The sequence below is a fragment of the Crinia signifera genome, chromosome 5 (genome assembly GCF_055691185.1).
Source record: "Crinia signifera chromosome 5, ASM5569118v1, whole genome shotgun sequence".
NCBI classification, from domain to species: Eukaryota; Metazoa; Chordata; class Amphibia; order Anura; family Myobatrachidae; genus Crinia; species Crinia signifera.
In genome coordinates this window covers 126,268,042-126,335,364 of record NC_139221.1, presented here as the reverse complement: position 1 = coordinate 126,335,364, position 67,323 = coordinate 126,268,042, and the positions used below count along the sequence as shown (strand labels likewise).

Genomic DNA, 67,323 nt, shown 5'->3' with positions numbered 1-67,323 from the left:
GGATTAGTGGTCTAGAGGCAATTTAAATTATTTATGGTCATTGTAAAAGGCAAAAACATTGCTGTGGGCTACCAATAATAAAATATGTGGACAAATAGAAGCTAATCTTGTCCCTCACCCATAAATAAACCCATGTATGACATACAAATCAATTTACAGAATAAGAAACTTTTGGACTAGGGGTGCCTTGAAAACAATTCTGATATACCGCCTTAAGTATTGGTTGAATGGCCAGAAGGTTTACTCCTGGAAGAGGGAGGTCCTGTGGAGAAAGGACCTAATGCAGATGGCTAGCAGGATCATCATTGCACAAAATCTCCTAGTGTGTATGGGCGGGAAAGGGGAGGGGGGTGAGTGAAGGCTGAGCATGTTTAATTATTGTATGAAATAAGTGTGTATTAGTACCTGTCAAAATTACGGCTTCTGCAATGTACTTTCACTTTAATCTTTGACAGTTTTTAACCCACAAACTCTCCACACCACCCCTATTAGTCCTGGATCACCAACTCAGGCCACCCCTGCAAGTGACCCGAGGCACCCCAGGGTGCCAGGGCACACAGTTTGGGAACCACTGGGCTGGGAAATAAAATCATCTTGATTAAATTTACTTCATTCATATAGGTAAGAGACAATTTTTGCCATCTATGCAGGGCCGGAGCTACCACTAGGCAAAATGTGCTGGGGGAAGTGTCAGACTCCCCTACAACGCACGAAGACCAGTAAAATACTTAATTTACATGATCATGGTACTGGGGCGCCCTCTAGTGGCCAGCGCCCTAGGCGCTGGCCACTAGAGGGCGCCCCAGTACCATGATCATGTAAATTAAGTATTTTACTGGTCTTCGTGCGTTGTAGGGGAGTCTGACACTTCCCCCAGCACATTTTGCACATTGTAATGCTGTTACCCAGGCCTGGGAGCAGGTACTGCGTTCTGTGGGTGATTGCTGGGCTCAGCTTCCAGCAGCAGCAGCCGGCAGTTCTGAGGCTTGTGTCCCTGCTCTTCTGCTTCCTGCTGCTGCTCTTCACAGAGATCGTCTGGTAGCTCCGCCCCCTCCAGCACAAGAGCCGATCCTGCCAGCAGCCAGATCATCCAGACATACAGCACAGGTGACTGGCACATACTTTATGTATTTGAGGGAGGGGAGGTGCAGGGATGGTTTTACATGTGAGTTGGGGGAAGTGCAGGGCTGGGGACATGTGTGTTGCAGCTCTGGGGAACATGTGATTTGGGGGAGGTGCAGGGCTGGAAGACATGTGAGTTGGGGGAGGTGCAGGGCTGGGGAACATGTGTGTTGGTTGAAGTGCAGGGCTGGGGACATGTGTGTTGCAGCTCTGGGGAACATGTGATTTGGGGGAGGTGCAGGGCTGGGAGACGTGAGTTGGGGGAGGTGCAGGGCTGGGGAACATGTGTGTTGGTTGAAGTGCAGGGCTGGGGGACATGTGTTTTGGGGGAGGTGCAGGGCTGGAGAACATGTGTGTTGGGTAAAGTGCAGGTCTGGGTGACATGTGTGTTGCAGTGCTGGGGAACGTGTTTTGGGGGAGGTGCAGGGCTGGGGAACATGTGTTTTGGGTGAGGTGCAGGGCTGGGGAACATCTGTGTTGGGTAAAGTGCAGGTCTGGGTGACGTATGTTGCAGGGCTGGGGAACGTGTTTTGGGGGAGGTGCAGGGCTGGGGAACATGTGTGTTGGGTAAAGTGCAGGGCTGGGCGACATGTGTGTTGCAGGGCTGGGGAACGTGTTTTGGGGGAGGTGCAGGGCTGGGGAACATGTGTGTTGGGTAAAGTGCAGGGCTGGGGGACATGTGTGTTGGGTAAAGTGCAGGGCTGGGGGACATGTGTGTTGCAGGGCTGGGGATGGAACATGTGGTTTGGGGGAGGTGCAGGGCTGGGGAACATGTGTTAGGGATGAGGCTGGGTGCAGGGCCTGGTTACATGTGAGTAAGGGAAACAGCAGCGTGCAGGACAGGGGTACAGGTGTGTGAGGGATACTTTGAAGTACATTGCTGCGCACCGGGTGCCCGCACAGAAACATATATATATATATATATACTTTATTCCTAACGAAACTGGGTAGGGGGGGGGGGGGGGGGCGCATTATTAGAAGTTTTGCCTAGGGTGCCAAACTGCCTTGCACCGGCCCTGCATCTATGCAGTTCTGTTATACCCAACTTAATGGCCCTTTATTAACCCCTTGAGTGGTGGGTTTTCCTGGGGCATGACAAACCTACCAGGGCAGGTAGGTATACGATGGTGGCGGGTGGGGGGGGTTACAATGTGAGGGATGTGTGTGCGCCAGTGGTGCACAGCTGGAGGCCAACCAGTTAGGGACATGCCTGGAAATTTCTCGGGAGAGCCCGCACCTACGGGGCAGCTCAGCCTGAGAAATTTCTGGGCATAACAACGAAGATTGAAAGAAATGAGAAAGTAATGACAGCGCCTGGATTACTGCTGCCCAAGATCACTCTTGGAACCTTGAAAAAGGGCTCATTTTTAGCCCGAAACGCGTTGGTTGGAGGAGAGAGGGACACCTAGGAGGCTTGTGGACTGGTGCTGTGTGTCATCTTCAGCTATTGGGGGATCCTTCCATCCGGATAGGGAGGTAACCCAGACCACCACTTGCCCAAGGAGTCTCTTCTTGTTTTAGCACCTGTTTTTATGGAATTTTTGTCATTGTTGGAAAATAATTTGCATTTATACAAGCAATTGGAGTGAGCGAGTCACCTGTGTCCTGTGAGGAGAAGGAATGGAATTAAAGAAACCTTTCAGTGCACATAGGGCACTTGATCTTGGTGAGTGTCACCTGTTGATGTCATATGATTGGTTTCATTCTACATGCATGCAGAGATAGAGAAGATTAAAGGAACTGCTACATGCACATAGGGCACATATTCCAGGTCAGTTCAGAGTTGTTAATGGGAACGACCAGACGGAAGAGGTGCAAATATTGAGGAGTCCAGTACACAGCCCATTCGGGACTCATTACACCATCTGTCAGAAGGGGGATTGCAGCGCCCTAGGATCACCATTCGTTTTTGTATAACAACGTTGAGGTTAAAACTGTAAATCTTATCAATATCTTTTGGTGGTGAACCTCCTGACCATCTTGGTTTATTTTCTGTTTGTATTTATAATGCAATCAATTTATCAGTTACCTGCAGGGCTATTTTTCAGCAGGCTCCAGCAGGAACTGAGGCCCTTATTCTAGTTCACTCTTTCTGACAAAATATTTCTTAGATGGACAAAACCATGTGCACTGCAGGTGAGGCAGGTGTAAAACCCTACCCAAATCTAATTATCTCTGCCTCACCTGCAGTGCACATGGTTTTGACCATCTAAGAAATATTTTGTCAGAAAGAGTGAACTAGAATAAGGACCTCAGTTCCTGCTGGAGCCTGCTGAAAAATAGCCCTGGTTACCTGTACCTGAAAATCCTGACCAAATTGTATATATATATATATATATGTATATATATATATAATCACAGACAATAGTGTTATATAGCGCCTTTATACAATTTACTAGATGATTCCTGTCTTTCCTTAACTTTATAAGACCATAATCGACGTAAGTATTTTTCAAATAAAAAACATTACCGGGTCAATAATGACGTTTATGCAGTGTGAAAACAGCATTAATGTTACTGTAGATAACATATGTTTGATTTTTTTTTGGGGGGGGGGGGGGGGGGGTGATGATCTGTATGTACTATTGCTCCACATTGCTTGCTCCTTTCCAAACATCTTCTGTAACTTATTTGTACAGGATATCACTAAATTAGGGGTGATGGTAGTTACTTCCCTGTTTCCCATGAATAAATCCCCAGGCCCTGGTGGTTTACCAGGATACTACTACAAAATATAAAATTTAAACATATCTCCCTTTATTAAGACTCTTTAGCAGGGTATCCATAGGGAACCAATTTCCTTTCCAAGGGGTTAATATATGAAACGGTGAGTTTCGGTGAAAATTGTCAAGCAAACATTTTTATTCATCATAATGACCTGTAATGTTTACCATATATAGGTAATTTTACCTTTTTTTACACAATATTTTACATTTTCATTTATATAACAAATGTGAGCGATGCTGTCATTATAGGGAATATTATGCACATGGCATAAAACATGGCTAAATTACAGGTATTGGTACTTGTTTAGTTTCACGGCAGCAGCACGAGGCACTCTAGCTTGAATATTGGCAGCTTGACAAACTGCCTTAAGCGTAGCGACTGTTTGAATTCTGGCAGCTTGCCAGCTACTTACTTGTTTAGTTTCAGGGCGGCAGCGCGAGGACGGTCTAGCAATGAATTCTGGCAGCTTGCCAGCTGCTTAGTTGTTTAGTTTCAGGGCGGCAGCCTGTGCCGCCTTACTTCTGTAATGTACGTTATCAGCGTGCTACGCTGACTCCTCTAAGGCAGCCCAGCGCTGCTACTCCTAAGCTCCTGTGAAGCCTAGTGAGTGCCTCTCACACTGCGCTTGTGCCCGCATGATATCCTCTCTCCTGTGGAGAGGGGATCATGAGGGCACCGGCGGAGAGACGCTCCATCTTTGTGATACGTAGGAGCGTCTCAGACGCTCCAGCAGCAATGCAATGATACACACTCATCTGTGCGCTGACAGGTCATTGTGGCGCCACAATGACCTGTCAGCGTAGTGACTTGCGGCACTTCAGTGCTGACAGTGCGTCTGAATTTTGTGTCTACTGCTTAGACGCTTAAGCGTCCAAGTAGAACACGCAAAATCGGCTACTGCTTGGACGCTGTAACTTCCAAGTAGTAGACGCAAAATTCAGTCGGGTATAGGGGTACAAAGAGGTGCAGTGTGCAGAACACTATTAAACCTGTTCACAATGACAGTAGTCAACGTAACAGCTGTTGACCTTGTTTATTTCACCATCCACGCCATTCCGAATCGTGGCGAGGGGACGCGGTACGCGTCCTCCCGACCTTTTCATACCCCCACTATCCACATTGGCGTGGAGTTGACTCTATATAGTGTGGCGAGCGCAGCGAGCCCGAAGCATAGACCTGAGACAGTAATGACGACATGTGTTAACTGTTTTTTTTAGTTAAAGATGAACGAGGAAAAAATTGATTACATGAGAAAACAATTAATTAGAAGAACAATAAAAAGACAGAAAAAACAAGATAATCTAGGAAAAAGTCATTATTGAGGAACAACAGTGCCGTCATCAGCACTTGCAGAGGCAGAAGTTGCGGACGTAGATGCTGTCGACTCAGGCTGTGCGGTGTCGACTTTGTCGGCCTGGGGGAGCAGGGTCAGCGCCTGCAGAATGCGCTTAAAGGGGTCCTCCGCGCCAAGACTCTTCCTCCAGATAAATTCCTGGAGCTATGAGCCCAGGTGATGACGCGCGGTCCCCCTTTGGCGCTTATTCCGCCACTTACAGGACCTCCACAGCCTCTCTATGTTCTGCGTATGCACGCCGCTCTCTGGATCCACGAAGTGGAATCGATGATTCACCCTGGCATGAGGAAAGCCAGCCTGCTCTAGCTGGTCGGTCTGGTAGGCCCTCCAGCAGTCGCTGTATATCGTGGTCCCTGGGAGCACGTGCCGCTCAATGGCAGCCATGAGCATGCTGGCATCCCGCCTGTCAACTGCCATCAAGAAGCACTCTCCGGTCTGCCTGGAGATGCCCCGAAAGACCCACTGCTGGGGCATTAGGCGTCCGACATTGGCTTTTCGATGGGCAAAAAGGCTCTCATTGACCTCCACTATGATGCCTGGCCCGCCAATCTTCTGCTGAGGCTGCGAGAGGAGGTCGACAGCACAGGCCTCCCGGAGCAAACTGTTGTACTGGACAGTGGTGGCCTGGGACACGGAGAGGTGGCGTTTGCAGAACCGCACACTGGTCAGCTCCTCAGTCCAGCAAAATACAAAGGGTCACAAAGGTCAAGTGGTATCCTACAAACCACTGAGCAGCCCTCAAACTGACCTTTCTGCCACAGGCCCCGATATGGCAGTGCCACATCCGCTCCCTAATAGAGAGCCTCATCGGGTGTCCATTTGGGCAGGTCTGGGTCTCTGGCAGGAAATGCTTCTCCTGCAGAAAAGACACTGCCTCCTCCTCACTCTGAGGCAGAGTTAATAAAGTCAGCCTCTCTTCAGCCATCTCTATGATATAATAGTACGTCTGGCTCTCACACAATACAAGAGCTGACTGACTACGTACAGTGACTAGGCAACATCTGCGCGCTCATACAGTTACTAGGCAACATCTGGGTGGGCAAACATCTGCGCGCTCATACAGTTACTAGGCAACATCTGCGCGGTCAAGGTAGTCTGGCAAGCTGCCAAGATTCTTACCTAGAGTGGGCTCGTGCTGCCGCCGCTGGAGCGTCTGAGACGCTCCTACGTAACACAAAGATGAAACTCCTCACTTCACAGGAGGTTAGGGGTAGCAGTGCTGGCCTGCCACGGAGAAGTCAGCGTAAGGCGATGTCGCCCTGAAACTAAACAAGTAGCCTGATAACGTAAGGCGGCTAGGCAGCTGGCAGAATTAAGCGTAGCTTAAGGCAGTCTGGCAAGCTGCCAATATTCAAGCTAGAGCATCTCATGCTGCCGCCGTGAAACTAAACAAGTACCCAGGTATTATATCTGTGGCCAATCATGACGACTCTCTGGCTATCATGGACTACTAAATATCTTAAAAAATTTGGTGTTTATTTGATGAAAATCATCCACGTCTTGCATGATTTAAGGGATGTTGTGGGTTATTAATTATTTGGAAACAGTTAATGCTTTTCTATATTGGCCAAATACATTTCTATTAAAATGATCATGTTCCCTAAACACCTCTACCCAATGCAGAGGTTGCAGATTCTCTTGTCTGTGACAGATGACAAATGTTTATATGAGGCTTTCTGCAAATGTATCTAGCAGAATAAACTAAAAGATTGGTAAAACGTCATGATTCTCTTGCTAATGATGGTATCAACGTCCCTGATTTAAAGTTTATAGTCATGCTTTATACTTAAGTATATTTAGATTGGATAAACCAGTCATTTCTGCCTAACCAACATATACTCTCTTTTCTACATTCTCATAGACAGTAAAACACAGATGGGATCCTTCACAATCCCTCACTAACGACATGATGACTATACTCGGAAATTGTGGCACTTCAATGACCACCATTCTCCGATTGTTTCATTAATCTCTAACCCGTTTTTATAAATGGCATGTGGGTGTGTTTCCTCATATCTCATGTCCAGCAACTATCAATTTGCCTCCAATGAGCTTCCATTATCCGCAGAATGGAAGATTTCAGAATTAATCCTGCAAATATTAAACGCTTTAAAAAAAAAAAAAAGGTACTGATTATATAAATGGTGTTTAGATGTTTACCACACAAGTGCTTAGTAAATCATCCTCCCAACCGGTCTTTGTTTCAAAGTTAATTTATATTATGCGTTCTTATTGGATTGGCTACAATTATAACAAACCTTGTGATCTATGTACCTTTAAATAATTTGTACTATTTTCCATGTTTTTAAATACTTGCAAAGAGACTTTGAATCCTGCTGGAGAAAAGCTCTATATAAATAAAATTACTATCATTATCTATAGAATCCTAAATTGAGACACCTTCTACAAGTTCTGACTTTCTGACTTAAAGGCAACATTGAGGTCACTGTAGACTCTGCAACACTACAGGCCGGCTGACCCAGAGTCAATCTTTGATTGCATTCCTGGACAATAAAAAGTGTATTTAATTGTTCTGCAGTTTGACCAGGAAAATTATATAATCACTTATCTATTATGAAATATATATCAAGAAGTGCTCCAAAGGACCAGAATAAAATAAATTATGATTTCTGTAATGCTATGAGCTTCACCTTTTTTTTTAGGTGAGCAGAACTACACTGGGTTGTGTAAACTCTCAATGTATTATACCATATACATTGGGGAAATTCAATTAAGGGGTGAATCTGTTTGCATGGGTGAATCTGTGCCGCAATCACCATGCTTTATGTGGAAGCCGGATAGCTCACCCTTCACTGGCAATTGAATTGCAACCATTATATCTTTCTTTCATATTACTTTGCTGGATAAAAATCTAAGCAATCGATTAAAGACCCAGCAGAAACATGATTTATGTAAGGAATGGATTGTCATTTAAAACGGGGTGAGATTAGAACTGATTGTGAACTCATTTCACAATGGGCTGATTCAGATGCCATTTTGGGAGAGAGAAGAGGCCAAGAATCTCAGTCATTGCAAGAAGACTCTCTGGCCTCTGCAATGGGTGCCGCAAGCACATACTGTATACAAAGTGTAAGAGTGTGGATCCATAAAGTACAATAGAATACTGCTCCAGCACTATTACAAAATGCTACTAATTAATTCAGTACTTCTAACAATAATACATGTAGAATTAAATTACTCATAGAATTCATTAGTTCCTAAACTTTAATAAAAATAAAAGATAATCTTCAAAAAGTCTCACAGTAGAGATGAAAACATGTCAGCGCAGGACTGGTTGTGTATGGGATTAAGTATAAGCATCTGTTATATTTTCACTACAATTAAAGAATCAAAAAGAATAATTTAGTCACTAAGATTGTTAGTGTTTTGTGTATTTGACACAGCATTTTCATATCGCATGTTCACAAATATCAATGTCAGGGCTATTTTTTGGAATATAAGAAAAAAGTATTTAAATTGACCAAAAATTGAAGAGAGTGAAAATGATGAAAAAAAGACCAACAGATAGTGAGGGGCATACTGTATATTATTACAAAACTACAGTATATTATAATGTTACGGCAACTATTTTTGAATTAATATAAAACCCCCAAATGGTGGCATTGCTTTTATGAAAACTTCGTTACAAAATGAGTTTCTTGTGTATTAATAAGGTTATTATACAAATGAAATATTCCTGAACTTAAAGAGCATTAAGGTAAAAATCATAACTTTGCTTTCTTTTGGAAGAAGCTAATAATTGCGTTCATGCATTCCTCCGACAGCCAGCGTTCCTTCAGGCGCTCACACTCTTGAATATTCACAGCATGTAGCTTCTCCTTTTCAGTCTCACGAATCAGCTGCTTGGAAAAAGCTAAGGACTGTTGGAAAAAAAGCCAAAAAAATAAATTTTTGAATTTTTAGGACAATACATTTTCTTTTTCAATGTGCACAGGAAACAAAAAAGGGGAAAGTGCATTTGTAAAGCATATACAGTACATTAATCCTAAACATGTTTGTGTCATTATTTGAAGTTACAGAATGAAGTACATAAATAACTGGAGAAGACAGACATTTTGTGTCCCAGGGACTTGGAAGAAATTTAAATATAAAAAAGTCTTTCATATCTTAGTATTTATTTCTTCTGCATTTATTACTGTAAAAAAAATGTAACTGCTAAGATGGAGAACTGGTTTCAGCATGATTTTTGCCATGATTCACTGTTTTGATTCACCGTTTTGCATTCGACATATATATATATATATCTATCTATATATATATATATATATATCTATAGATATATATATATATATATATATATATATATATATATATATATATATATATATAGTAGAAGTTCAGTAAAGAGCACTCACCAGGCTTTCAGATAAGATGCAATTTAAAAGGTTTAATACATCACGTTTCAAGCCTCCCAGGGCTCTTTGTCAGGACCAGCACAAAGATGGTTTACAGCTCAGAAAGCAACTGCTTTCTGATTTGGCTGTAAACCCCATGTTTGGACTTCAGCCTGGGACTTGCACCCCAGCAGTTGGACGAGTAGTTTGTGAGTGCCGGCTCCTCCCCTCCTATATATAAATATAAAACGTCGACCACCTTTTAAAATGGACTATTAAAGTTTTGTGCTTTTAAACACGCTAACTCAAGACAATTATGTAGGTGAATAAATGATTATTTTTCCCTTCCTCTCTATGGTTGCCTATCTGAGGGCAGTATTCAATGAGAAAAATTCACCCTGTTTTAGGGCGAATTTGTGCTTTTTTCGCCTTGGACGGAGCATTTTGCTCTCCAAAAGTGAGCAACCCTATTTAATGTGAAATATTCGCCGTCTTTCTAAGTGATTTTCGCCGTCTCTCTCCGTGTAGCAATTCTCCATCTTTTCATGGAGAGCTGGAATGTGAACTTTTAAACCAAAAGTTTTGTTTTTTTATTTTGGTGTAAAAAAATCTGGATTTTTTTTCTGTGAAGGGGCATGTTATTTTTATTCATGTGCTTATAGCACATGAATATATATTTAATAAAAAAAAAGCTGGGGGCCGGAGCTCTCGAGCCGCTCATTAGATATTCATATATTCACTGCATCCGATCATTACATATGCACGATCGGGTGCAGTGAATACTGGGTCCCCCGCTGGCTATAGGGGGGGCAGCTTGTGCTGCCTGGGTCCCGGGGAGCCCACCTCCCCTCCACATATGTTCTGGGGCAGCCAGGGAGACTTTATTCTCCCTGGCTGCCACCGTCCCACGGCTCCCTGCCAGCTCCCTGCCGCGGACGCTCGTCCGCTGCAGTGGTTAAGACTCGCCGCGAGTGGCGGCGAGTCTTAACCACATTGAATAGAGGGAGCAGGAGTGGCAGCGAGCCCTCCGGAACAGGGCGGGTGCATGGCAAGAGAAAAAATCTCTCGCCATGCACTGCGAATTTTTTTCATTGAATACTGCCCTATATCATTAAACCACCCTCTTCTCATACTTTGAAAAACTTAGCAAAGTCTTTACAAATACTGAATGTACTTTACATAATAAGAACAAATCTTACAATTCCTAATGAGTACATACTACAGTTATCAGCCTTTAGTGACAGTATAGAGATAATGAGGTGTCAAACTTACATTCTTAGGTAAGCTGCTATAAGCCTTCAATCTTTCCCAAACTTCTTTTTGGAAAGTGCTGTCTGGAAAAACCTCAGCGACGAGTCCCAGCTTACAGGCTTCATGTGCAGTCAGCAACTTGTTGAAGAGAAGTACTTCTACAGCCTGTTGTAATGACATGGACAAGCTTTATAAAGTTTGCTTCTAAAATGCCAAACAAGGCCGGACTTTAGCATTTAGCAGAGCAGGTCCTTATTTCTACAGTGCATTGGCCAATTCTGCAATAAGGGTCACATTTCTCCTATGTGAAAATCAGCAATAGAAAATGTCTGCAATTATAGAATTGAACACAGTTTTTTATGGCTCAATGTTAATCTTTAATGTTATACTTTTCTTGTTTCAAGGCACAACTGTTCAAAGGACACTTTATTGATAAACACTTCTACATAAGGGTCCTGGTTTGCATGGATAGTGTTGAAGCCTTGCATTCTTTTTGCTTTAAGAAACTTGTACACCTCATTAGTTATGATGGGGAGAAAATCTGCTCTCTAGTAGCACAATTCACGGGGCAGCAAAGGAAAGGATATGACTTTGCTTCCTATCTGACAGTCTCATCCAGAAACCTGGTTCTCTGCAGGCCACTACACTGCCAGGAGTGCAGTATGACAGTAACACCAACCACTGGTGCTTCCTTCTGAGAGGTAGTATAAGCATAGTGCTAAACGAACAGTGCAAGTATTTCCTCTACTCCATACCTGCTCATGCTCTCAGCCAGGGGTGTCAAACTCAAATTCATCGGGGGCCGCATCAGCAGTTTGGTCACCCTCAAAGGGCCGGTTGTATCTGTAGGTCCCCCTGTATAATTATAATGCCATGACACCACAGGCTGCTCCCCCTGTATAATATAAAATGAATGCCATGACACCACATTCTGCTCCCCCTGTATAATAATAATGCCATGACACCACAGACTGCTCCCCCTGTATAATATAATAAAAGTAATGCCATGACACATAAATGATTATACAGGAGGAGCAGCCTGTGGTGTCATGGCATTATTATACACGGGGACACCTCAGAAAACAGCAGATATATATATTTTTTTTATTGTGAGTGTGATCCTCATCCTTACTGTTTCTTCGTCTATCCTGCAGCTGCTGCAGCTTCCAGCTTTTCTTCACTGCTTGCTGCGGCCACACTGTCCCCGACTCCCGGTCCAGCTTCCCTGCCTGCTCCTACTTCTCTACAGACGCATGGGTGGGCGGCGTCATCGTCATGACGTCCCCAGCCAGTGTCTGTCACTGCCGGGCATCAGAGGGAACAGGCGGCCGGGCCCTCCTCCACGTAGCCGTAGAGGCCGGCAGCCATGTTTCTGCCACGGTGGGGTGGGTGAGAGGAGGTGGCCTAGGCAGGAGCTGGGACACACTGCCCTGCGTGCTATCTCCTCACGTGGGCCACATGACGAAGGTCTGGCGGGCCGGATTTGGCACGCGGGCCTTGTGTTTGACCCGTGGCTGAGAGTCTCAGCCATTGCTCTGCTAATATAGGAGCCGATTGGTGTAAGTGTAACACCATGGTTATCTCCTGCTTTCATTGCTTCTGGTGCACAGTGATTGTCAAAGGAAATGGAGACTGGCACAAAAAGCTGGTAATAGTCTGTGGGCCAGATGCACAGAGCTTCCATAGTGATAAACAGCCAGCCAATCAGCTCCTACCTACCTGACTTTGAAAAATGTCAGACAGGAGCTGATTGGTTGGTTGTTTATCACTGTCCATTTTATCACTTTTTGAAGCTTAGTGCATCTGGCCCTGTATCTGCACAAACGCAAATCAATAGATATTTGTTTTACTGTTTTTTTTTTAAACCATCATTACTGAACACAGTGACTCACATTTTTGCATTTATATTTGTTTTGTGCTAAATTAACTGTTAACCTGCAAATCCAATATTTAATTCAAAGAACTGGTTGTTATAAATCTGCATAAAATGCAACTTACTAAAGGCCCATACACAATGGGAGGCTTTGAGCTGAAAGCAGCCTTGTTTTGTTTTTTGAGCTGCTGTCAGCTTAAAAGCCGCCAAGTGTGTACGGGATAGCGACAAGTGGTTATTGCTGATGTGCTCTCCCACATCAATTGCTGGCCCCGCAGCTCATCTACTGGTATTACCAATAGATGAGTGATGGGGTGTGTGGCTTTCCATAGCGTCTAGCTACGGAAAAAGTCCTCCACCCCTGGAAAAATTGCTCAGAAGGGCGAAAAATGCTCAGTGTGTATGCATTGAGCGATTTCAGCCCAGCGATTTTCCCCTTCATCGTTGTCCATACACGATGGGCAAAATCACCCAGTGTGTATGGACCTTAAGATGACTAATATTTTTTTTTTTTACTAACCCTCATGTAAACAGGCTTTTTTTATTAATCACTTTACCCACTTTATTTGGCGATTATTAATTTTTTGTAAACTAAAGTTTAGCATAACAGCCATTCCTTTCGTCTCTACTACAAAATACCTTGGAGTTTTTCAAATCCCTCCTGTTATTCCTATTTATTTATAGGCCTTTTACATTACAAGCATTGTCTAATGGTAGGGGATGGTTATTATCAGGGCTATTTTTCAGTAGGCTCCAGCAGGAACTGAGGCCCTTATTCTAGTTCTTTCTGACAAAATATTTCTTAGATGGACAAAACCATGTGCACTGGTGAGGCAGATGTAAAACCCCACCCAAATCTAATTATCTCTGCACAAGTAACACCTGCCTCACCTGCAGTGTACATGGTTTTGTCCATCTAAGAAATATTTTGTCAGAAAGAACTAGAATAAGGGCCTCAGTTCCTGCTGGAGCCTACTGAAAAATAGCCCTGGTTATTATTTAGGAGGATCAAAAAGGAGACAGAACTCACTACATCTACTTGTAGTGACCATGTGACTGTACCATGTAAAATTCAGCAAAACCAGTTCTTGTGTCGACAATACAATGCCTCTTCTCCTCACAGGATATAGTATACGAGTGACATATCATAATTTGGAAAATTATTATTTGGAACAGAGGACCAGTGCATGGGAATATCAAGACCAAGTCCAGATCTTTTTGATGCTTAGTTCAGCGAGCATGAAACATTCGATATTAAGGCACTAATTAGCAAGCATCCACCATACGTTCGCACCGGGGACCAATGGTGAAGTTCTGTGCATGCGCATATTGTCATATGCTCATGTGCAGGGCTTCTGTGCAAGCGCCCTCGCAATCCTGCACTGTCGATGTGGCGAACGCACAGTGGGGGGAGGGGGGCGGCGTTCCTACATGGGAAGCACAGCGTTTCATGGGCGTTCCCATGCATGGTCCCCCCCCCGCATTAGTTGCAAGGGGAAACAGCAGTGATTGGGTGTGTGGGGTGTAATCACCAGGGCGGCATTACAAGGACTTGGTAAGCTGCAAGCTTTGCAGCTTACCAAGTCAATTAGAATGAGGGCCTACAGTAAGCGTGAAGTTTATTCATCTTAACCGACTTTGACGATTGTGTAAGGCTCTGAGGATATCATTCAAGGTCTAACCAGAGCAGTGTGGGTGTCCTTGGTAGGGGCTTTGCAGCAAGTCTTGGCAAGAAAGATGCAATGTATCATTTATTTATTCATTAAAGGATAGGCTTTTCTGGAGCTCATAAATAATTTGTATATATTATTAGGTAAATATTAAGCCCTTAGGTATTTGAAGCATTAATTTTTGCAATGTTTGTATTTTAGGTTTTGGGAAAGGTCAGGTTACCATACAGTTTCTATGATCTGAAAATTGTCATTATCCGAAGTATACATATATATAAGCATACAGTAAATAATACTTCTACAAAAAAGTAAAACTTCAAAAATAATCTGACTACTTTTGCTAATCACTATTGCAGAATGTACCAAAATGTATTTAAAAATATTTTAAATTGGAAAAAAAATCCCGTATCTGGCATCAGCAATTCAACTGCACTTACAGTATATAATTTCCAACTGCAAATCTGCAAAGATTGCAGACTTCATTATGCATCATGACTTACTTTGCTTACTCCCATAATACGTGGGAAAGTGTACGAAGAACAACCCTCTGGACTTTGCCCTAACTGGCTGAAAGGAGTGTGGAAAGTTGCCTGCAAAAAAAAAAAAAAGCGACATGGTCATACTTGCAGTGTGCATGTATTTTACCAAAAGAAGTGAGAGCTGCATTGTCGAAAAAATAAACCAGTGCAATCTAGTATAAGTGTTCACTCTAGCACAGTGCACCCAATCAGTAAGGAGGGCATATTTTTATTTTGAAAAGAAAACTTTATATATCAGTAATACATCACATATACAATTTTGCCCTCAGGGTTCTGAGCATTATACACACTATGTATAGGTAATGAAATGAAGGCAAAAACCCTTGTAATGCCACAGACATTTTTTAAAGAAACTCTTCTGGAAAAGATGTTCAAATTAAGAATTTAATTTAGCAAAAAGGCAGAAATGCAGTTATAAATCTACACATTAATAGGAACATTTACTAAGATTGTGCATTTTGGCAAATTTACAAAGCTTCCAAGTTCTCTGGATTTGTATTTTCTGAAGGTAAAGGGGTACGTATTTGGCTGTTTACTGGCAGCCATATACAGCGGAGCCTGAAGCATCACACCAACATCAGTAAGATCTGTGTGCTGCTTCTATGTGTAAAACTAAAAGAAAGAGTTAAAATAAAAAAAACAACAACAAAAAAAACTGTGTGTGGTCCCCTCTCCCAAGCATAACCAGCCCCAGGCTCTTTTGGCCATCTTGGATCTAAACATTTTGGGAAAAATTATGTAGGTTGCCGATATTTAAAGAACCAGCACTGGGCTCTTAGACCAGTCTGGTCCTAGTTCCAAAACTAAAGGGGAAAAAGAAATAGGGGTCCCCCGTATTTTTTAAACCAGCACTCCACCAGTCAGTAAGCCAATTCCACTGCTGGGGGACACTTTTATATAAGTACCGCGACCGTGGCATTAACCCCCAACTGGTCAGTGTCCTTGGGGGAGTGGGGACCCCTCCAAAAAGGTATCCGCCAAGGGCAGGGGTTGCAGCCCGTGGCTATGCCCGGCACTCCTGGGCAGCGGATGCCGTGTTGATAGTACAGAAAGTGTAAAATTAAAGAGTTAATATTTGGTTTGGCTTTGGAACTAAAAGTCCCAGCAAGCCTCCCTCATATGCAGATACTTGGATAACCACAAGTACCAGCATACAGGGAATTAAAGGGCCCTCTGGGACTTGTAGTTCCACAGTGAAACCAAAACTAAAATAAAAACACAAACACGCACAACGTGGCTGAATTTTCTCATTCGAATTATAGTAAATTTGCTGATGTGTCCTGTGCCTCAGGTAAAGTCTTGCTGAGTTCTATCAATGGTCTATTGATTTGTATGTTTTTGCTGCCGTGACTTCTATTTGTAAAAGTGAGAAATCAGACAAATTCTGAATGTTGTATATTTGCAGATGTGCGATTCGCAGCCGAGAATGGTATTGAGTGGGTACTAATGGATAAATTCATACCCATTCGATCTTCGTAAATTTGCTTTTTATATTTACCCTTCACTTACATTAATACCTACATGCTATGTTTATTGAGAATCAGAAGGAACAAAATGTAAATAGATCAGCCACAACATGTTTTTAATCTGCAAGTTATTGTGTTCTTGCTATTACAATGGTGTAATAAAATTATATTTTTGTATGGTCCATTAATCACACTCCCTTTAGGGTTCTAGTGGGTATTTGCTGAAATAAGTAATCTATTCTTTCCTTTAGGGGACAGTAGATTACTTAATAGCGGACAAGAAATTATAGATAAAATATTATATATTTTAATCAGTTTAAATATATTAAATCTAAATATACTGTGCCGGTTAGTGAAACTTACCCTGTCTGTAGCATAGACCAGATCAAACAACCCCAATATAGTCACTGAGATGCCAATTGCAGGACCATTTACAACAGCAATGAGTGGCTTAGGAAAATCAATGATTTTACTGACAAATGCCCTGGTGAAAAAAAAAATATGAAACCTTTATTTACATCACAGGTCTTCAACCTTTGGCCCTCCAGATGTTGTGGAACTACATTTCCCATCATGCCCTGACAGTTTTGGCATGCTCTTATAGGAAAAAATGTGGCAATGCATGTTGGAACATGTAGTTTCACAACATCTGAAGGGCCATAGGTTGAAGACCCATGATTTACATAATAAATTTCCCCACCCATGCCACAAAAATATACACATTTCCCAAGTACATCTAGCCTCATTTTGTGTGAAACAGCCTTTCTCCGTACTTTTTTTTTTTTTGCAACTTTTTCCATTAAATGCACATTATTAACAAAACGTTATACACTATGCACAAGCAGCTTCTGCTAATTAAAATGATATGCAGCATGTCTACATTATGTGTGTGACTGCTGCTGTATCTGCCACATATCATTTTAATCAGTGGAAGCAAAGCAAAGATGTCCGGTGCTACAGAGTCATATGGCGTTCACATGTTAGCTGTAAAACAACTTGTATCGCATGGAGGATAGATGTATTTGAACACATGTGTAATAAATTGTATTATTTGCAAGCACACTTGGCTAATGGCTCCCATACACAAGACTAACGGCTCTCATTATACTGATGTACTATTCCTAACATTCACATAGAGAAGTGAAGCCATATGACATTTTTGGCAAGGATGAATGGATTTACAGTATATACTGAATATTTTGTGCAGCTGCTTACTCCGATTCACCCAGCGAAACCTGGTGTGAATGCACAAACAAAACATTTCTGACTTCATGCAAAAGGTTTAAAGTGAGAACAAATTCTGAGTATAACTCAATAATGTATTTGTAGAAAGACTGTACTGACTAGCAGTATGAAGAGCTTCCTGTTTTTATAGATATACTTGAATGCATTTGGTACAGGGTAATGACTGGTATCTATTGTGTGCCAGTGATGGGCAGCCCGAAATATTTTAAGTGCTGCATCTGGGGTCCAGTAACCTGCAAAATGTTACTTCATGTTTCAAGTAACTGTATGTATCTTGTCCTAAAGTGACAACGCTGCATAACAGCAATGCTTTATAAATAAGATAACAATAGTACCCTCAAGGAAAATGTAATGGTCACAAAATGCCCTAGAAAACTCCCCCCGCCCCCACCCCCCAAAGGGGAGTATCGGTGTGCACCCACTAATAATAAATAATTACCACTAATTGATAGCTACCACTAATTGAATACCACACGGTCCAAAGACTGCACGTACTGTATCCTGTCAGCCATGATACAGGAGTCTTTCTTCTGATGGAAGGAGAGATATCAGTAGGTGCTGAATGGCCTGGACTGCAGTTCGCTCCTCCACTGATACCACTGTGGGATCCTGCATGTGTGGTTTTGTAATGGTGGCTGCATGATCATCCTGTACTATACAAGTCCCACAGCTTAATCAGTGGCCACAGTTCTGCTTTATTAAAAAAGGAAAAACAAATTGTTTCCCCCATTTTACAATGAATGATAACCTGGTAGTAGGATTCAGAGATCTTGGTTACATATATTTGCCAATGATTTTTGGGGTGCCGTACTACGTACCTAGATATAGCTACATGGACCCCAAATAAGCATTGAAGGATGGCTTGCCCATGTATTTGCAAATATGTGCCTTTTTGCAGATGACACAAAGGTATGCAACAGGGTAGACACACCAGGAGGGGTAAATCAAATGATTGATGATCTGGATAGATTAGAGGAATGGTCAAGAGCATGGCAGCTACAGTTTAATGCCAAAAAAAATGGGAAATCATGCACTTGGGTCTAAAAAATACAAAGACTAAATATAGTTTAAATGGCACTATAATAGAAACTACTGAGGAAGAGAGGGATCTAGGTGTCACTATTTCAGGGGACTTACAGGCAGGTAGGCAACGTAACTTAGCAATGAAGCAAGTAGAAAGAGGAATCAGTAGTAGAAAGAAAGAAGTAATAATGCCACTGTATAGGTCCTTGATACGACCTCATCTAGAGTACTGTGTTCAGTTCTGGAGGCCATATCTCCAGAAGGATATATAGAGGGGATCGAAAGTTTGGGCACCCCAGGCAAAAATATATTTTAATGGGCAAATAGAAGCCAAGGAAAGATGGAAAAACCTCCAAAAGGCATTAAATTACAGATTAGACATTCTTATAACATGTCAAAAAAAGTTTAGATTTTATTTCCATCATTTACACTTTCAAACTAACAGAAAACAAAAAATGGCGTCTGCAAAAAGTTTGGGCACCCTGCACCCTGGCATACCTTGTACTGCCCCCTTTGGCTTGTATCACAGCTTGTAAATGCTTTTTGTAGCCAGCCAAGAGTCTTTCAATTTTTGTTTGAGCTATCTTCACCCATTCTTCCTTACAAAAGTCTTCCAGTTCTTTGAGATTCCTGGGCTGTCTGACGCACTGCTCTTTTAAGGTCTATCCATAGATTTTCAATTATGTTGTGGTCAGGAGATTGTGAAGGCCATGGCAAAACCTTCAGTTTACGCCTCTTCATGTAATCCACTGTGAATTTTGAGGTGTGTTTAGGATCATTATCCATTTGTAGAAGCCGGCCTCTCTTTAACTTCAGCTTTTTCACAGATGGCATCAAGTTAGCGTCCAAAATTTGCTGGAATCTTATTGAATCCATTTTTACTTCTACTCGTAAAATGTTCCCTGCGCCACTGGCTGCAATACAACCCCAAAGCATGATTGATCCACCCCCATGCTTAACAGTTGGACAGAGGTTCTTTTCATTAAATTCTGTGCCCTTCCTTCTCCAAATGTACCTTCAGGCTTGTCTATATGTTCCTTTGCAAACGTCAAATGCTGATTTTTGTGGTGAGGACGTAGAAGAGGTTTTCTTCTGAGGACTCTTTCATGAAGACCATATTACAAGTATCTCTTTATAGTGGAATAGTGTACCACAACTCCAGTGTCTGCCAGATCTTCCTGGAGGGATTGTGCAGTCAAACGTGGATTTTGACTTGCTTTTCTCACAATCCTGTGAGCTGTTCTGTCTGATACTTTTCTTGGTCTTCCAGATCTTGCTTTAATTTCCACTGTTCCTGATGACTGCCATTTCTTAATTACATTCTGAACAGATATGGGAATCTGATAATGCTTTGCTATCTTCTTATAGCCTTCTCCTGCTTTGTGAGTGTCAACTATTCTCAGTTTCAGTGTTCTACACAACTGCTTAGAGCAAGCATGTCCAAACTATGGCCCTCCAGCTGTTGTGAAACTACAAGTCCCATCATGCCATGCCACAGTTTTGCTATTAGGGAATGCTAAAATGGTTGCAAAGCATGCTGGGATATGTAGTTTCACAACAGCTGGAGGGCCATAGTTTGGACATGCCTGGCTTTGAGGAACCCATGGTGCTGATTGTTGGAGCAAGGTCAGATGAGTCTGGGCTTTTAAAACCTTTGAGATTGGTCTTTCCAGACAATGATTGAAAAGAATCCATGACACTGCCAGGTCTCAGCTGTCCAAAGGGGGCGGTGCATGCTATAAACTCTGCAGGGTGCCCAAACTTTTGCAGATGACATTTTTTGTTTTCTGTGATTTTGAAAGTGTAAATAATGGAAATAAAATCAAACTTTTTTTTGACATGTTATAAGAATGTCTAATCTGTAATTTGCTGCCTTTTGGAGCTTTTTCCATCTTTCCTTGGCTTCTTTTTGCACATTAAAATTCATTTTTGCCTGGGGTGCCCAAACTTTTGCTCCCCACTGTAAATACATTAGAGACTGTACAAAGAAGGGCAACTAAAATGGTGCATGGCATATATTACAAAATGTACCAGGAAAGACTAAAATATCTTAATATGTATACTTTAGAGCAGAGAAGGGAATGGGGGAACATGATAGAAACTTTCAAGTATAATCAAGGGCTTTAAAAAGGTACAGGTGCGAGACATTCTTCACAGGAAGAGGAGCAACAGAACAAGAGGACATGCACTGAAACTAGAGGGAGGAAGGTTCAGGGGAAGGGTAGTGGATAAATGGATTCGCCTTCCATCAGATGTGGTAGAGGTAAATACAGTAGAGCAATTTACACATGCTTGGGATAGGCATATTGATATCCTTACAAAGAAATAATTATCAAATATGGTTTGAGGTAACATGTTTAAAAAAGGCTGCAGACTAGACGGGCAAGGTGGTTCTTATCTGCCGTCAAATTATTTGTTTCTATGTAACCAAGATCTCTGAATCCTACTACCATGTGCTTTTTAAATCTGGTTACTGATATCTTTCAGTGTGCTGGGGGAACCATTTGTTTTTTCCTACTCGGTATTATTACCCCTTCCTTTCACCAAATTGATTGAGTGCCTACCAGTATGTATTATTTAAAAAGGAGTCAGACCAGGGTAATCAAGCTGGACAGGGCTGAGGGTCATATCTTGCCATGCCATCATTGTTGCACTTTGTGCATGAGGCTTATGGCACAATTATTAGTGTCAGATGTACTCTTGCTGATCCTTTGCTATCTAGTACCCCTTTCACATTGCACCTAATTACGGGTTCATGCCAGTTTGACCCGGTAATTAGGTGCGATGTGAAAGGGGTTACCGGTTACAGCTAACCGGTAGCCACACAGCAATACGAACCAGGTAAAAATAAGGGTTCTTACTGGTTCATTGCTGTGTTGCTGTGCAGTTCGAACGGGTTAATCAGGTAGAGTGAACCGTTTCCTGTTCACACTATGGAGGAGGCAGCACTTGAAGCAGCGCCAGCTTTAAGCGCTGCCTCCTCCCCTGCCCCCGATGACGCTCCGACACGGTCCCACATGATGTCAGAGAACCGGCAATATTGCCGGTTTACTGATGCAATCTGAACAGACCACAAATGCAGGGTCACACCGGACTCAACCGTTTTAAGGTCCCAGTGCGACCCTGCATTTGCGGCTAAAAGCCGTATAAGTAAAATTAACTTAATTATATCAATTATTTTTATCCAATCTATCTTAAATGAAACCAAACAGCATGCCATTACAAAAATGGGGTATCTAGAATATGTACAAGGTGAATACAATAAACTGACTAATAATTCACACACTCTAAAACTACTGCAGAATCGCTAGCCATCTTCTCTTTGCCTCCTGCCGGAATGTTTGTGAAATTATTCAAGTCATTGCCACTGCAAAAAAAATCACCATGTCCTGCAATACATAAAGAGAGCACATACATTGAGATTAGCCACATTAATGACATCATAGGCCTATATTAAATACACAAGAAATACCGTATATGCAAAATATCGCCATATATTTTTGATAGTAGTGATATCACCGGTGTTACATAACATATAAGATGGGCCCAAATGAAGACTTTTGCTGTAGCGGCATCATATCTAATCGTAGTGGGTTAATCCGTTTGCCGATAGATAGCGCTGCGTTTTATCCAGTTGCGCTTGTGCAGTGAACGGCTTCGATTCAGTTTCTTTATTCCTGGAAAGTTATTTTGCTTGGTCAGATGGGTGATGGATTCCTCCAGATCAGTGGAAAGAGCTGTTATCCAATTTCTTTGCACAGAAGGCGAGCATGCTTCAGAAATATAGGATGAAGGCGGTGTACGGAGAGCAGTGTCTCCGCACGATTTGGGCTGTGGAGGATCTCATACGTCAGAACATGTAAAATTGCTGCTGCACAACAAGTTTGGTTATGGCAAAGTTTATGCACAGTGGGTGCCCAAGCATCTGTCAGAAAATCCGAAATTGGTAATAATGGGCATTTGCTTGACCCATCTGTTTCGGTAAATGGAGCAAGGAACAGATTGCATTGCTATTGCAGTGCAGCAGCAATTTCACGTGTGGTAATCTGACGATTCTGAAAAGGGCGTAACTACCATAGGTGCAGGGGGTGCAGCTGCTATGGGGCCCAGAGCTTAGAGGGGCCCACTTTGCCTGTCAAAGTATCATGTGCTGTATACATTTTTCAGCATAAGGTGATAAATAGGGGCCCTTACAAACTTTTGTTATGGGGCCCACATGTATCTAGTTACTTCATCCTGCAATAAATTTCTGAAGCATGCTCGCCTTCCGCGCAAAGAAACTGGATAACAACTCTTTGCACTGATCTGGAGGAATCCATCATGCATCCAACTGTGCAAAACAACTTTCCAGGAAAGAAGAAACTGAGGCGAAGACGTTCACTACAGTATTCGGTCACTAGGTAGACCTTAAAAAAGGTCTACATGCATTAGGTCAACCACTGAAGGTCAACATGGCTTTAGGTCGACTCAAGCATTAGGTTAAGATGGGGAAGGTTGACATTCAAACGGTTTACATGGTTTTTTCCCTTTTTTCTTGAGCCGACGTGCCGATAGGCAGCAATTCATGCCCCACCATCCACTAGGGCAGGGGTGGGGAACCTTTTTTCTACCAAGGGCCATTTGGATATTTATAAAATCCTTCGGGGGCCATATAAAAATTATCAATATATTCATGCGGGCATTATACACACGGGCAGCGGCATATACATGTGGGCATTATACACACGGGCAGCGGTATATACATGTGGGCGTTATACACACGGGCAGCAGCGTATACATTTGGGCATTATACACACAGGCAGCAGTATATACATGTGGGCGTTATACACACGGGCAGCAGCGTATACATGTGGGCATTATACACACGGCCAGCGGTATATGCATGTGGGCAATATACACATGGGCAGCGGTATATACATGTGGGCATTATACATACGAGCAGCGGTATATACATGTGGGCATTATACATTCAGGCAGCGGCATTTTCATGTGGGCATTATACACGCGGGCAGCGGTATTTACATGTGGGCATTATACATATGGGCAGCGGTATATACATGTGGGCATTATACATATGGGCAGCGGTATATACATGTGGGCATTATACATACAGGCAGCGACATATACATGTGGGCATTATACACACGGGCAGCGGCATTTTCATGTGGGCATTATACACACGGGCAGCGGCATATACATGTGGGCATTATACACACTGGCAGCGGCGTATACATGTGGACATTATACACACGGGCAGCGGCGTATACATGTGGACATTATACACACGGGCAGCGGTATATACATGTGGGCATTATACATACGGGCAGCGGTATATACATGTGGGCATTATACATACGGGCAGCGGTATATACATGTGGGCATTATACATACGGGCAGCGGCGCATACATGTGGGCATTATATACATGCGGGCAGCGGTATATACATGTGGGCATTATACATACGGGCAGCGGCGCATACATGTGGGCATTATATACATGCGGACATATGCATAACAGTTCTGCCCACCACTGCAGAGACACCAGGGTGGGCTAATTAATGTGCAGTGGTGTGAGGGTGATATGGATGACTGACAGATCCAGGGGATGTAATTTATTCATAAAAAGTGACAGTGTGGAGGAAGGGGGGTGTCAACCACAAACAGGTTTATGTGATTATGTCGGATAATCAGACATAATCACATAATCCTGTTTGGGGGAGACACCCCCCCCCCTTCCTCCACACTGTCACTTTTTATGAATAAATGACAACCCCTGGATCTGTCAGTCACTGGGGAAGGGAGGTCGGCATGAGTGAGGCTGGGTGGTTGGCAGCTAGGGAAAGTGATGAGCCAGGAGCAGCATTTACTTTTTTTATTTATTTTTTACAGTAATTACTGTAGGTCCGGCTGAACAGGGTAATGCGGCTGCTGCTGCTGTGGCTGATGGACTCCGTCCTCTCGCAATGCTCCCGCCCATGCAGTGCATGATGGGCGCATCACAGCACTCGCGAGAGGATGGAAGTCCCTACAGCCCGCAGTGATTGGCGGGCACGTCACCACTACAGCCCGCAGTGATTGGCCAGCGCGTCTCCACAGCTCTCCCCCTTATCTGGCCGGGCGATCAGGCGGCGCATCACCGCTTCTGTTTGACAGGAGGGAGGGTAAGCGGGCATGTGTGCGGGCGGGCAGCCGGGCCGGACAAACTGGCTGCGGGGGCCGTATCCGGCCCGCGGGCCGGAGGTTCCCCACCCCTGCACTAGGGTGTGGAGGGAGAATAGAATGTTGCGCCACGTGTAGCGAGCCACCGTGCTTGAAGCATGGCGAGCGCAGCGAGCCACACAAGGGACACGGTGCACCGATACGTTGTCTAGGTCAATAGTATTGACATTCGGGACAGAAAAATGGGAAAATCCATGTCGACCTTTTGACTGTCCACCTTCCCCATTTCGACCTAATGTTTGTTTCAACCGAAAGACCCTGTCCACTTAAAGCGATGTTGACATTTTGAGTGTGTCGCCCTAAGGCCTGTCAACCTTCCTGTGGTCAACCTAATGATCCACACCCGTTCACTACATATGTATAATTGGGGGAAACCGCCACTCAGTCTATCGGCAAAACACATTAACCAACAGCGATTAGATACAACGCCTATACAGCAAAAGTTTCCTTTTCATTTGGGCACACCTTATATTTTGAAAGTGTTCTATGCTGGAACATATAGTGGTCAGAAAAGGCAAATAACAATATAAAAAAAAGAAAAAAAAAAAAGAACCCAAAAACAACATCTGTAGAAACTGAAACTTGTGCAAAAGGAAAAATAACTACTAAGTCACCCGAGTTCTGTGACATTTGTAAAAGTGCTTAGTCTGTCTGAAGCCTACCAAAAGAGATCCATATGTGTTCACATAATTGCAAATAGATGCAGACCTCTACAAAGACACATATACGCTTATAAGTATCTGTATCAATTGTTGGTGCATTAGACTGCTGCAAATACATATTGATAAAGATGGCTGCCGGCTCATTGTGCATTAACTACTAAGGGTGATATCCAATTAGCAGTGGGGTCATTCCATGTCAGCTCAACCAGGGGTGTCCACCACCCATCTCAGATTTTCTGAATTTTTTTTATTTAAAAGAGTATGTCAAAACAACTGTTTCTGCCAAATATCTTGACTGTCTCACAATTAGCTTATTAAATATGGATTTTTACATTATTAATTATTGCTATGGTAACTTCCTTGCGAATCCAAAAATCTAAACCAAATTACTTTATTTATTATATCTGTCTTCTGTTTAGCGTTACAGTAAAAATGCTCTTTTTCGACCAGAATTATTAAATTGTTAAATTGACATTAGACGTCTTAATTTTTAACAAAGGTACAGTATACATTACTACCCAACAAAAAAACACTTTTATAGTGGAGAAAAAAAAAATCATGAAGTTGATGTTTGATTATTAGCAAAGAAGAATATAGAGACTATAGAGAATATAACTCGAGTCCACAACTTTAGTCGAGTCAAACAACTAATTTTTCCTTGTTTGGAACCTTTTGTAACTGCCTGTAATTTCCTTAAAGTGTCAGCAGAAAGTGTTTACTGCCTTCCAGTACTTTCTTGGAAAGTAGTCACTTCTGTTACACAGAGGATGTGAGTACATGGAACGAAAAAACAATTGTCATCTCTTACAGACTAGGACAACACATGTATTGATTTAATTAGTTTCATTAAGCAGTACATCTTGTTCCTCCTCATTACATTGAATAATATGCCCAATGTACCTGATTTTATCATTCACTTCTGCTATGTATGTTCCAGGTTGCAAATCAGTTTTGTCTAATTATTTTCATTTTCCAGACATTCCAGTTGGATTGTCTATGTTTTTTTTTTCTTACGACCTACATGTCAAAAAACATGTATGCTTCATCAATATAACAAATGCCCAGGTCTGGAAGCAAATTCAAAAAAATAGTAGAAAAACATTTTTGCAATAGTGACATGGATGATTGTTTAGGGGACCAATTTAGACCTGATTGCTCATCTGCAAATTTGCAGATGACTGCGAGCAGATAGCCGCGATCCAGACAGAGTGAAAACCCTCACTGTACATGAACTTAGCTATTTGGTCCTTATTCTGGTTCACTCGCAAAGGCAAATTCCTTCTCAAATGGAGAAGACCATGTGCACTGCAGGGGGGGTATCATGTGCAGAGAGAATTAGATTTGGGTGGGGTTTTACTTCAAAATGAGATCTTATTGCAATGGAAAAATAAAGCAGTCAGTATTTTCCCTGCACAGAAACAAAATAACTCACCCAAATGTAACTCTCTGCACATGTTACATCTGCCCCACCTGCAGTGCACATGGTTTTGTCCATTTAAAAAGGAATTTTGCGAGTGAACCAGAATAAGGGCCTTTGCTATTCACTGCCAATCCAAACGCAATTCACTAACCCTCAAATGATTTCCCCATTCTGTGCAAGTGTGAGCATGTTATATATAAATAAATACTATATTGAGAGACAGATTTTTAAAAAGAAAAAATTATTGGAGGGAAATCAATTCCGCCAAAATGTTTGATTTTTTTTTTCATGATCATAGATTTGTTTCTGACCCATCCTATCCCATTTTTTTTGGCCCGAAAAATTCTGTATTTTCATTTAAAAAATTGAAAACCGCCCACTGGGGTAGATGTATGAAGCAGTGATATGGGAGAAGTTGCCTATGGCAACCAATCAGCTGCTCTGTATAATTTTATATTATGCAAATTATAGATTTTACTTTAATGCTGATCGGTTGCCATGGGCAACTTTTCCACTGGCTTACTTCTCCTCCCGTATCACTGTTTCATACATCTGCCCCAGTGTGTGCTATCTGACACCAAATAAACAGTCAACAAAGTGCATATAAACATACCAGTGAAGACTGTAATAACAGAATCATCTTTTGCGGCTTCCTCTAAAGCCAGACCAATCTCCTCATACATCTGAAATGAAACAAAAAAACTCATGCCCATTAAAACTGGCACTCAGCAATTACTGAAATACTTTTAAAGACTTTTCTAAGAATTTGTCTTGTGTGAGAGTTGTATGGGAAATGTCATGTTTTTCTGGGATAACTACACCATAGGACAGAATTCATGATGAGCCATCATTCCTTATATAGTCATAAGCTATACATTTTATATAATGTGAATTTACAAATGTAGGCCCTTATTCAGATCTGATCGCAGTACAAATTTGTTCTCAAAATGGGCAAAACCATGTGCAGTGCAGGTGGGGCAGATGTAACATGTATAGAGAGAGTTAGAGTTGTGTGAGTTATTTTGTTTCTGTGCAGGGCAAATACTGGCTGCATTATTTTTACACTGCCATTTAGATTTCAGTTTCAACAAACCCAACGCAAATTTAACTCTCTCTACACATGGTACATCTGCCCCACCTGCAGTGCACATGGTTTTGCCAATTTTTAAAATAAATTTGTACTGCAATCAGATCTGAATAAGGGCCTTAGTTCTTAGTTCAGATATAGCTGATCTTGCGATTACTATCCTTTACCTTTCACACTTGCTACTAGATGTTAATATGTGCAGAAGCTAAGCTGAGCATTGGAACCCCACTACTATCTCATCATTTCCATCCAATGGCGTTCAAACTGAGAAACACTGGTACCATTGCTGCATATTAGTTTGTCACGCAGATTCTGAGTGCCTCTGAAGGTGTGCAGGCTGGGTGGCTCTTCTTGGATACAAAGGGCTCTCCAGTAGCAAGTAAGATTGCAACTGGTTCTTTATGCATCATCTAAACAGACATGACAGGCCTGCTTTAATCCGACTCCCTGTTACCACCTCCAAAAGTCTTTATGATACTTTTGTGATGAATCTGTCGTTGAAACCGCCATTGCAAATCAATCGCTGCACACTTTGGTTCAGATGTATATGCGGTTATTGATTTGCATGCAATAGTTGCTTTGCAACCGCTTTTGAATTAGGCCCTCTGTGTAGAATGGCCAAGAAGAAAGAAAAGAACTCTTTTTAAAGGGGCACGACTTATTGACTTAAAATATAACTTTTAATAAAAAGTGTAGAATTACAATCTGGGGAAGAGCAAAAAAAAACGTAAAAGACACTATGTAGTCAAAAGTGATGGGACACTGACAGCAAAAAGATCATCAAGATTTTACGGATGTCAGTATTTTGTTGGTCAACCAACTGCAGTGATTATTACAGACACCCCTCTTAGAGAACGGTCCACAATTTATTTTACAAGAGCAGGCAGTATGTTTTGTCATTTGCCTTAAGTACAGTGACTATCTGACACTGAAGGTCGAGTCCTCACAGAGGACCTTATTCTAGTCCACACGCAACTCTGAATTTCGCAGTGCTGCATTGTGGCTTTAACGCTGCCCACCATGCGCACAGCAGCCTGCCCCGCCTCGGTGACTTCCCCGCAAGGTTGCAAATAGGTGTTCTGCATAAACATCCATTCGTGGCCTTGGGTGCGGGGGACAAATCATTTGATGGTTGCTGACCATCGAATGATTTGGAAGAAGCGCGCAAAACTAAGACACTTTCTGGTGTCTGAGCTTTGCATGCTTCCAATACGGAAAGAGGGTGGGCAGCTGACATCCGATGATGTGAGCTGCCTGCCACGGGCAGCCGCGTAACTGCCAAATTTCCATGGCAACGCCCAGTGTTTTCATGGCAACACCCATGAAATGCTGGGCGTTCCCCATGGGCGCAGCCTGTGGCCGCCATCCCACACCCACTATCCACCATTGATAGGTGCGGACGGGATGGCGAACTAGCAGTTTGCCATGCCCGCTCACACCAAGTGTATGCAAATGCGCAGAAATGTCCATGTGCAGTAGTAAAACATCGCTCCCCCGTGCGAAAGCCCCCGTTGCTTCAATTTGTTTAAGAGGTTCTCAATATGGCTAAGATCTGGACGCGGAGTTCACCTGCTAATTCTGGTTATAGAATTTTCTTCATATCAGTACAGCGTTGCCCTGGAAACATGACAAGTGACATTTTTGTCCTGAAAAAAACATTTCCGTAGAACTGCCACAATGCATTATTGAGAACATCTCTATACTTCTCATAGTTAATGTGACCATGCATTACAACTGATGTACACATGCCAAACCAGCTGATGCCACCACCTCCATACTTAACTGTAGAGACTGTACACTCTGGCATCAGATGTTCTCCTTTCAATTGCCGAACCCAAACACGTTAATCTAATCTACCCGCCATTGTTCCACTGTCCAATTTTTTTTTTTATTTTGGGCTACATTCTTCTATGTGATTATAGGTTTAAGAGCAGCTGCCCATAATAGCCAAGTGCAAGAGCCTCCCTACGAAGTGTTCTTGTCAAATTAAAAAAGCCACATTAGTAGCCAGCCATTTGGAAGTCATGTGCAATAGTATGCATGGAACACCGCCTGCTCTTTTGTTGCTCTCTCTAGTCCTTGGATTGCAGTTTCAGGGCGAGGTGTATACCATTCTTCTTCCACACATTAATTACAAAAGACACCGTGGATCAAGGGACTTTGTGCTAATATCTGTAATGATTCTCACACTCATACCTCAGATAGAGCAGCCACACGATGATCCCCTTTTCAAGCTTAGTTAGCCCCTGCCTGTAAGGCATTTAGGACTGATTCAGACCTGCGTATATTCAGAGCCTAGAGAGCATGTTAACGCCGCCCTGTGTATTGCACCCCCCCCACTACCGAATCCTTCTCGCTACACTGCGCTTTCATATCCGCATGCATAGATAATTCATTTGATGGTTGCTGACCGTATCGTTTTGTGGGCAAGCCCATGAAACACCGGGTCCCCACCCCAGAATGCCCGCCTGGCTGCCAATCAATGTGCAAACGCCCTGTCGTGTGAAAAAATTGCTGAAGGCGTTCGCTGCGGGGGGTTTGCACATGCTCATTACTGCCTATGCGCCTGCGTAGACCCCCACCATCAGAGATGGGGCCAAATTCGAACCTGAACGAGTAAGTCTGAATTGGGTCCTTAGTTAGCTGCTAATGTTTTATACAATTCTGAACACGTGTTGCTGTAGGAACACATGATTTTGCTTGCGCGTGGTGTCCAGGCACTTTTGTCTACACAGTGTAGTATTTGAAATGAATTCCCCGGTTCTGTCCTAAGATTTAAATCAGAATTTTAGATTAGGACTACTTTGTTTTGTTGGGGTATTATACTATATTATTATAAGACATTATAAAAATGATTTATCGCTATAAGCTGACTGTTGAAGCTACAGAGGAAACGCCTCTCATTCAGTGCGGCAATTGCCAGAATGTCCTCACTGGCGATTGCTGGTGGAGAGACGCTCCATCTGATAGGGACTCGCCAGCGTCTCACACGCACGCACGTCCCAGGTTTTCACCGGCGGGGGACTGAATCTGTCCGTCTCGACTTCAGGGAGACGGGCAGGGTTTGGGCACCGACGGGGGAGCGGCGGTGGGCTCTGTTGGAAGGGGACATACGAACGCTTTGTGCACGCACACCCCCTTCCAGCGGAATGAGGGGTGCTAGATCTGTAAATGAAAACATGAAAGAACCTCAAGAGTGTTCTTAAGAGAGAGAGCAAGCATATAAACAAATAATATAAAACTCAGCGAAAATATGTCATTTACATTTAGTAAGGCTTATGGGGTTCATTATTCGGAAAACTGTATGTCCCTAGCATTAGAAATTGCTAAGTGTCAGTTCATACTCACCTGGCAAAATCTCAAAGGACTAACACCCCATTATAAGCCATGCAGAGACCTTTCAAGTGTAGATTTCATATAGGTGAATGTGCTAAGTGGAGGCTTAACAAGGCGCATGGATATATATCAACAGTAATCACTTAGGTCAGAGACACACTGGCCAAAACAATACACAAAAACAAAAAATGTACTTCACCTGCAAAGTGATAGCATTCTTCTTGTCGGGCCTGTCCAAAAATATTGTAGTCATATTATTCTGGCACGTAACTTGTAGCGTTTCATATTTCCGTTGAGCTCCTGATAATGATGATGATGATTGATTTGTGGTAGGAGACTCGGAAGAGATGAGATTAGAAACAATTTCTATATAGGTTTGTCTGGCTTCTTCCTGGACACATAGGTAGAAAAGAAAACAATGATAAAATTTCCTTTTAGAATGGATATTCTCTCCATTTTATCACTCAAAGGAGAGGGATATTGCAAAATGGAAATCTAAAAAATATAAAGTACAGTAAGTTCTTATTACAAAGCCTGAAATTCATTTTAGGGTTTATTAAAACCTGTGGGCATTTCTTCCAGGTTCATTAGTTTAAAAACATTTTAATAAGGCTATAATTACTGAGAACAATGCTTTGTGTGGGTAAGAGGATATTTTAAAAGATATATAATTATGTTTGTTGATTACGAAAGAAACTAGACTTTATATTGCTTGCCAAACAAACAGAGCAACAACTGAATTGAAAATATTCCATCCACAAATAAATTTAAGTTAATGAAACAATTTAAGTATTATAGTTTTAATTTATGATTTAATCTTACCTCAATAGTTAAGCTTATCAAAATGTCATTTTATTAAGTATGGCACAGTTCCATTAACAAATATTCCGGTATTTGCTAAAGCTTAGTTAATTAAACATCGGTCTTAAGAAATGAAATACTCATGATTCATCCCTAGACATTTTTTGGCAAGCCTTTATGTTCATGGTACACTATGTGAATGGGTATGGTATAACTTACCGACAGCCGGATTTCTACAGTTGTTACTCTGACATCGGAATCCTGACTGTCAGGAGCCCGACAGGGGGGCAAGCAAATTGAAGACCCTTGTGGGCTCGTTATGCTGTGGGCTCTATTCTTCCTCTATGGGGGTTGTGGACCCCCACGAGGGGGCAGGCTGGAGGAGAGGCGTCCCATTGGACGAGGATGCGCAGCAGGGGGAGGGGCGGTTTTGGGGTCCGTTAGAACGGGATGCGTGAGCATCTAGTGTGCGCGCCCACTTCTGGCAGCTGGCAATTCTATCGCACCCCCTTCAGGCAGCTGGCGAACGGTGGCAGATGGCGATACTATCACCAGGAGCAGCTCAAATGAGATCTGCTCCATCTGTACATCGGGTTCCTGAAGCAATTGTTGGGTAGAGGTGAAAGGCACACCCTTGTTTGGGGCCGAAAAGTGTTCAGTCTATTTTGCATTTAAGCTCCTTGGGTGTCAAAAGGAGCACTGGTGTGCCAGTGGTACAAGGTTCCAAGCACTGCTCCTGAGGAAGGTGTTAGCTAAAACACCAAAACGCTGAGCTTCCTACATCACTGTTCTGGACCAGCGCTAAAACCACTGTGGTCGTGAACCCTGCCATCTTTATTGTTTGCCTTGTGAAGTGCCATTTGCCATCACACAGATTATTTTAGACAGACTTGATGCACCATCTAGGGTAATTATCGTACCCCAAGCTGAGTATTATACCGGAACCTTGTACCACTGGCACACCCATATGTGCCTTACTCCTTTCAACATGGCGCCCCAGGGGCAGGCGGCTCATGTCACAGGACATCAACCCCTGCCCCAACTTTGACGATTTGGGAAGGAAATAGAAGTAATTTTCGACTGATTTTATTTATGAAGGCAGGAGAAATCATTTGATGGTCGGCAACCTTGATATGTTTCTACAGCTTTATTGAAAACCACCTTTGATGAATTCAGTTGATTGGACAGGATTTGGAAAGGCACACACCTGTATATATAAGGTCCCACACTTGTGCATGTCAGAGCAAAACCAAGCATGAAGTCAAAATAATTGTCTGTAGACCTCCGAGACAGGATAGTCTTGTGGCACAAATCTTGGGAAGGGTACAGAAAAATATCTGTTGCTTTGAAGGTCCCAATGAGCAAAGTGACCTCCATAATCTGTAAATGGAAGAAGTTCGCAACCACCAGGACTCTTCCTAGAGCTGGCCGTCTAAACTGAGCAATAGGGGGAGAAGGGCCCTAGCCAGGAAGGTGGCCAAGAACCTGATGGTCAGAGCTACAGCGTTCTTCTGTGGAGAGAGGAGAACCTTCCAGAAGGACAACCATCTCTGAAGCAATCCACCAATCAGGCCTGAATGGTAGAGTGGCTAGGTGGAAGCCACTCCTTAGTAATAAGTACATGGCAACCTGTCCGGAGTTTGAAAAAATGCACCTGAAGGACTCTCAGACCATGAGAAACAAAATTCTCTGGTCTGATGAGACAAAGATTGAATTCTTTATCGTGAATGTCAGGCATCATGTTTCAAGGAAACCAGGCACAGCTCATCACCTGGCTAATACCTTCTCTACAGTGAAGCATGGTGGTGGAAGCATCATGCTGTGGGATGGTTTTCAGCAGCAGGAACTTGGGGCCTTATTTTGGTTCACTCTTTCTGACAAAATACTTCTTAGATGGACAAAACCATGTGCACTGCAGGGGGGCACATGTAACATGTGCAGAGAGAGTTAGATTTGGGTGAGTAATTTTGTTTCTGTGCAGGGAAAATACTGGCTGCTTTATTTTTACACTTCAATATAGATCTCACTTTGAAGTAAAACCCCACCCAAATTTAACTCTCTCTGCACATTTTGCATATGCTCCCCTGCAGTGCACATGGTTTTGTCCATCTAAGAAGGATTTTGTCAGAAAGAGTGAACCAAAATAAGGCCCTGGGAGACTAGTCAGGATAGAGGGAAAGTGAATGCAGCAATGTACAGAGACATACTGGATGATAGCCTGCTCCATAGCCTTAAGGTGCCCATACATGTTACAATTATTGTATACAATATCGCATCTCATCGCATATCGGTTTTGCGATGAGATGAGATCTAGTACAATTACTTCACAGAAAAGGTAGTGGATACTCCCCAGTTGGCTAGGTAAACATCAGAGATGATGACAATATCCAGGTGATAGAAGGGGTTTTGGGGGGAAAAATAGAATTTGACGGCAGATAAGACCCATTTGGCCCATCTAGTCTACCCTTTTTTTAACAGTTTTATTACCTCAAACTATATTTGATCCTTATTTGTTTGTAAGGACATTTGTAAGGATACTCTTAAAATTGCTCTACTGTCTCAGCCTCTACCACCTCTGAAGGGAGGATATTCCACTTATCCACTACCTTTTCTGTGAAGTAATTTTTCCTCAAATTTCCCCTGAACCTTCCTCGCTCTAGTTTCAGTGCATGTCCTCGTGTTCTGTTGCTCCTCTTCCTGTGAAGAATGTCTTCCTCCTGTACCTTGTTAAAACTGTTGACATATTTCACATGTTAAGAACTTTAATTATTTTCATTTAAGTTTTCTGGTGTAGGCAATGCACCATTTTAGTTGCCCTTCTTTTTACAGTCTATAATGTGTTAATATCCTTTTAAGATACGGCCTCCAGAATTTAACACAGTATTCTAGATGAGGCTTTACCAATGACATACAGATGAGCCGCACTCATGGCTTCAGCCAGACCACCATCCGCAGGTTTCCGGCGGACGGGGACAGTACATGGATGCTCGCGCATCTATTGCCGAAAATAGGGCGTGGCAGTGCATCGATGTGCATGCGCTCAATTCTGGAGCAGGGTGGTGGAAAGCGAAATGGGAAACACTTAGATGAGAGCGGCCCCACCTGTATACAGTGGCATTATTACTTCTTTCTTTCAGCTGCCGATTCCTCTACCTATACAACCAAGCACATGGCTTGCTTTCCTCATTGCTTTGCTACAGTGCTTCCTTGATTTCAAGTTATCAAAAATACAAAAATAGCGACTCTTAGATCCCTTTCCTTCTCAATAGTTTCCAATCTAGTGCCATTAATACTATATTTAGTATTATAGGATAATAGGATTTTTGAGACCCAAGTGCATGACTTAGCATTTTTTTGCCATTAAACTGTAAACTGTAATTGCCATGCTCTTTACCATTCCTCTAGTCTGCCTAGATCATCAGTCATTTTTTTAGCCCGCCAGATGTGTCCTCCATGTTGCATACCTTGGTGTCATCTGCAAAAAGGCATACTGTACTTTCCCTTCAATTACGTTTGTAATACCACCAATAAAGATATTAAAATCAGTGGTCCAAGTACAGATCCCTGGGATACTCCATTTACTACAACTTGCTACTTTTTATCCGGCAACTAAAATCGTAACCATTCAACCATATTAGGGGGGTATTCAATCTGGGAGTCATAGCTGTCGAGCTTGCTCGACAGCCGTGACCCTGTCCCATTCTCGGTCTGCTCAACACGATTCAATGTCCCGCCTGCAGTGGGACAAAAAGGGGCGTGGCCATGAGTTGCGGCCAGGTAGAGGCGAGCTGCAGCCGGCAGCTCGTCACTTCCCGGCCGTTCTCGGCAGAACGAGCCCGACTGCACAAGCAGGGAAGACAGCACTGAATAGGGCCCGGCAGCCATCTCCCCTTACTCTTCGGCTAGTCAAAAAGACGGACTTTAGTATTCTACTGCGGCAGTTTTTGGAGGGTTTTAAAGGCATTTTTCATTGATGCAGTTTCATTTTTTTTTTAATCTGCACTGGTGAAAAATGAATGAAAATTAGTCGACGGAGGTGAAAAATGTGACTGAACCCTGCTCTCCAAAACAGATCACAGGGGCTCTATGATACCGATGTTTGGCAATAGGGGTGGCCAGAGCAGAGTAGACACCTCATCTGCATGCTCAAAAAACTATGTTTGGAAGACAATGAGCTGTATGACCCTCCACCATGCTTCACTCTTGGCACCAGACAGGCTCAGTGTTCTCCACACGTAAAACACATCCTGCAGTTGGAAACAAATGATCTGATCAGATGGCTTCCTCTTAAAGGAATATCTACATAGGTGTATAGAGGCATAGTACATTGTGTTTGCTAATCATGTTAGAAGACTAATGGATGATTAGAATACCCTTGAGCAATTATGTTAACACAGCTAAAACTGGGTTTGCTAATTAGAGAAACTACAAAACTCTCCTTTCAGCTAGTTGAGTATCTGGAGCATCACATTTGCTCTGGGTTCAATTATACTCTCAAAATGGCCAGAAAAAGAGAACTTTCATGTGAAACTCAGTGTATTCTTGAAGGCTATTCCATGCGAGAAATTGCCAAGAAAATGAACATTCCTGCAACGGTGTGTACTCCCTTCAGAGAACAGCACAAACAGGCTCCAAACAGAGTAGAAAGAGAAGTGGGAGGCCCCGGGGAAAGAAGACAAGTACATTAGAGTACATTCTAGTTTGAGAAATAGATGCCTGACAAGTCCTCAACTGGCAGCTTCATTAAATGGAACCCGCAAAACGCCAGTGTCAACGTCTACAGTGAAGAGGCGACTCCGGATGCTGGGCATCTAGGCAGAGTGGCAAAGAAAAAGCCATATCTGAGACTGGCCAATAAAAGGAAAAGATTAATATGGGCAAAATAACACAGACATTAGATAGAGTAAGATTGGAAAAAGTGTTAAGGATAGACAAACTGAAAATTTAGGTGTTTGCGCACAAAGAATATTTGTGAGACACAGAACAAGTGAAAAGATGCTGGAAGAGTGCCTGACGGTGGAGGTAATGTGATGGTCTAAGGCTGCTTTGGTGCTGGTAAAGTGTGAGATGTGTACAATGTAAAAGGGAATTTGAATAAGTAAAGCGATCACTCCATTTTGCAAATAAAAGTCAGTTTTCATGTAAAACACAAAATTGTCTGGGGGGGACCCCAAACTTTTGAACGGTAATGTATTCCTTTTTGAAAGAAGTGGTTCTCTACATATTATATACTGCCTTGTTCAATAATAACCAAAATGAGTCAATTAGGTTAATTTCTGTTATTAGTAAGTTCTTATTACACCAGCCCTGAAGAATGCCTTGCATAAAAACAAAGGCGCATAACCTAAGTAAGCAGTGTTAACAAGGGTCTTACCTTTGATAAACTTCCAAGAGATCTCCAGGCATCCCACTTTGCTTTGTTTACGAAGTCGATCATACTTGGTTTAGGAGTACTACAAATTCCCTGTGTTCCCTGCAAAAGGCATAACAACAAAAAAGAAACATTTGTAAAACAGTTTTTGTACTATAGAGCGAAGTCCTAAGGTTAAAGATAACAAAATAGAATTCAGTCATGTACTAGAAAGGCATACAAATTACCTGATGAATAACTAATATATTGGACTTTGGGACTAATTCAGGTTGGTTTGCAAAAGCAAACTCATTCTTTACCGAACAAAACCATGCTGCACTGCAGTGTCCAGAGAGAGTTACATTTGGGTGGGGTGTGTTCAAACTAAAATCTAAATTGCAGTTTAAAAATAAAGCAGCCAGTATTTATCCTGCACTGGAAAAAAATAACTCATCCAAATGTAACTCTCTCTGATCATGTTACATCAGCCCACCTGCAGTGCACTGCACATGTTTTTGTCCATTAAAGAAGGAGTTCGCTTTTGCAAATCAACCTGAATCGCCCCCTTTGTAAGAGGTGAGAGTATTGGAAAGAATAACTACTTTAAGAGAATCTTAGGGAAGTAACTGATGAGCAAAGTGGTGTTGTAAAGGCGCACACTGTAGTTCACAGGAGGAGAACTTTAATATCAATCAAACATATGGATAGTGTTCCCGCTAGGCTGTTTTAGCGGTTCGCTGTGCCCTACCCGATTTTTAAAGGGCAAAATGCACCCTGCCCGTCTCTCAGCGCCCCGCTAAAACAGCCTCACGGGGAAGCCCAGCGTCGCCGTTGACGGCGATGCCTGGCGCTTCCCCGGCAGCACAGTGGCTTTGGAGGGGCCGGGCCCGCCCCCTTTGATGACAATGGCGGCCCAATCACGCCTCTCATTGGTCTCACACACACACACACCTAAACATTTACATCTCACTCTGAGCATATATATACACACACATACAATAAAACAAAATATACTGTAGTATTCCTGCAACATCACTTTGTATGCCCATTTGGCCCTATGTAACCGCCCTCTGTAAAGGCCAAATTGCACATATTAAGCAACTTGCTGTCTATTCACAATAAGCAAATTTAAGGCGTACATCCACTAGTACGATATGGCCACTTTTTATGTGATTCTGATGCATTGCTGCTTCGGATCGCATAAAAAGTGACACATGTAATTTTCCTGTGATTGCGATGTGAGGAATGTTCCCATGCACCTCACATTGCAGTTGCAGATCCTAAGGGCTGCCATGAATATTAATATTCATTTTATGCAAAAGGACCATATAAAATATATCATATGCGATACTGCAACCCGGCATATGTAGGTGATTGCAGGATACCAGGTGATTGCAGGATACCTCCAGGTGATTGCAGGATACCTCACCCTGGTGGATTTGGGCCTTAAGACTTCCTGTTTAGCTGCAAATACATAGACTAATTACTGTAGGAGGAAAATGGCTGCTTGACAAACACCACTAATGTAAGGCCAGTGTAAGAGAAGATGGCAGAGGTAAAATATCTTAAATATTATAATAGGGTATTATGAGGATATGGGTCATAGGGTCAACACAATTATGGTCGGCAGTCAATAGGTCAACCACAATTGGTTGACAAGCCATAGGTCAACACCATGTCGACCTTAGCTATGTCAATCTTTTTCATGACCAATAGTGGTCGGCCTATAGACTTTCAACATTAATTGTGTCGAACTGCCGACAGGATCCCGTATTATGTAGACATAATTATAACAAGGCATACATACATATTGCTTTTATTGAATGCAGTGAGGTAATGCAATACTGTATGTCCACCTAACTTTGGGGGAATTCAATATTGTGCACTGTTAATAGGTACGCAACACAGTTTCTTAATTGTTAGCCCAGTACTTTAGAGGAATTATCTGCTTTACACAGGGCTGGGCAACACCGGCCCTCCAGATGTTAATGAACTACACATCCCAGGATACTTTGCATTAGTTTTGCTATGTGGCCATGCTGAAACTGATGCAAGGCATGCTGGGATGTGTAGTTTATCAACATCTGGAGGGCCGGTGTTGCCCAGCCCTGGCTTTACATAATTAAACTCTGAGCAGTTAGAAGTAACAAGTACAATAAGTAATAGGCAACCAAACACAATTAAATAGCTTAGTAGGGCACCAGTAACTTACCAGCATGCACAACACAATTCAATTCCAATTCCAAAAAAAGTAGTATGATATTACCTGCTTAAACAGAGCATACAACTTTAATTTTACTTCATTGCCAGGGTCCTTTTTCAGCAACTTCAAGTCATTCTGTGCTTTCTCAAAGTCTTTCTGATTTGCTTGCATGTATCCTCCTGTTGTGTGTAGGCCAACGAAGGTAACACGGCTCCAGTTAGGGGCTCGGTTGCTACCACATCAATATTGCCACAAAATTAAGAAATATTATTTATAGAACTTGTATTCTACATCACTTTTGCTACATTATTTTAAGACAGAAATATAGAACTATACATCTACAAGAGCACAACTGAAGTTTCAGGTTTTAAATAGTAAACTGCTGTAGTTTTATTTTACTTACAATAATAATAATAATAATAATAATAATAATAATAATAATAATAATAATAATAATAAATCACTTCACTTTCTTGACCGGTAGGCTAAATAGATAAAGTGATTTACAAGTGTTTTACAAGGTATGTAGTCACTGACAGTCAAAAGGTCAAAACCAAAGTCAACCGTCATAATGTTAACATGCTGACATTTTAGGTTTAGGCTGAAAATTGGGTGTTAACTTTTTGAAAATGTTGAGGGACAGCACATCAACATTATTGTATCTAGATAAAGAATGTCCACAATACACAACAACCCTTTTACAATAGGGTACTCATAAAGAAGGGTGTGCCATCTCACATGTCCCTCACCTCCTACTCCAGTACTCCTTTCCTTTAAATAAAAGGGCCTGATTGATAGGGTACAATATTTTATTCTCAGCTACGATGGCGCTTGCAATTTATTTGCCAAAATATTATAATGCCTGTCAACAGACTCTTCTGCCAGTATTCAATGCCTCAGATTCGCCGTTTTTTTCAGTGAATCTGGCAATTCGCTGGGTTAAACTGCGAATTTTCTGTTAGAAAAAACAATTCGCCATATTCAATGGAGGCAATTCGCCACAAATGAACAGCGAATGTCTGCCGATTCGCCGTAAATGATTCTCCGCAATTCGCCTGTGATTTTCAATGGGGTTTTTAGTGGAATTCGCAGAGAGTGTATTCAATGCTCAAATGGAGAACTGCTTTCTCCATTGAAATTCGCCATGATTCTCCATTTAGCATTCGGCAGCTTTTTATGGAGAACTGAACATGTTTCTTTAGAAATAAATGTTTTATTTCCTTTTTTTTTATGTAAAAAAATCAGTTTTAATTTAATCTGATGGGTCTTGCTTATATTCAATCATTACTAGCGCCTCTTTAATATATTTAGAAGTTTTATTACTTTCCCCCCCCCCCCCTCAGTGAACTGACACAGCCAGCTGAGCAGCGAGGGGGGGGAGACATGAGCTGACAGGCAATTGCAGTCATGACTGCAGTGTAGGTACCTTGTAATTCAGGCAGGCTCTGGTGGTCTGAGGGAAGGGGAGAGAGCCCGGACACTAATCAGCACGGAGCCCCGACACAGCCTGAGGGCGGGGAAGGCTCCAGCAGCAGCAGACCTCCGGCACATCTGATCAACATGGAGCCCCCGCACAGCCTGAGGGCGGGAAAGGCTCCAGCAGCAGCAGTCCTCCGGCTCTGGCAGCCCCAGCGTGGTGATAGCAGATGTCAGCGCTGGGACTGCTGGAGGTCTGCTACTGCTGCTGGACCCGTCCCCGTCCTCAAGCTGTGCGGGGGCTACTGGCAGCATCAGCGTGCTCCCCCGCTGTGACTCCGCTCAATCCCCTGCAGTGGCATTGTAGCCACAGCAGCAGGGGAGAGAGCCGAGTGCAATTCGCCGCAGAGGGTAATTATCGCCGTCAGGGGCTGAGAGCCCCTGACGCGTTGAATAATGTGAACGGGCGGCTGCCAGCGAATCTCCCAGCAGGGAGAATCTGGGCGAAAGTGCAGCGAATCCTACACAGGATTCGCTGCTGCCCTCGACCCCCGGCCATTGAATACTGGCCTTCATCTGAAATAACGTTCAATGGACAGAACACATGTTTGTCAGAGCTGGATCCAAGTAGGGGCAACAGGGCCAGTCGTCTCGGGGTCCCCACACTCTTCCCCTCCGGCAAAAGGCTCCAATGTAGTCCTCTGCTGAGCTGGCCGACACTGGCCCTAACAGACACTGCAAGCCAGCCAGCCTGGTTTTCAGCACAGAGGGCCAGGATAGTAGCCACTACACACCCACCGCCTGCTAACCTTAACAATACACACAACCTCCCCCAGGAAATAACTAGAACCATACACCCCCCTCCCTGCAGCATAATCAAACCCTAACCATACACCCCCACCTGAAGTCTAGCCCTAACGATACACCTCCTTCCTGATAAATTATAGTTTATTTGTACAACCCTCATTATATCACTTTTATTGATAGGGCTCCCACAAGTTTGTTGTCCATGGCCCTGACAGACCATAATCCGGCCTTGATGTTGGTACGCTGACTCTTTCTACCAGCATTGTGTGCACCGCCATCTATGCAACATTGGCCACAAGTCATGGGCTGTGCAAATCCCGGTGGTTTCTCATTCGCAGACAAACCCCTGGAATTCCCATAACATGCCCACAGACTTTCCTCATTTTTATGCTCACATTCGGCTACCTCCCTATCGCCACACAGAAACACTGATTGCTTTGGTCTTCTCAGAATTTAGCAAACATAACCAGTCTGCCGCCATTGCTCCTGGCCACAAGCATGGTGTGCACAAACAGACTTTTCCACCATAGCCTGACATGGCTGCCAAGTTTTTCCCCAGTCACATGTAATTTTGAGACAATCATGTGTTGTCTGGTTCCCTGTCATAATTGCCCAGCCAATCCTGGCTTCTCAGTGGGTATATGTATGCTGGGAGATCCAGGACTCATTGCTAGTTCTTCAATTGTCTTCTGTTGGTACAGTTGTGTCTCTCTGGATCACAGGAGCTGGAATACCTGGAATGAAGCAGAGTCCAGTATATGATACTCACCTTAGCGGTTCCTTGCCTAGCTCCAGTCGATGTTCCAGCCATCGTTCAGCATTCCTTCAATGTTCTAATCATCGTTCACTATTCGATGTTTCAGCCATCGTTCAACATCTCAGCATTCCAAGTCATCCGGGTTCCAGGCAACTCCAAGTAACATATTGCCTCTGCATGGTTGTTGGCTTACTGCCATTTATGGACTTCATCAGAGCTCTGCACTGCACCTATAATAACGGTCTATCATAATCATTGCATATCATTCTGCATACGTTACTTTCTGCCCGTTGCCAAGTACAATCTTCTTGCTACCATGTGCTTCCATAAATCTGGTTGTACTTTTACCTCTGCTTACTTCCTGCCCCTGGGTCCACTACGGTGCTATTAAATGCACAAAGGTCTTCTCAAGCCTCCCCGATTTATTCATCGGTCCGAGCCCACGCCTGAGGTCTTCGTCACAGTGACTCAGACCCCTGGAGTGACTAAGCAGAATTTCTTTCTGTTTTGTATCATACATACAATATTGTGTTTACGGTCAGTATATTGATGTATAACAATTTATTGATGTATTTTTTTTTACCTTATGACCTGAACTTGAGGTCCCTTTCTTCCACCTTGAAAATGACCTTGTGTTATGTTTCTGTTAACACTTTGTTGTTAAATACTATCTAACAATCCTTCAACATAATATGTTAAGAAAAAAGTAGAAGGGTCTTTCAATGCATTAGCTCTGCATTTTCACTAACATACAGTATATTGATGTATACATTCTGTATAACCCCAGCAGCTTTTGTAAAATACACTGCTTTATCTGTTTAGCTTACTATCTTTTAACTAAGATGTTTATCTTTAGACAGAATTATTGTTTACAATGCAAATATATAACCTTGGCTGTATGCAAGGGACAACATTAGTATGTAACACTATAGATTTGGTACTTATGTAATATCTGGGCTCCCGTTTTTCTTATGAGACCGTGTCCCCTCGCGGGGCTCGCTGCGCTCGCCACGCTTCGGGCACGGTGGCTCGCTGCGCTCGCCACACTATATAAAATCAACTCCATGCGTATTTGGATAGTAGGGGTATGAAAAAATGGGGTTCATTTAACATGGGAGCCCAGATAATACATAAGTACCATAGATTTTAACCATAAATCTGACAAATTCAAAATGATAAATTATGGTACAATATTCTTTATAACTCCTCTTATTTACTTAAAGTTATGAATGTCATTTTTAATAAAAGAAAGGAATATTAAATAATTAATCTTCCTACAGCATAATGAATGCCAGGTCATTTCTACTTAATTAAACACAAATAATGCCTTTGGGCTTTTAAAGATAAAATCTAAATCTAAAATAAAAGAAGTCAGCAAATTCATTACATAAGGAAAGTATTGGCATATTTATATCTAAAATGGTTAGTATGTATGTATGTATGTGCGGAATAAACTCAACAACCACTGAATACATTTTAATTGGGTTTTCACTGACATGTTCCTTGAGATCCTCTGAGTAACAGTATGAATCACGTCACTAACATGTTAAATGGCTAATTAGCACACAAATAAGAAAAAATGTTATGAGGACCTCTGGTGGGCAAAAAGTAGAATGTGTATAATATAGGCTATGATCTATCTTACTATCATGTCAATTGGCACACACACACACACACACACACACACACACACACACACACACACACACACACACACACACACACACACACACATAGGGGCACATTTATCATTAAATATTTGCGGCTAAATCCCCGGGTTAGCCGCAAATATTAAGTATCCCCCCCAAATGTATCAGGGGGGGACAGCAGCATGAATCTCTGATACCCGCAGTAATCCCTTCTGTGCCGCTGGCGGCTGCAGCGTCCATAGGTTTTTATGGACGAAGCGATGCTGCACGATGTATCAATTTCGGGCAGCATGGCATCATGATTATCACTATTCTGATATGGCGGTAGCCCATTGTAATCTATGGGCTACAGACCACAATGCCAGCAGGGCAGTGCAGTCAGTGTGTGTGGGGGGGGGGGGGGCGGCAGCACTACCACGCATGTGTAGGGCACATGGCTGAATGTATTGCAGGAATGGGCTCTTTTCATGTGCAGGGACATCCATACCCGTGATAGGTTCCTAAATTGCAACGACGCAATCCTGGGCGTTATTAATCTGCCCTGATCGCATTGTATATGCAATCCTTCATAAATGGGCCCAATAAACTGAAATGTTACTGGAGATCCTCTGAGTAACATAGGCTATGAATCATCTTGCTATCATGTTGATTGGCTAATTAGCGAACAAAATAAACAAAGCAATAAATTGTCTGTCGTCAGGTAATGCAGGGATCAGAGCCACACATGGGTAATGGGGGGGGGGGGGGGTGTGTGTGTGTCAGAGACACACATGGGTAATCAAGCCCATAATAGTGGGGCACAAGGCCATTTAGTGAAAATGTTTATTGATGCGCAGCAAAAGGTGCGGGTGGTTTCTAAACTACCCCCCACCCCGATCCCCAAATCCACCTATACATTAGTTTGTTGTTGGCGCATCACTACCACCACATACCCATTAAAATAAAAATGTGTGGAAGTGAGGCAAATCTATGTCTACAGCGATCCTGGTTACACAGGTACTATGCAAGCAAGCTCCTTATGCATCAGGCGGCTCCATGGGATCTTTAAGAATTTTCAAATTTATGACATCTTCACATTTCTATTTAGATATCATATATTGCAAGCTCAATATAGTAGTGTGGCGAGCGCAGCGAGCCACCGAGCCGGAAGCGTGGCGAGCGCAGAGCACCCCGCGAGGGGACGCAGAATACATGTAAAGTAATCCGCGTCCGCTCACCACGCTTCGGGCTCGGTGGCTCGCTGCGCTCACCACACTATCTAAAATCAACTCCACGCCGACATGGATAGTGGGGGTATGAAAAGGTCGGAGGACGTGTACAGCTGCGCTTGCCACGCTTCGGGTTGCCGTTGATAATGGGGTTGCATTTAACCTTTCTGAATTGCATCTCATCGCATGCCACTTTCTGGCATGCAATGCTATGCGATATTTAATTGTACAATCAGGGGCATTTTCCCGAAAATCGCATCACATACCATCGCATAGTACCTGGGGGTGTGCAAGGATGGAATAGCATGCAAATCGGCAGGAAATGGCCGAAAATCGATAAAAAAAAAAAAATCGGATGCAAATCGGACGCTAAATAGCATCGCAGATCGAATCGGCCAATAATCGGCCACAAATCGGATGCGATATCATATACAATTTACCTTACATCGGGCTCCCTGATAATACACAAGTAACAAAATATGAACTGCAAATTGCTGGAAACTAATCTTTGCGTAACAGTTAGAAGGAATTTTAGATGTTAGATGGCATGGTCAGGATGGTATAGAATAGATTTGTCAAATACGAGCTGATTAACATATATGAAATATAGAATTGCCACTTCATGTCACAGCCCCAAAGAGGCATACAAGTGGTTGCAGAATTAATGCAGTAGGGGTGAGAAGAGTTGCCAATGAGTGTGGGGTGGTCTAAATTTCCATACTGTATATTGGAGAATGATATCTCAAAGGCCAGGAAAGCCAGTTGAAAGTCATATAAGACTAAATCAGCTGTATATGTATCCATCAGTGGTAATTGATATAGCCAGTCTGGGGCTATCATTGGTACAAATTCCGCATTATGGTTAATTGTTTGTGCCATGAGTGAGACTGAAGGTACAGTATATTAGCCGAGGATAAGCTAGAAAAGTTAGACTCATGACATGTCAGAAGACATTTCAGAAGTGTCAGACTCTGAAAGTAATGTGGGCTCGTAAAAAAAAAAAAAAATCACCCCAAGGCTAGCTTCACTGAGGTTATCAGCCTCTGAGCCATTTTGAGCCAGAGAGGGTGATTCCATGCGATGAAGTTTATTATTCAAAGAAGTCTGAATACTATCAAGAGAGGATAGTATACAATTGAGTTTGTTGGTAATTGTATCAATTGCAGGCATTGTGAAAGTAGGACAAGTACCAATATTAACAAGCAATTATAAATGAGAAGTATATACAATTACAAAGCAGTATTAAGGCATACAGATAGTATAGTGGTACAGTAGTGTTTTGCAATTGTAAATAACGAACATTGATAAATGTAATAGAATGTCAAAGATTTGTTTAGCAATAACAATGAGGGTCCATTAAGTGTTGACTCAGACACTGGTGACAGACAGAGTTTGCTGGATTTGCCAATTAGAGTATATAGGTATTATGGAGGGAAGATGTGAGAGAAGTAGCCTTTAGTAGAGATTTAACAGTGAACCTGAAAATACTTGTTTTAAAGTGGGATAATACTTGTAGGTAGGTGGGGTATTTGTCCGAGAAATATCAGTCAGAGGATGAAAGTTTGTATCCCCAAGGATGAGTAAAGGGGAGTTTACAGGTAGTGTTTTAGGCTTTGCTTCAGCAGCAGAAAGGCTTGTCACTCCGTCTGGGGAGGACATCCGTTCCACGAATCTCCGGTCAGTGTACAGGGGCCTCGGTAATCAGGGATGAGGGCTATAGCAGGGGAAGGGCGGCAGGTCTTGGGGTGTGCACACATGGCTACCGCTATCAGATTCTCAGCCGCCGCACCGGGAATCTTGACCTCCCCAGCGAGCTCCTGCTCGGCGGATAACACAGTTTTCAGCAGCGTCTCCCGCAAGCAGAGCCATCTTCAACAGAGCAGTCACCCAGCATCAACTGACCAGTGACAAGGTCTAATGTACACTACATGGACAGAAGTATTCCGACGCCTCACAGTTACACTAATACCCCTTTAACACCGCTGAAAAAAACCCGGGTCTGCGGTGTTGTAAATAGGTCAACCCTTGTCCCTTTACACAGGTCCTGACCTGGGTTGAACACGGCTAGGACCTGGGTAGAGGGCAGTGTAAACGGGTATGCCAGGTCATCCGTGCGGCATCCATTCACCTCACGGACGGTGGCTGGGGGGGTGCACAGGGGGAGCCCAGCAGCTTACCCCAGCATGGCAATCGGTGGGCCCGACGGGAGTGATCATGGTCCTGGCGCTTGGAGATGATATCATCTCCAAGAGCCACCTCCATCTACACCAGGGCTGGGCAACACCGGCCCTCCAGATGTTAATGAACTACACATCCCAGGATGCTTTGCATTAGTTTTGCTATGTGGCCATGCTGAAACTGATGCAATGCATGCTGGGATGTGTAATTCATCAACATCTGGAGGGCCGGTGTTGCCCAGCCCTGATCTACACAGAAGGTAGGCACCGCAGTGTAAACTGTGCAAATCCCGGATCCGACCTGGCTTGGATCCGTGTTCCAAATGCCGGGTCGGATCCAGGATATTTGGTGTAAAAGGGGTATAACAGGGACACTGTATTCAAATACATATACTGTAGTATGGGGTTGGTCCCCCGTTTGCAGCTATATGTTGGATGAGAAGGCCTGGCTTTCACTGTCACTTCCAGTTCATGCTAAAGGTACTCAATGGGGTTGAGGTCAGAGCTCTGTGTGGGCCTTGCACATCAAACCACGTCTTTATAGTCCTTGCTTTGTGCACTGGGGCACAGTCATGTTAGAATAGAAAATGGGCTTCTTCAAACTGTTGCCACAAAGCTGGAAGCATAGCACTGTTGTCTTGGTATGCTAAAGCATTAAAATTACCCTTCGCTGGAGAGAAGGGGCATAGCACAAATACTGAAAAACAGCCCCTAACCAATATCCCTCCTCTACCAACCTTCACAGTTGGCATAATGCAGTGAAACAAGCAACATTCTAAGGCATCCAAACTCGATGTCTGACTGCCAAACACAAAAAAACTGATTTGTCACTTCACGTAACACATTTCCACTGCTCCGCAGTTCAGTGTCCGTGTGCTTTACACCACTCCATCTGATGCCTGGCATTGGACTCAATGATGTGAGGCTTGCATGCAGCTGCTCGGCCATGGAAACCCATTCCATTCAGCTCCTGTTGCACACATTTTGTGCATATATTAATGCCAGTGGACCTTTGTCTATGGCGTTGGTGACTTTTACACACCGTGGACCTCATGGTCATTGACCATGCTCTGTGATTTTTACATGGTCTCCCGCTTCGCGGCTGAGTTGCTTACATTCCTAAATGATTTCAGTTTCTTATAATATCACTTACAGTTAATCATGGAATATCCGGCATGGATTACATTTTATAACCCGTCTTATTCCAGAGATGGCATCGCCTGAACTCACTGAGCTCTTCAGAATAACCCAGTTGGTATCACAAATGTTTGCAACATGGAGACTGCATGGCAAGATGCTTAATATTATACACCTTTGGTAATGGGTCTGATTAAAAAAACCTGAGTTAAGTAATGAACAGGCGCAACCAAATATTTTTCTCCATAGTGTATTTCCATATCATTTATCTATACTAAATAAAAAAGAGCAGTAACAAAAGATTAGTGGACACTTTAATTTGCCTGTCAACAATCAAAGACTATTTGCTAGATGGTTGCGATCGGTTAGCGAACTGTTTACATTTGCACCAATGATAGGTTCATAAATAACCACAACTGTATAAAGTCGGTACTTGTGTAATATCTGGGCATCCGATTTTTTTATCGCATGCCTTAACTTAAGGCATGCGATGAGATGCGATGGGACCCGACCGACCCGATTTTATATTGGCATGCGATGCGACACAACCGACCCGATTTTGACATTGGACCCAATGTTAAATTGTGCCCGAGACCCGATTATACATTGGATTCAATGTTAAATGCCCCCCAGACCCCAATTTTATTGTATACCCACCCTGATGGTTAATTATTATGTCAAATGCCCCCCCCATTGTTAACGCAACGGCGGTACGCATCCTCCGACCTTTTCATACCCCCACTATCCACGTCGGCGTGGAGTTGATCTTATATAGTGTGGGCCACCGAGCCCGAAGCGTGGCGAGCCCCGCGAGGGGACGCGGAATACAAGCCCGAAGCGTGGTGAGCGGACGTGGAATACATGTTAAGTAATCCGCGTGCGCTCGCCACGCTTCGGGCTCGTATTCCACGTCCCCTCCCACGCTTCGGGCTCGGTGGCTCGCCACACTATATAAAATCAACTCCACGCCGACATGGATAGTGGGGGTATGAAAAGGTCGGAGGGCGCATACCGCCGCCCCTCGCGGGCTCGCCACGCTTCGGGTTGGCGTTGATTGTGGCGTAGCGTTAACAATGGGGGGACATTTCACATTGTATACCCACCCTGATGGGTAATTACTAGAGACAGGAGTATATGCATTTGCATATTTTGCCCATTCTCACTGGTTATTGCATATTTTACCTAAAATCTAGTGATGGTGCATATTTTAGGTCCCCCTTCTTCCCACACGCGAGTCACAGCACTGCTTTGCCCTGCTGCTGCTGGCCAGGTAGTGGTAGAGTGTGCAGGATGGGACAATATGTGCGCAGTGTGGGGAACCTTGGATGTACGGTATGTCTGACACTGCTCTAGCTGCCAATCCATGTTGATAAAAGTCAGTCAGGGCGGATGTCATTAAGAAGCTCCTGAACCTTTGCCTGCCCCTGGCCTGGGACTTTACACCAAGAGACAGACTTCTGCAGCAGAGAAGGCAGGCGGAAGGGTTGTGACATCACGCGGCACAGAGGAAATGCTGTGTCACAGTGAGTATGCGGCGCAGGGAGGAAGCCTTCCACTGCGCCACCCTCACACACTATGCTGACATGTGATCCATCGGTGCTGGTGATGAGGGTCCGTGTAGTTGATGCAAGAAGAGCTTTGGACGCTGCAGTATGCTGTAGCAGCCAGGAAGAAAAAAGTTCCTGTATACAGCACTAGACATCTGCAGATGCTGTAGGCAGTGGCGTAACTACTGTAAGGCAGCCCCAGCAGCTGCTTGGGGGAGCAAGCAGCAGCAGGGTCTGTGTGGGCGCCGGCACCCGTTCGACACACTGACATGCTGCTGCCTGCCGCTGCCCACTGACTGAGCACTGGAGGCGAGTCAGCCGCAGCACGGGTGGGACCATTGCAGAGATGACAAATTCCCCACTGATTCAATTAACTGTACACAGAACCAGCTATTGGCTACTGTGTGCAGGATGGGCGTGCTAGGGCGGCCTGGGATGCGTCGGTGCTAAGGGAAGCAGCAGTGTATGCTGGTCTCTCTTCTGCTTCAGCTTCTCACACGCTGGGTAAACATGCTGGAGAGGAGCCTGGAGGGGGGCCTATTTTGAGGTTTATCTGCAACTAATTGTATGCTGATTTTTAAATAAATAAGTTAAAAATTACTTTTTTTATTATTTAATGTAGCATATTTTAACACTTTTCATGCATATTTTAAGTATTTTTCATGCATATGACCATATGACAAGTCCATATTCGTGCACGCTTGGACGGAAATGGGCGGGCAGCTGACATCCGGTGCTGTCAGCTGCCGCCCCCCGCACCCACGTCACGGCCTCATTACCATGAGAACGCCCATGAAACACTGGGCATTCCTATATGAGCTGCCTGTGCCCCCCGCTCACCTTGTAGGGTGCACACCCTGCATCTGCACATGCGCAGAAATATGCCTGCGCAGATGCACAATATCGAATGTATCTGAATAAAGGCCCATACACACTTGAAGATTTTCATTTCAAAAGACTTTGCCAAAATCTCTGAAAGATATATCTGTCACCAAAGTAGTGCGTACACACTGAGCTATTTTCCCCAAAGAGCAAGAGATTTTCAGGAGGTGAAAGACTTTGCTGAAAATCTTTCATTATAAGGCTATTAATATAATGGGCGGGGTTTGAATCCCAAGGGTGGGAGCAGGGGGCCATTTTATTCAGTGCATTTCTGTTCTTGGGGGCCTGATTCAGAACTCATCGCTGGGCTGCATATATTTGGAGCCCAGGAATCAGGTAAACGCCGTTGTGCACAGCTGCAATTTTATTTGCAGCCCTGCATGTAGGGAGAAATCCATTTACCTGTGTCAGCAATGTATAGGCTACTGCTATAATGTTTTGTACACCGTAATGCCCATTACACATTATGCCAAACATCGTAATGGCCATTACACATTATGCCCCACACTGTGATGCCCATTACATATTATACCACGCACACTATTACATATTATGCCACATAAGTGCCACTTACCTACATATTAATTGCTAGGAGTTTCTTGCTCAATGCCAGAGACTACATGCCAGGGCCTTTATGCAAGATGCCAGGGCCTTCATACACGATTTCCATGCCTTCATACTCAATGCTATGGGGGAGGGAAGTGCTTGTTGCCACAGGGTAGTTTAAGAGCGGTGAGTGTGGCAAGAGTGGCAGCCTTCTGAAAGCATTGCGCAGCCGGAAGCAAAATAGCTGCAGACCTACTCGTCAGGCTGGCTATTTCTCCCAGCAGAGCGCGCACACACAGCGTTTCACAGACTCTCACCGTGAATATATTATACATCAGCGTCCGCAAAGAGTAACTAATGTTGGCGCCGGTGATGGACTCTGCCTGTTCCCGGACATTCTATAGTCCGGGAACACCACCCTTCTGGACACCAGGGCTTAATTACTAGACTGCACGGAGTCGGCCTGGATGGGTGGTAACTAAATAAAATATATATTGGTGGCCAGTGGCGGCGGTAACATACACATAGCCGGCCTGCGCCAGCCATGTATACGTTACCGCCATAAAAAATATGTATTGGTGGCTGGTGGTGCTGGTAATATATACATTGCTGGTGTGTGCCAGCAATGTATATAATATGGCTTATAAATGACATTGGTGACCAGTGGTGCCAAAAATATATACATTGCTGGTGTGTGCCAGCAATGTATATATTATGGCTTATTAATTACATTGGTGCCCAGTGGTGTCAGTAATATATACATTGGTGGTCAGTGGCATGTGTATTCTCCACACAGTGGAGCATAGGGACTGAGCTCAGCTGATGCCGGGGGGCTCTATGTCCGGCCAGGGGAGCAGTGAAGTGGAAGCCGTGCAGCTGCAGATTTGGCGAGCCAGGCGGCGTTGGGACGGGGTGAGTATGAACAGGGGGAGGGAGCGGGATGTCAGCCGGACTGAAAGACTTTCATCTTTCAGCCCAGCTGCTGTACACACTTGGCGATGATGGCTGAAAAACCTTCCATCATCGCTAGGTGTGCTGGTAAAACCAGCAGATTGCCCACCTCGCTAGCGATGATGCGGGAGCGCGCATCATCGCTAGTCGGCAATCTCTGTGGCATACACACTAGGCGGTTTTCAGCTGAAAATCGTCAAGTGTGTATGGGCCTTAAGGTCCTTTGACTATCTAGTCAAAATCTCCTGCCAAAATCTCTCTGTGTGTACACCCCTTTAGACCAAATTTGCTGTGCATATGGGCTTCAAGCAAATTACGAAACTGTTCAACAGCATTGGGAGAGACGTAGAGGTCAGAAATGAAAATTTGCAGGAATGAAAAGAGTGATTGTCTGCAATTAAAACCCAGCCGGCATGGTTAAGGCTCCCCATCCACTAGCACGATAAGTGTCTTATGCAGGTTCTTTTCCTGCAATTGCGATGCATGTTCCATGTCGACCTATTTCAGGTGTCGACCTAAGCTCTGTTGACCTTCAGTGATCGACCAAATGCATGTTGACCTAAATAGGGTCGACCTAGAGACCATATACCGTATATTGTTCCCTATCAATTAAGCGCCATAAGGTTCAATGTCTGAGACAGCAAACTGGTGACATGTCCTATAGGACATGTGTGACGATAATGACATATGACGCTCGGATTCAGTATGAAATCCCGGCGGTCGGGATCCCGGCGTTCAAAATCCCGACGCCGGAATCCCGACCGCAGAAATCCCGACAAGGGGGGGGAACGTGGATCGCCCCCCCCTTGCGGGCTCGCTGCGCTCGCCACGCAGCGGGCCCAGTGCCTCGCTACGCTCGGCACGCTAATTTATTCTCCCTCCAGGGGTGACGTGGACACCCACGGAGGGAGAAAGTGTCAGGATTCCAGCGTCGGGATTCTGAACACCAGGATCCCGACCGCCGGGATTTAAACTGCATCCCATGCCGCTCATATGCACCATGTGTTTTAAACTGGATGCGATGCAATCTAGTTCAAAAAGGATGTACGGCACATATTGTACGGTGCGATATGCGATGCACGGGAGCATGCATTGCCTTGTACAGTACAAAATGTACCATGTATGGGCACCTTTAATGCTATAAGTATTGGTGGTATGTCATATTCAAAATATTGTCTGTTCCCATGGTGACAATATCAGCAAGCAATTGTAGCTGTAATTTTTTGCTATGTCAACACATAACATTCAACATCCGACCTGGTGTTGACCAATCATTGTTGTGCATCCTATTGGTATGCAGTCATTAGATCTACAGTGTCTAGGTCAACAGTCAAAAGGTCGACATCTATTGGTCGACATGGTCAAAAGGTCACCATTCAGAATGTCAACATGGTCAAAAGGTCGACATGAGGTTTTAATATTATTTTTGAGCCGACATGTATCAACAGGCAGTATTTCATACCGTACGGCATGCTGGGAGAATATAATAGTGTTCTGAGCGCAGCAAAGCACGAGCCATGCAAGGAGACACGGTAGACTTAGACGGTGTCCAAACCGACCTACAGTATGTCAGCAGACACAAAAAAAACTCATGTCAACCTTTTGACCTTGTCGACTGTAGACCTAGACATTGTAGATCTAATTTACCATATCCATCCTATGGATGGCAAAGCTTCTTTTCACAGGTGTTTTTTCCCCACTCGGATTTCCATTCCCTGCGTATTGCCCTTGTATGCCACATCTACCATCCTCTGTGCCGTCTTACTCTAACCTCAATGGCTATGAAAGTTACATAGCACTTTACTTGCATATGAAAGGTGCCCTGATGACCCTGGTTCAGAGTACATTAACATATGTCTGTGCCTTCAGTCATCTTAGCAATGACCACTCTGCATGTCAGCAACAAGAGTTGTTTCCTTTACACTAATGGAACTTGCATGTAAATACCTGTAATATTTGTTTGCTCACATATAGAAAAGACGCTCACCTGATTGCGCTAGAAATGTGCCGTCTCAGTGTGCTCTGAGCACAGTAGAAGGCAGCAGCCATAGCTGTCATCTCTATGAAGGGCAGCAGCGGCAGCCAGTGAGGGAGCAGCGAGCAGACCCGCCCCTTCCCTCCTGGCAGACACGAGCGTATGCTCCATGCATAGAATTATAATTAATACAATGAAAATGTTAAATGTTCTCTGATTGGTCAATGATAGCAGCTCCGGTTGGACGTCAGTGTGCTGTCCAAAGGTTCCTTAGAATTCTTACTCCTAAACCCCATCTGCTGGCAGACAACGAGTATTGCTTTTTATAACTTATAGACAACGCGTTAAATAAGTTTTTTCGGGACATTAGGCCAGCTACATTATTAAAGAGTTTTTTTTTTTTTATGAAATATTGATGTATATAAATACTCTTAAATCCTCATGCCACAATTAAGTATGCATATAGGGTGGTATGTGTGTTTTGTTTATAAACCCCATATATTGGGGTATACCCCTATATACTGTAGTCAGTATGCAATAAAATACATTTAATACATGCAAGAAGCGTGGTGATCTGGCACAATCCACTAAAAGTGCAGGTGCCCGCAGGGCCGGCGCCACCACTAGGCAAATCTAGGCATTTGCCTAGGGCGCCGGCCACTGGAGGGCGGCATTTCGCCCCCCCCCCCCGTGCCGCGAGGTACCTGTCCTGCGGCTGTGTATATAAAGCTTGCGTCGGCGGCGGCAGCGGGGGGTCCCTGCAGTCAAGAAATAACGAGCGCTATCCGCCTGGCTACGCGGAAGCGCTTCTGTTGTGGAAACACTGGCCGCACGCTGATTGGCTGAGATTCAGCCAATCAGCGTGCGCCGTGCTTCCAGTGTTTTCACAACAGAAGCGCTTCCGCGTAGCCAGGCGGATATCGCTCGTTATTTCTTGACTGCAGGGACCCCCCGCTGCCGCCACCGCCGCCGCAAGCTTTATATGCACAACCGCAGGACAGGTACACCCCCCCCCCCGGCACCGGGGCGCCCCCACCCCGACTCGCCTTGCACCGGCCCTGGGTGCCCGCATTCCAGTTCAGCAGCCGCTGACCGATAGATACATCACAGGGATATGCAGAACTCCAGCTCCATAGAAAATGTACTTAATGAGGAAATTGACAGCAACATTTCTATACAAACGCCAGCCTGATGAAAATATGTTTGTATAGAAACATTGCTGTCATTTTCTTAATTAAATACATTTTCTATGGAGCTGGGGTTCTGCATATCCCTGTGATGTATACTGTATATAGGAGTTACTAGGACACTTTTAAACTGTGATGCTTGCCTCATATTGTAAGCCAGATCTATTTTAAGGGGACTATGTAAAAACCGGACCTGGACAAGACTCTGGACTGGACATTCAAATCTGCAGTCCGGAGCTTGTAGTGTCTGGTTCGGGGGGGTGTCCTGTCCTGGGTTGTCCTGTCCAGGGGGATGCCTGTGATAGCTATCACCAGGGACATGGGGAAGGGGAGATTACAGCCTCCCCATATGGTCCGGACCGTTCCGGTGTTTGCTACATTCCCGGACCATATAGCGAGGCTTTATTCTCCCCCTCCTCCACTCCCTGGTGACAGCTGTCACATGAAGCCCCCCCGGACAGGACACCCCCAGACAGGACACCCCAGATTTTGATGTCCGGCTGTCCAGGATATTGTCCGGGTCCGGGTTTTACCCATACCCTATTTTAAGTAATATGCTGTTCTGACTTTCGTGATTAAAGATGTTTTAAACTTAAAGCATTACTTTAATTAGCATTACAGCTCAAAGCATGGCTGACTTGCAGTGGTATTTTCTTCATGTCCCTTGTTGATATGTATGGATATGTATGGATTTACAACATGAATACTACTTTAATGTTCCTACTGCAAGATGGATTTGAATGAACTTTTTTCTTATACAATTTTGGTACTTGTTTCCTAGCACGGCGCCACCGATTATAATTGTAAGCCATCGGGTCGGAAAAATCGGGTCGATCGCATCGCATGCGACCAAATCGATGATGCGACGTGACCGACCCGATTTTTACATTGGAATCAATGTAAAATGGTCCCTGAGACCCGATTTTACATTGGACCCAATGTTAAATGCCCCCCAGACCCCATTTTTATTGTATACCCACCCTAATGGTAAATTATATTTCAAATGCCCCCCATTGTTAACGCCACCCCACGAGGGGCTGCGCATTACTTCGCAGGTATTACGCGTCCCCTCGCAGGGCTCGCTCGCCGCGCTTCGGGCTTGGTGGCTCGCTGCTCTCGCCACATTATGTAAAATCAACTCCACGCCAACGTGGATAGTGGGGGTATGAAAAGGTTGGAGGACGCATACCACCGCCTCTCGCGGGCTCGCTGCGCTTGCCACGCTTCGGGTTGGCGTTCATCGTGGGGTGGCGTTAACAATGGGGGGGCATTTGACATACAAATTACCCATCAGGGTGGCTATGCAATCAAAAATCGGGTATGGGGGGCCATTTAACATTGGTTCCTATGTAAAATCGGGTCCATCACATTGGTCGCATTGCATGCCATTATAATGGCATGCGATGGACCTGATTTTACATAGGAATTTAACATTACATACAATGCTTACAATGTAAAATCGGGTTGGTCGATTATAAGATGTTTCACACTTGGACACAATTTTTCAATGTAGAAAAGAGGTAAGTACCAGAGTGGGTATGGTCAGTGTTTCATCGCCAACTCCAAGACGCCCAATGCTCAACCAAGATGCCCAATGACCTGAAATGGTCATTCTATAAACTGCTAAGTACACTACAGTTCCTTATGAATTATGGTTCTAACCATGTATACTTTTTTCCTGGTAGAAATTCGTCTAACCCTTTTGTAGAGCTATCCATTGAACCTTCCTTGCTTGGTACAAAACGTCATCTCCTCTACCATTAATGGATGACCACATTTTTTATGCACAGACATCATGGTAAACTGATCAACTGATAGTTCTCTATATTGACCCTTAATATATTTATATCTCTACCTCTTTTCTAATGCAAACTTTCCTCACAGCCCAATGGCTTCATACCCTTTAGTACCCTTTATTAATTTAGTTGGTTGAAATATATCAAAATAAGTGGGATTGGTATAAAGGGGGGGGGGGGGTTTAAGCGATTTTGACTTAACAACAGGATGACTGACAGGGCCCTGGAAATCGTATAGCACATCGCATCTTAAGCATATCGCAAGGCACATACGATGCATGCGATATGCTTGCGATTTGTGCTAGATAGAGTGTGCTGCCCACTCTATCTCCCCTCCGATCTCTCCTTAAACGGGAGCGCGCATCGGGCTAGGAAGCCCTTACAATGCATACAATCAGTATGCGATATGGCTTCCGATGTTGACGATATCGTCAACATCGGAAGCCATATCGAACCGTGTGTACACACTATAAGATATACAAAAAAAATCTCACGAGTAGTTCTCGGAGTTCTCTGAGTCTTTTTACTGGCTTTGCCTGATAAGTCTCCAATGGCTGTAAAAAAAACGCTGTTAAAAGTTGAGAATCCATATTTTGAAAGGTAACCTATTATGAAATGTAAGGCATATATTTAAGGTATTTTGCTACTATATTTGTAACCATAATTTGTCATTCATTTCAGTTATTAAAGTAATGAAGGTACGATACATAAAAGAAAATTGAGAATGAATCCTCTGATGTGACAATACAAAGATTAACAGTGAAGTGTCTAACCGTTTTATGAAAATGTAATACAGATGGGGCTGTTCTCATTGCGTCCACCGGTGCGCCATCTGCTGGTATCTGTTGGATTGTGATCCATTTCCGGGAATGGGGCGCGTGAGTTTCTCCGAGGTGTGCACACCCCATTCCACGGATAGCGATCGGTGCGCCGGGAGCCGCTCAGATAAGAGCTGCTAAATCTGAATGTCATTAAAGGGCATATTGATTTTTTTATAGCAAAATAATGTGGAAATGGGTGTTTTTTACACCCATATACATTACTGCTGCCCGGAATTGGGTAGTTCTTTGAAACACAAGTGCTAGCATGCCTAGACCTTATAGGCCTGCTGGAGCTTGTAGTTCCCCTGTAAAAAATTGTAAACAAATAAAAGACACACATACACACCAAATGGACAGACTGCTGGCAGAGACATTATTGATTAGCTTGCAAAGAGATGTGGTATAGATTGAGAAAAGCAGAGAACCTAGAACATTGAATGAACAATTAGATAAGTAGGATGAGAACCAAGGTAGGGTGGAGTCCTGAACACCTAGGGATTCTAGTCTCTATGATTTATCAAGCTCGGTGAAGTGATAATGTGGCTGGTAATTTATCACTGAACAATCAGCTCCTAACTGTGAAGTTAGAGGCTTGGTTTGACAGGTAGGAGCTGACAAGACACTTTATCACTTCACCGAGCTTAATAAATCTATCCCTATATGAGAAGAGAGTGTTCAATATTGTTAAATATAGCAGATAGATTGAGAAGAAGAAAAAGCAGTGATTATATCCAGCGGTGTAGCTAGGTGCCATGGTGCCCGGAGCAAGGGCATATTTCGCACCCCCCCCCCCCCCGGTAATGATTTGGGGGCGTGGCTAACATGTGTTGGCATGTTACATTTGAAAAGAAAAAACTTAAAAAATAAGACACTATATAAGACACTATAACGGGATCTGCTGCACTATATAAGACGCTGTAACGGAATCTGCTGCGTAGCAGAGGCAGGTGACTCTGGGAGGAGTCTTTAGTGCTGCTACGCTGCGCTGCCCGGAAGCCGAACCGAGCAGCAGCAGCAATTGAGGACAGAGAGGAGTGTCAGCCTGCCTCCCGGCCTCACCGTCCGTGACACTTGGCAGCAGGGACCGGGGCGAGCAGGGCAGGAGGCAGACGCCGGGCAGGGCAGCCGCCGGCGCACGCTGCCCGTTAGATAGTATTATACTTGAACTTGTGTCAGTGGCGTAACTAGAAATGTTGTGCCCCCCTGCCAAAAAATCTTTGGGGCCCCCATACATTAATTATATATTTTTTCATACATATCCTTCCTTTTCACCCATCACTATTTCCCCTCCTATCACAATTATCCCTCCTCCTGTCCCTCCCATCAAAGTTATCCCTCCTGTTCCCCCACTGAACATACTGTATAATCATAGAAGTTTCAGACCTGGTCCTGGGGTGGCAGGCAGGCAGGCTCCAGGTGCAGCTGTCCGGACTCCGGACACAGACAAGTTCATGTGATTGTTTCAGCTCACTCAGACTGTGGCAGCCTTTATAATCAATCTAAAGCCTCACTGTAATATGCTTTACTGTGAGAATTTAGGTTGATTGTAAAGCCTGCCACAGTCTATAAATCAAGTGAAGTGTGGCAGTCAGGACCGGAGGGCGAGATCGGAAGTCACGGAGACAGGCGCAGGCTGCTATGGGCAGTGACAGCATTGAGCTCACCTCATCTCAGCAAGGGAGCAGAGCAGGGAGAATTCCTCCTTGCTTCGCATACCTTGCTGAGCAGCTATCGCTGCCAAGGACTGAGCCCCGGCATTCTCCTCCAGTCTCCAGCTCCTGCCTCTACAGGTACTGCTGCTGCACTGACACTGCGCCCACGTATGGCTGGCTCCCCCCGCAAATGCTTGGGCTACGGAGTACGGAGCCTTATTTACACCACCACTGACTTGTGCAGGGATCATTTGCGGAGGGGGGGGCAAGCCGGCGGCGCCATTTGACCAATCGGCGCCCGGAGCATGAGCTCCGGTGGCTCCGCCCTCCCTACGCCTCTGATTATATCATTCACTACCTTAGTCAGTGATGTCTCTGTTGTATGATGCCAATTTCTGAGTACTGAGAATGACTTTTGTGGATTCAATACATTGTGTGATATAAGAAAGTGTGTGAGGTGAGTGTAGGCCCGTCTCTATAGTACAGTAGCTATTGAAACCCCAAAAAACTAAAACAAATAACAAGAGTTTGGAATGGGGTTTTATTTACATGTATGACCCACAAAATATTTCTCAGGAATACTACAATTCACCAATGCATGTTAACATAGACATTTAGAAACCTAGTAGAGGCCAAAATGACATGGATTTTCCTCTTAAAAACATTCTCTCCTGTGGGAATAAATGAGGAATTTGCATTAAAGTAGTTCCTGAAATATACACTTTTGGCACTAGTGTGTTGGTTAGGGTGCGGGGAGCCTGCAGCTAAAGGAAGGTTAGGATTTGGTGGCTGGGAGGAGGTTAGTATATTTTTTGGACCCCTGTGTGGGATTCTCTCCATTGGGATGCTGCTGTCGATCTTCTGACCTCCAGTTATCCATATTTATTCCTAATTTATAATCTTGCTGTTAATGTTCTGGCGATGGATGCGCACCCCCGGCATTGAGATGGGCAGTACCCAGCTGAAGGGATCGTAGGCTGAGGCCACCGGATGTGGCGAATCCCTAGGCCTGGAGGATCCGCTGACAGAAGACCCAGATGGGAGGAGCAATCCAGCCAGCGGGTCCTGGCCACAGTCCTCCCCTCAGCGAAAAGATGGAGGATGCCCCGCCAACGCAGAGACCCCTAACCCAGGGGGGAAACATCCCAGCCTGCAGGATCCCCTATATAAATACAGCAGCAGCTCTCACAGGGAGAACCCCCAGAGTAGGAGGTAAGGCTCTTTACTTGGGGGGCAATGGTGATGGGCCCATCGAAGACCCAGCCTGGGCCTTCGTCCTCACCTCTCTCCCCACACTCTGGTCCACCCCGCAGCCATGGCCCCAACCATGGTCCCTGGAGATGCTGGTCACCCCACATATCAGGATATCGAGACTCAGCCATACAACATGCTGAATAAGAAAAGTGGCGCCGCTGATTTGGCTGCCTGGGTGATGTGCTCAGCCAAAATTTGTACCCTGTGTTTCCCCTGTCCTTGTCCTCCACCCTCCTTAGGGTGCATCTAGTGTATACAGTATCTGTACATGATATATGTATATCTGTACTGCCACTGTTTACTTGTTACCTACCTGGCTGTTGCACAGAAATCCAAATGAAATTCCTAGTATACACAAGTATACCTGTCCAAATAAAGTTGATTCTGATTCTCATATCAAAATATTTAAACAGTCTATAATTTCCTATTGGATATTGCATATTGGAAGGCATGCAGTTCCGGTTTGCGACCTTACCACTTGCAGTTCTTGGGAGTTTCTACAAACTAAACAGCTTTTATTTATAATTGATTAATTATATGCTGCTTTTTACTATATACAGATGTAGCTTTGCTCATCATTGCCATGCCAATCGCCTGTGTTATGTGGCAATTGGCGCAATCCCATGTAATTTGCTCTGAATGCTCATAGAAATGCATTGAGCGGTGATGATGCTTCATAGCAATTCTGGTCTGTGGGTGTAACATCACCTTGGCAAGAGCTGATACTAACATTAGCATTAATTTGTGACTTCGACATAAAATGTGAAAGTATGCACTCCAGCATGTCAGTATTGGGTGCCAATATGGCAGACCTAGTGAGTCCTGGAGATATGTGCAAAACCATTTGATGTTTGTAAATCCTGTGATGTTCTAGCAATTAATTTCTGTGGGGTGTTTATGGAGCATTTGTGGTTACAGACAAACCAATGCAATTTACACTATAAATATGTGACACATAAATAAATCCCTAAGTATGGCAATAGAATAAAGATATCAAGTTCTATCTTTTAAACAAAAATTGAGTAATTTAATTGTAAAATATACATATTCACAAAGCAACCAGCATGTTGTGCTTGTGGGTGGTGAGCCCAGGTGCAATAATATATAAAAGACCACCCTCTTCCACTCCAACCCAAGTTCAAAACTACAAAACTACAGTGGGTGACAAGGATAGGCATAGGGTAACAGGGAGAGGCGGGGGGGGGGGGGGGGGGCAGAGCATGACAAGGAAAACAGTGGGTGAGAGGAAGAGGGTGATGGGAAAGCAGTGGACCCCTTAGTCCTCAGTGGCCCTGGTGTACTGCCAGGGCCGTTGCCAGCACCCTCTGTGGCTAGGGTTGCCACCTCTCCCGGGATTCTCCCTGATTTGGTGGCAACCCTACAGGAGGCTTGTCCAGTCACCTGTATTGGACTGGAAAAGCCTGGACAGCAGAGGCTGCAGGGGATGCGGCTGCTGGCTTGGCGCTGAGATGTCTGTGGAAAGAGGCATAGACGTCCCAGTAGGCAGCACCGCAGCAGTTGATTCAGTGGGCAAGTCTCATGTTACCTGTCTCGGCGCAGCCCACTCCCCGTGAGTGCCCATTTGCCTGCTGTACTGCAGAGCATGGAGTTATCGGGCTGCACTGAGCTGAGCTTCTGCTGTTCTGCGGAAGACAGGTGGGGGAAGGACCTGGCTGCTGCTTGCTGATGCTGTGTGGACAAAGTTTTATGCTGGCTTTCCGGTGCGCAGGTGAGTGGCAGGGGGAGTACTAGGTACTGAGTGAAGGGGTATATATATATATATATATATATATATATATATATATATATATATAATACTGTCCTCCTACATCATTGTGAATCTACACTGTACCCTCCTATGTGTGTATACTAATATATATATATATATATATATACACACACACACACTGTGTATATATGTGTGTATATATATATATATATATATATATATATATATATGCATACCCTCCAGCATGGCCCATTCCATTAGGTACAAAATGCTCTGTTGCTCTGGACTTCCTTACCAGTGGCATTTGCAAAGGTGCCAATATTCAAAAAGGGGAGCCACACCTAATGCCACTCCAAACATCACTGTCCTGGACTCACTGGCAGTTGATGTGATACATGTCACACATCTCCCTGTGGCACTGTCTATCCTCCGATGTCTCCTATGGCATTCGGGGAAATGGGCGCCGCCATGACACCCAGGGTCAGCTGGCCGCTGTTCACCAATCTGCCGTCTCCTGCATTAATACACAGGTAAATCCAGGTATCTCCACCAGGGGCGTAGGGAGGGCGGAGCCAGCGGAGCACGAGCTTCCGGGTGCCGAAATATCACAGGGGGCCGGATCCCTGCAACTCAAGCTCTGCCGCTGGCTCCTCTGCCCTGCTCGTCCACTCCCCTACTCCCCACTGCGAGTCTCCCACTGTGTCAGCCGAGGGCAGTGGCACAGCCTCTTGTGCAGGCTGACAGAGAGCTCCGGCACTCCTGTCAGCCCGCGACGAGCAACCAGAGATGCTAGGTCTCCTTGTGGCTTCCAAGCTCCGGTGGGGATTGCGTCTTTGGTGCTGGTCACGCGGCAACCAGAGACACTCAGGCGGCGCACCATTACCCACGTGCACCATTAGGCCAAGGGGGTTGGTCAGACTGGCCACTGACTATTGGTCACCAAATCCCTTGATAATTCCCCTTTAAATTAACATCAAAGTAAAAGGTCTTATTATAATTACAGGTTGCGATTAAATATGAAGTTTAGGCCTATAGAGATTACAAGAGTGACTGCGTGGATATTATCCATATGCTTCAGAATAAATTTAACACTGACATGGACCAGTAGGTAAATAGGTTAACATAAAATAAAAGTCTTAGAAATTTGTATTTTAGTAGTTTAAGATTAATTTTTAAGGAAGTTTAATATGAATGAAATTGACATCAAACTATTGTAGAGGCTCAGACCTCCTAAATAAAAAATAAAACTAGCAACATCAAAAAATTTTTTTTTTGAGAGATCAAATGAACATAGAGGTGAATTAGGTTTTACATAAGAGTCTTTTTTTTGTTAATGTTTCACGTGTGCACAGATTGGTAGATTTTCTCACAACTATGTCAGAATCACATTATATTAAGCCACTGTACTCAGTTGCTGTGGATAGCGCAGCTCTTATATAGTATTGTCTGAAGTATTATACATAGATGCATAATGCACATTAGCACTTTATATTATTGAGCACATTGTTATGAATGTTATGTGCCCATATAACACTATGTATTCACAATATTTACGCTGCACTGGATTGTTGCCAGGTTACGGCAGCAGCCGGATGACATCACTTCCTATGCGCCCCGCACTCTGACTGGGTAGCCGGAAGAAGATGGAGGCGCTTCCAGTACCGTCCTGGAGTGTATTTAATGGTGAGTGTTACACTGTTTATTTTGATACTGTTCTTGATAAAAACACGTAAGCGTTGAAACGTTGAACATCAGACGCTGTCTACTTGACTCTTTCATTAAGTCGAGTGCCGCCACATCGCCCGCATATATATATATATATAATACACAGAGCTGGCAGCACACGTCAAAATAACGGACCAGGAATCACGTTCTTGCAGTCAACGTTTCGAAGCTTTTATTGATATGCTTCTTCTTCAGGACAAGATACCATAATGCAAAACATACAACATATTTATACATACCGATAAGCACACCCACACGTACCTTGATTCCCGCGCTCCACCATTCACGTGGCTGACGTCATCAACTGTGGACAAGCGTGTCTGTCGGCGCCTCCGCACTGACACTGCTCGTTCCTACCACAGCTGTGCTTCAAACCACCTGTTGGCTCTGAGCCGCCGTTGTCATGGTAATCGTGATACACAAAAATATATACAACATAATAAACAGCGTGTCAAAGAATAATGTGAAACAAATACATACAAAATAACACCATACATCACCAATTAGTGATACAATATATAAATTGCGGTAAAGCACTCTGCATTCCATCTGAAAAAAATGCAGACTATTAGCGGTATATACAAAAAGATAAAGTCGACATCATAAAAAAGTTGACATGACAATATATCAAAAAAATTCAGAATAAATTCAACATACTATTTAATAATATTGAGGGGAGTAAAGTTCCTGTCACGACTGAAGGGCTGGATGAAGTCGTGTGGTGTGTAGCAACCGGAGACGGACCAGAGGAGGAAGGATTAAATCGTGCAGGTTTAATAATAGAATTCATAAATGGAACAATACACACTTGAATACTTTCTTTAAGTGGCAGTTAATGGTAAATAATAATTGAGCCAGCACGGCACTTTGAAAGAAGAAAAGTTCATTTAAATAATGACAGTTCAAGGCACTGAGGACGGCAGGCTAGGGTCTTGAAGAATGAGAGGATCCGGAAAGAGAATGTACTTGATGGTATGAAGGATCCTTGAAGACTGAAAGAAGATGGATGATGACTGAAGAATGAAGAATTTGCTTGGAAGCAGAAGACTTGAAGAGCGAGGCCAGGGAGCTCAGGGATGCAGGCAGGAACCAGACTGTGGAGAGAACTGGCAGCGATGGGGTTAAGCAGGACCTGGATCAACCACAGAGCACTGGAAGCAAGGCACCAAGTCAGGAGAGGTGAGTCAGAGAGCCGGAGTCAGCTGGGAGCTGTGAACGCCTCTGGAGACTCTTTGTACTGACACTGAACAGGCCTAGGCAGATCCCCTATATCCCTAGAGGGCGGCTGCCATTCGCTGTCAGGTCAGTATGGGTGGAAACCTCAGACATGAGCCAATCTGCTATTTGCCCTTAACCAAGATGGCGGCGCCGGCCTCCCGGCACCCCTACAGCACACACCGCTACACTTGCCGGCGTCCCACGCTGCCTGCTGCCCACCAGACTGCCGCTGCCTGCTGCCGCTGACCTGGAGACCACTACACGCTAGCCGACGGCGGGCGCGGACGGGTGAGTAGTATGCCCGCCGCGCACCACCGCGGCTGCGTGTGACAGTACCCCCCCCTTTCTGGGTGACCCCAGGGCACCTACGCACCTTGTGTGGATTCCTTTGAAAGAATTGTCTCACCAGACGGGGAGCATGGAGGTCTGCAGCATCAACCCAGGAATTCTCTTCAGGACCGAATCCAAGCCACTCTACCAGATACTGAAGATGGGTATTGCGACAACGTGAGTCGATAATGCGCCTCACCTCGAACTCTGTCTCTCTCTCTGAGCCAATCTTGGGCGGCTTAGGCACCTTCTTCTGATATAAGTTCAATCTCAAAGGCTTCAGAAGAGACACATGGAAAGAATTCGATATCTTCAAGCAAGAAGGGAGCTGTAGTCTGTAGGCCACCGGATTAATCACTTGAGTGATTGGGTATGGCCCGATGAACCGGGGAGCCAGCTTCATGGAGGGTAACCGAAGGCGTATATGGCGGGTAGACAGCCATACTCGATCTCCAACCTTCAATCTAGGAGCCGCTCTTCTTTTTCTGTCCGCCATCCTTTTATATCGAGCGGATGCTTTGAGGAGAGCGGTATGAACGTCTGACCAGATTTTTGCAAACCGTTGTAGAGAAGAAGCAGCTGCAGGGACATCGGAAAACGATAAATCTGAGAACTCTGGAGATCGAGGATGTTTGCCAAAGACAGTAAAAAAGGGAGTGGTGCCGGAGGATGAATGATAGGAATTGTTGTGCGCAAATTCCGCCCAAGGCAGAAGGTCTACCCAGTCGTCTTGAGAGGAAGAGACAAACAAACGAATGAAGGCTTCCAAGTCCTGGTTGACACGTTCTGTCTGTCCGTTGGTTTGTGGGTGGAAAGCAGTGGAGAACTTGAGCTTGACTTGTACAGCGGAACAGAGG

At 44.0% G+C, this 67,323-nt stretch overlaps 1 protein-coding gene across 1 annotated transcript; it reads right to left on the bottom strand.

Annotated features, from left to right (window-relative positions):
* Positions 1-8,410: 8,410 nt before the first annotated feature.
* Positions 8,411-54,917, bottom strand: ECI2 (enoyl-CoA delta isomerase 2). Its single transcript, XM_083188004.1, has 10 exons — positions 54,767-54,917; positions 39,766-39,934; positions 37,524-37,622; positions 31,548-31,739; positions 27,539-27,608; positions 21,912-22,014; positions 16,721-16,841; positions 14,853-14,942; positions 10,831-10,974; positions 8,411-9,084 (listed from the first exon to the last, which is right to left on the bottom strand). Exons 1-10 carry the CDS (start codon positions 54,835-54,837, stop codon positions 8,929-8,931), a joined length of 1,215 nt encoding a protein of 404 aa, XP_083044130.1. The 5' UTR covers positions 54,838-54,917; the 3' UTR covers positions 8,411-8,928.
* Between the last annotated feature and the right edge of the window lie 12,406 nt (positions 54,918-67,323).

What these genes read in the sequence shown, in the direction of transcription:
- ECI2 (XM_083188004.1), bottom strand. Translation starts at nt 54,837, where the DNA reads ATGACAGCTATGGCTGCTGCCTTCTACTGTGCTCAGAGCACACTGAGA. An exon ending in TGTATGCTCTGTTTAAGCAG is followed by an intron (nt 37,623 to 39,765) that starts GTAATATCATAC and finishes TGCCTTTTGCAG; the next exon opens with GGAACACAGGGAATTTGTAG. An exon ending in CTCTTGGAAGTTTATCAAAG is followed by an intron (nt 31,740 to 37,523) that starts GTAAGACCCTTG and finishes CTATGTGTCCAG; the next exon opens with GAAGAAGCCAGACAAACCTA.